Below are 72,089 nucleotides of genomic sequence, written 5' to 3' on the forward strand. Positions count from 1 at the left end.
GGTAAGTAAATGGTCTAGTTCCATGAGTCCTTCGTGTACAATGTTCTTGTTACATCCCACATAGTTTGCCGCTCTTCGAGCCTGCAGAATTAGGCCCAAATTCAATCAAGGAACCTTCATATGCAAAGCTGTTGCTGATTGCCAACTAATAAATATAGTCAAAACAAAATATATTCATTTTACATGCATCTGTTTTTAGAGTTATCTTAAAGATGGACTTTGAGAAGACTTTTCAACAATGAAACCAAAAGGTAGGGAATCCCTTTTGCAGGGGAAGGTGTCATCAGCATAGTGCAGTGAGCTACTAAGCAGATTCCTTGGATGCGTTGCTCACCATTCTAATGTGCAATAACGATTATCTAGGTTTGTTCCTAATACGTTTTTCTTTGTATAGCTGTGTGTATACATATAGCAGATATGTATAGAGATATAGCTTGCATGGGATGAAGATTCTTCAGAAATGACTGCTTCCTCTAGTTCAGGGCTTTGTCAGATTAGCTGCAATCCGTTTCAACCGTTTGATTTTGAATCTATTTACAATATATTGTGCTTTTTGAGTTTTTCCTTTTTGAGTCATGTCCAGGAGAATTCCCCTACTGATTTACAGCCGTGATCTTTTGGAAAACATGGTCATTTTGAGATAAGCCATAGAGTTCTCTAGTTCCTAATACAACGTGATCACTTTGTGGATATTTTTTATTACGGCTCTAGGTTAAAAGCTCTTAACAGAATGTCTAGATCACCCACATTGGCAGCTTGAAATAGTTCTGGTTGGTCCATCATAGACAGAGCAATTCGGAGTGCTGCCCAAATATTGCCTGATAGAGCAGGATGGGGAACCTGCTGTTGGTTCCTGCTCTTTCTTTGCAAACTGAGAGCAGTGAGAAAATTGCTGACAGCCTCTCTGCAGGGAAGAAGAAAAAAGAAACATGCAAGATAATATCCTTTAAGACTAGTGTAAAACTTTCTAAAATACCATGCAAAAATCAAATACATTATTTTACAAGGCAGTTCATTGCAGTCTCTTCAATTGTTTCCTTAGCAGATCTGAGAGAAGTATCATTGCTTTGTAAAATATCATTCAAATTTTTTACAATATTTGAGGTGAAGACAAAAAATCAGAATATAGCCTCATAGATAGCTCTAGCTAGAAGATGTGTTTTCATGTGTTAGATGTTTATACAACCACTGCCTTTTTTGTTTATATGTTTTTGTAACTTACCTGTATGCTCCTAGGTTGATGCAGCTTATCCCTAAATTGTATCTGGACCTGATGAAGCCAGGTTGTATTTCTAAAGCACGCGTATAGGCCTCAACAGCTTCTTCGCTTCGATCCCCATTTGCCAAAGTTGCTCCAAGTCGGTTCCATAATGTGTAATCCTGGTGAGAAAATGAGAGTTTTCTACTGTAGGTGTCAAACAGGGACATAACAGCTTTTCTTTTTTTCCCCCCCAAAGTAAGGAAGAGTGCAGAGAATAGTAGTATGTTCTCCTAATTGACATGGAACGTGAAGGTCTGACTCATGATTATAGACAGTGTCATAAAACTAGCACAGTCAATCAGCACACAGCTAAAACTTGGACATGCATAAATCTGTTATAATGGGACTGTCTTATAATTAACATTTCTATTTCAGATACTAAAATTTTAATGGCTGAAGTGACATCTCATTAATATTGGCCTGTTCAAGAGAGGAGAAAGAAAACGACCTGTAAAGCTAAACTCTTAAAAACATAAAAGCATAAAATTACCTCTGGCCGAACAGTTAAAGCAGCACTAAACGCATCTATTGCTCTGTTAAATTCTCCATTCAGGTGGAAAAGAACTCCAAGCCCTGTCTGCAAGTCAGGGTCTATCATATCACCATTCTGGTGAGCTGCCTCCAGGTACAAATCCTTTACTTCTTCAAGTAATGAGCTAGACAAGGATGAAAAATAACATCAAGCTGCATCTTACTGTTCTTTGCAAATGTTGCAATATTGATTGCATAGCCAGAAATTAAAATCCTTGCACTGGATGTATCAGCAATGATACACTCTTAAAATTTGAAATTAAGCTTCTTCACCATCAGTGTGGCACAGATTTACTTTCAGCTGCTGTTGTAAACTCATGTGTGGAATACTAGAGTTTACCTATATGGTAAAGTCAAAGTGCAACTATGAATCCAGGCGAGATAACATAAAGGCTTATTAAAGCAATTGCATTAATTCTTCAGATGTAAAAGGATTGGGGAGTAACTAAAGGAGTAGTCATTCACAAAAGACACAGATAAAATGACTAGCCAAGACCCTTGAGGAAAGATGACAAAATTTAAAGCTTCTATTCCCATTAAGGTTTCATATAATCTTCCCGCTGACACCAGTTTTTGATGAGGCCAAAGCACAATAACATACTTAGCAATTAAGCAAAAATAGCATATTTTATTGTTGATTCTAAACTATCTTGTCAACCCAAAACATGTTAGTGATGAGAGTAAAATATAAGGCCTGTCTTCAGAATGACATGCTTTGAGATAATCCTGGCATTTTGGGTCTATGAATGGTGTTTATGCCTTTAATGACTTTACTATGCATCTCACAATTCTGAGATGCTTATTTATCGGTCTTACGAAAACATGATGAAAGGCTGCCAACTCAAGAATTTTTTTTGTTCTTTAAAATGTCTGCCAGCTCCTATTACAGTATGCTAGGCTGAAGTCAGAAAAATGACTACACTGCTTCTTTGTTTAGAACCAAATCTGCTTTCGAACATGCAGGTGTTACTTCCCAATACTGCTTGTGACACTGAAGCCGGGACCCACTGCAAAATAGCTATTTTTCCTGGATTCTAGTGGCTAAGTTGGGATACAGGAAATATGATGAGCCATAGGTAGAACAAACACATACACAGCAGGATACAAGCATAGTACGGATTTGGAAGTGGAAGAAGAGTGAGGATGTGGGAATGCAGAGGCAGTGGACAGGCTAAATGGGATCAGAGGAAAATGGTGGAGTTGAGGGGAAGCATCTCTTTTTTAGCTGTAATTCTTTTTAACTTCCAGGGATGGCATAACATCAAGCCAACAGTCTCTAAAACAAATGTCCTCCGTTGGCTTACCACTCCTGCTGCCACAAACTGAGTCTTTGAGTTTCCGCCAAAGGGAACAGGCTTGACTTCTTTGCGGTAAGGGCACAGCTCATAAAATTGCTTCTAGTGACATCATTAAAGTTTCCACCGTCAGGATTTAGGCTGCATTTACCTTTCATCTGATGTCTTAGACATTCTCCTGGTAAGTGCTGGGGATCCTTTTTTGCTTTTCACTATATACTTATATTTTGGATTTTGCTTTATCCAGTTTCTTAGAGCTTGATAGGCCTCTTGCTGATGGCCAGTGTTAGTATAACTTACAGCGAGTGCCATCAGAGCTTTTAAGTTGTTTGGCTGTAGTTCCAAGCACCTAGGCAGAAAACAAAAATATTTTAAGGGTTCTCTATTTAGCCAAACATAATTCTTGAATTCTTCCAAAATAGTGTAAAAAATCACTCATAGAGATAAGACCTACCCAGTCATGCTTTCAAAGAAGGGACTTTGTCTTATTTTTATGTGGTAAGTGCATTCCACACTCGCATGTACTTGCATGCACATGCTTGTGTGTAAATACACACATACATAAACATATGCACACAGGTTTTATTCTCATCTGTTTGGTTATGAGTAACTATGGGTAGATTTATAGTATCTGCCCAGTACACAAAGAGCAGCATAAACTCAGGTTTAAAGACTTTCAGCTATTCAAAAAAGTATCTTGAAGCTAAAATCTCTCCCATTCCTATTGATCTTCTGAGTCATGCTGAATTCTCAACCAGTCAACTCCAGTAGTCTTTCTCCAGCTATGTACCATTAATTGAGAACAGAGTCTAGTCTGTTTTGTGAATATTACTGTTGCTTATTTTAAAACGGGGATGAGCAAGCCCTAAATCAGACAATCCCTTGGATTTCTATCAGGTAAACTAATAAGTTACGTATAAATGAGTTACAGTAATTGAAGTATTCTTAGGCAAAATGATTTGATGGTTAAATTGCTAACGCAATTAAATTTGGAGAGGGTACTTTGTTCAAGTGGAAACATGAACACCCACTGCAGTAAGGTAATAGTAATAATGATATTTTGGAATTAATGTTTTGCATACAAGCCTACCATGATCTTTACATCTCTGTCAACCTAAAAATGTTCTCAGTTTAGTATTCAGCAGCTGAAAGGAGTTCATTTCAATTAGGAAACCTCTTCATTAAAGGACAGACTATGGAAAATATGCCAAGTGGCTAGAATATTGAAAAGGCACTTTATCTGCATTATGCCTGATTCTTGTTTGTCAGTCTATGTAACTTTTCTTTCGTGCATCTAATTAAAATTTTATATTAAATATTGCAATTATTCCATAAAATGGAAACATTAATCACTAGTCATGCCTCCGAAGTCACTGTGAAGATTTCTATACCTGTGTCAATGATTTCCTTTTTAACTTCAATCATTTACTTAACTAAGCAGATGTGAGGTTAAATATACTTAGGCTTCCATTACCTAATTACTGATCAGACCCCTTATTTAGGAATTAGCTTCATCTACCTTTGGAGGGCGACAATGGCTGCCTGCTCATTTTCATTCTCTGCCTGTGTTATGCCCAGGAACTGCCAGGCCTGCAAAAATAATCGTCACTATATTATTTTCTTATATGTACCCAAGTGCAAGCACAGTTACAGACTAATATCACTGTTAAACAGTGGGGTCAATAAAGTAGCAGATCAGTCCAGCACTGGCTAAATATAGATTTTTCTACTGCAAACATACCAACAGTATAAATCAATGCAATTTTGCAGCCTCACAACATATATAAGCAACGGATGCAAAGGCATCCTGTCAGTGTAAGAAGACATACTGGTTTCTCAAATGTGTTATTGTACACTTAAAATGGATTCAGCTATTGCTAGACTTTTGCAGAAAATGGTGAGTAATTATTTCATTATACAGGCCTAAGGGAATCTAGACGGACTAAGAATTATCTCTGGTGTTCAAAATGCTGCTGCTTATTTTAGTGTAGCAATAGATTAAAGGGATCTGGAAACACATACTGTAAATATTTGCTGGTTTCACAGAGCACAGACTTCAAATATATACTTATTGAGAACATCAGTATTGGAAGCCAATGCAACTAAAAAATTTGTCAGTGTTCTTGTCAAATCAAAGATTTTCATCCTTTCAATAAGTGTTTAATAGATAGTTTGAAAACATCAGGAAAAGAATGAAAAGTTTGAAATATTGTCCATTTTGAAAGCTTTTAAATGAAAAACTTGGAAATTCTGCAATTTCAAAACCAAAGTCTTATCATATTAAGAGTTCTGCTTAATTTATTTCAAGGCATAAGCTATTCCAAAACCACCACTGCTGTTCAGTCTCATACTGCCACAGGTTTAGGCCATGAAACTATTCTTTCTCTGCATGCTAAAGAGATTCCCCTTTTCCTTTGTGAATAAAAGGCACAAGAATACCTCTGCATCATTGGGTTCTTGTAGAATGGCAGCCTCCAGGTATAAGATTGTAACTGGCAGGTCACCTTCTTTCATTTTTTTCAGACCTTCCTCAAAAGCACCAGGCCAGTCTTTGAAAGGATTTTCAGTGTGAAAATAGTAGCCCTGGAGAAGAGAGTTAATAGGCGCATGATGAAGTCCTGTAGCAAGGAATAACAGCTCTGTAAAATTAAATGACTCATTATTTTCCACCCAGATATAAAGATCCTTTGTTGTATGAAGAAAGTATGAACTACCTTATGAAATTTAAATTTAGAAAATTTTAAAAATAATTCATGTCATGCAGTGTCACTAGACATTTATATTATTGGTCTCTTTATTTTAGCTCTGAAGTTACTCTGATACTCATGTATCAGGCTCTCCTGCTCCCATCAAAGCTAAGGGCAACAACTCATACAGACTGCATGTGCCCAGTACATTGAATAGGATGGTGAAAAGCATGCTTCAGTGGGGCTATGGGACTTGCAACCTGATGCCTGTTCAGTCAATATCCTGAAACCTTCAATTAGCTTCCAAAATACAGAACAGTTTTGCAAGCCCCTGAATTTATTTTAGGATTCTTTTAAATTTTACCCACTTCTGAGGTACTGATCCATTTGGGATTGGATAAAAAGGCCCAGTCAGGTATATCTGAAAAGGATGTGCTTTCAGACAATGTGTTTTTGGGGAACAGAAATCAATGCAAATGTTAGTCTAATAACAACTGGCTTACAGGGCAAAATGCTTATTAGGACAGCAAAACTTCCTTTCTGCCACTGCAAAGTGAAGGGTGTACATTAATATCAGCTTCATAATATAAATCAAATTAAAACATGCAATAGAGGGAATGAAGGCGAGAGATGGAATCGCTATCATTTTTATCTTTGAAAGTTCTTGAACATTCCAAACCAGATTTTTTAGTGTTTGGTCTTCTTTCTTAAGTGTCTGTCTTCAAAAGTGCCCAGTGTCCAGCAGTTTGCTTTGTAATCCCTATGGCCAAATTCAGTCAGAGTGCAAGTCTAAATGCATTTTGTGGTAAAGCCTTTTAAATCTACCCTTCTCATAGGCACTTTTTTAAAGAGTCTGAACTGTTGGGTAAAAATTAGCTTCCATGTTTGGGGAGACTTTCCTGAGTTCTCTTGAATAGCTGAGTGGCTTATCTAAATATGGCAAAGATATACTGTATTTAAAAACTCTGTTACCTTCTCAATGGTTGAGATGGTGACTTGCCCTGGTGTTTCCTGGTTCTCTGAAATCCAATTCCTGCGAGCCATTTCTTCCCATTCTGCTTGCATCTTATCCCAAAATTCTGTGTCTGACTAGAAGAAAAAGAGAAAAGAGGAAGAAAATCAACAAAGAAACTTTAAAAATCTAGTAAGCTTTAACTTTTTTTTTTTTAACCTGTGGTCTGATTCTAGCAAAGCAGTATTCATTTGATGAATAATCATACTGCCTGAAATACTACAGCACAAATTTGGAATTCTGTATAGCTAAATTTTATCTCTTACATCGTTATGTGTTTCTTTAACATAAAGCCCTTTATCTCAGAGAGCGCACATGTTCTATGTGAAGCAGGATTTGCAGCAGCTTACACTGTATCTCAGTGACTCTAAGAGTAAACTGTTACATAAAATTTGAAGGAAATGAATGCAGCTAGTTGCCTCCCCCCCTCCCCCCCCCCAAAAAAAAAAAAAAAAAAAAGGAAAGAAAGAAAAAAGAAAAAAAGAAATCAACTAAGCATACATGCTAAGGAATAACAACAGATAAAACAGTTTTAAAAAGAGCAAGTATTCCACTTTGGCAGACTCAGCATCATTTTCAACTATGTAAAAGAGAAATAACAAAGCATTAATGCAAGTAAGGCCTTTGGATAGAATGGAGAAATCCTAACATTGCATCATATACTGCATAATATCAGTATAGTATCATATACTGAGCTCAAGGACAAAAGGGAAAAAATACATATAGGAGAGAGACAGAAATAATGAAATAACAGTGAAGTTTAGGGTATGTATCAACTGGAATGAGGAAACCACGGTGTTTGCTAGAAAATGATGCCAGGAAACAGAAACAGGCCAACAAAAAACAAGACAGGGGAATTCAAGTTAAGGTGCTGTTTTTTCACCTCCATGTATTAGGCATAAGCACAGAAACATTCTGCAGAAGCATATATGCTCAGCACTACAAGCCTTTGCAAAGGTCCTGCAAGGGGAGGGCCAGGGCTTCAGTGAACTGATGCCACGGAAAACACAGGTTCTCAGCTTACTTATATCAAAGACACTTAACAGCCCAAGTAATTCCACTGAGGTTTAGACAGGACTATTTGAGAGAGAGAGATACTAATCAAAATGACTTAAAGGTATTAGGAACTGGTCTAGATAGTTTTGTCCGAATCTTCACAACAAAACTGATTACTCTGTGCTATTACTCCACAGCCCAGCATAATCTCAAGAATAGAGTTGATCTGTGTTTGCACGCCTTGCCACAACCCTCCTTAGGCGCTCAGGGAAAGGGCAGCACAGACTGTTAACGGATCCCGAGTGAGTCAGCAAGGAGACTTCGGTAAAGGGTTTGAAGGACCTTCACTCACGAACATTAGGTGTGATTGTTATGGATCACATGGCTGTTTAAAAATAGCAACGCGCATCCCCTCTCCAGGAATCCAACAAGCATTTCTCCTGTGCTCTTACTGTCTCGTCTGCCTGCTGATACCCAGCACTTCCTTCGAGGACACTCAGACTTGTCTGTACTATGCAATTACTGGATGTTTGAAGGTACCCGCTATGTTCCTCTGTGAATCAGAAAACTGCTGCGAATCGTTCACTCCTGGAGAGGAGATTATACGCTTCTTTTCATAATAATGTGAGTAGAAGTAAACAGAAGATAACTCAGTTGCACAACAGGTTCTGAGGTTTCAAAATTTGTTTTCATTCCAAATTTGAAGGAAATAAAAGCTTTTAAATAGTTCTGAGGTTGTAGTGAAATATCCATTTAGGCATTGAAAAGGCCAGGATTATGATTCAGATTGCTCCCTTTTACTCTTATCAGCCATGACCAGAAGTATTAGAATCCCTCGAACTATCCTGTCCAACAAATGTCCCCATGAATTATTCTGCATTCAGTGCAAGTCAGCACTATGCTGAAAAAAAGTTTATTTGATTGTGTTTTCACTAGAAGTAACTCTGAGATTCAGGATGAGGTAAAGGAGCGGAAATTTCCCTTTCCCCCAGATTAATATTAATATAACCAGTGAGAATTAATTAAAAATGTCTTTTTAAATAGAGGCACTCATGGAACTAATGGATAAGTAAATCCATTCTTTGATGTTTATATTAGAATTTTTGCTTTCATATTTTTCTGCAAAAATCACTTATATGACCCACTCTCTAGAAAATGTTAAATCACTTGCCTTCTATTTTTGCACATAATAAGCAAGGACACAATAAGGGTTTTTAGGTTTTAAGATGAATGGGTCAAATTCTGTTGTTTAATTACATGTTTATAACTCACACAGAAGCTCACTGTGTGCATACTGTACTTAAATGTTTAACTAATTATTACCATTTCAAGCAGCCATGCCTAATGTTTGTCTACAGTGAGTAAAAAGTGGAGGAAAAATGTAATGAGGAGATGACCAGCTTTGCTGTAAGGCCTACAGTGCTAGGATCCAACTGTTACTTTGTAACTACGACTAGAAAGCTGCTTGTTTGGGCCAAATGGGGTTGAGTCCCGTATGTGACTGCCAGAGAAGGAAGCAAGCCTGGCAGAGACGTTGTGGGTAGTTCATGTGGTTTTGCTTTGGCTTTTCATTTTCTGATGCAGTTGTCATGGAATTGCGTGGAGGCCTAAGTTTCCCACACCTGAACTTGAACCGTTAATGGCCTTGACAGCAAAGACCAAGACCAGGTGAGTTCAGCAGTCTCACTCCTCTTACCATTTTGTGGGAGATCAAGCCCCTGACTCTTAGGTATTAATAAAAAGTGTGCTACAGTTTATTCATCTCCTTATTAATCAGAAGCTAGTGAAAATGATGTCTCTCTTACCTACCTTACTAAGGTATGGATTAATAGAATATTTTTAACTTAGACAAATGTACAGAGCAGAATATTTAATATTACATAATACCAGCTAAAGTGTTGCGATAGCTCTGTGACATAACCCTGTGTTAAGTAACTCTTGTCTTCTCCTTCTTCTTCCTGTTGTTGTATTTAAAGAGAACATTTTGGATATTTTTTTAGTTGAAACATAAGCTTATCTGCATCCATACAACCTGCAGTCAAAATGGAGGCATTTGGAAAACAGGAATGCAGAAGCATATGTGTGTGACATAGAAGATCCTATGTACTAGATCACCAGATCACACGTACAGGATCTAGAAAATCCTGTGTATGTCCAGTCACCTGACAGGATAGGACCTGCTGTGAAAGTCTGTAGCTGGGGATTGTACCTTTTCTCAGTGCAGGGACTGGGACAGACACTTCCAATGCACAGGAGAGGGCTGCAGGTTCTCTTCCAGTTTAGGACTCCTGCATCACGTACAGCCTCCTAAATACAGGTGGCATACGGGGTGCTAGCACCCAAGATGGTAAGTTCCACACTTTTTACCATGCCAGGGTACGGGTTTCTGAAACTGGTAAGACGAAGCTGTGCTGAACAAATGGATCACGCTCAATTATGGCACCTGATAAAATGCTGTAATATTTCCATGACAATTAACAATGTTATAGCAGAACATTTTAACATTCACGAAGAAGAAGACTATAAATGTCATATAGTCTTTGTTAAAGAGCTAAGTCTTTTTCAAGTGATGCTGGTGGCAGTTTTACCATTGATTTCAGTAGCAAGTCAGTTAAACTAATGTTGAGTGCTTCTGAAAATCTGGCCCTTGATCAAGACTCCTAGATCTAATTCTTTTTGCTATGTGACCGGTGTCAATTACTTCATTTCAATGCTTCTGTTGTCTTTACGGTGGTGAATTACTTTGGACATACCAAAAGGTTTCAGAGCAGTTGAACACATTTAACACATTCTCAGATCATCTGCAGCATTTAAATGGAATGACAACTAGGAGAAATGTTTCTTACTGTCTGACTCCTTACATGCATAATATTCTGCATTTTGTCAAACAGGCTATTTTTACTCTTGTTAGCATTGAAAAATATGCTGAAACAGTTAAATAAAAGGGAGGCAAAATATCTCCAGGCTATTTATTTCCTAGGATGCAATGAAGAGGGGGCACTTTCTGAATATTGATGGGTAATTTCTAAACTTACCTCTTCTTTTCATCATTTTTAGATTAGAATTTGGGCAGTCCTGTATTTCCAGAAATTAATTTGCAACGTTCCTTCTTGATGAATGCATAACAAACAAAGCTTCCGTGGTTGTTTTATTTTTTTCCATGAATTATTGCATCAACTTACTCTTTCGTGTGAAAGACACAAAAAGAATTGTATTTTTGTGCTAACTACCTGAAGTTTCCTCAGCTGGTACTTTCTCAAAACAAAATTTGAAGTATTCATCTTTAGTAAAGCTTAGATAAAACAAATTTGTATCAAGACAAAGATCCCCATTGTGATTTTATAGAGAATGCCAAGTAAGATGCATCTAAGTGACTCAAGCTATTACGTTCCAACTTAAAATGTGATTTAGGCACTCTTGAGAAGATCCAGCAGGGAGGTAGAAAGAATGAGACTGGAATAGCATCCTTATGTAAAGGTTTCTAACAAGTATTCTTGTAAACCACAAAGCTGATAGTTTTGGAATATGTTTCCCTAGGCTAAAATATTTTAATCCTATCTTCCTGCTACTACTGTCACATAATTTAGCTGTAGTATGTTCTGATGCTTCTTAACAATATATTATACTTCAGAGCACTCATGTGACATTGTGTCGTATATAAAATGATGCAGAGATGGACAGCTTGAAATTTCTTTTCTATAAACCTGCAAAAGTGTGTGGCATATATGACCTAATCTCCACAGCAGGGAAATGTGACGTAAGAAAATACTAAGATTTCTTTTTGCATAGGTCTGAGATATTTTTCATTTGCAATTTTTTGCACTGTCTTCATTTTTATTTATTATAACTCATTAGCAGTTGGATAGTGGAGGGTAAAGCAATCATTTTAACAGAATATAAATATGGATTTTTGTGGATCTGACTCCCTGCCGTGGCAATTTTTAAAAATTCAAAAGTAACAATTGCAGAGGTAAAAACACAGCTAATTATTACAAAAATTATTTAAAAAACATATTTGTTATAGTACTTGGAAATCATGAAGATTTTAGGCTATTTTTGCTTTCCTCACATACAGTTCAAATGGACAACATGACAATCAAATTCTGTTTCTAGCATGACAGAAAAAATAGCCAAGTCTACAAGGACCCAATCATTGCAAATGAATCTGGACCCTCTCTAGTAATAAAGCTAATTTACTTACCTCTTTATTCTTTAATGATTCCCTAAAGGCATAAATATCTTTAAACCTTCTTAAGAAAAAAACTACCTCACAGATCTTCATTAATCTCAGGGTTTGACATCTTAAAACCATTCCCAAAGCTCTAAAGTGAATACTGGGTGGAGGATCATTTGGCATCTTAATTTACTGAATTGTTAATTAATTCCTTTCAAAATAGGCCACAAAGAACCTGAGATTTGCATCCTTTTCCTGATCAGGTTTCTGGCTAATCTTACCACTTGGAGCTTTCTCAATTGAAGACTATACCAGAAACATCCAAAGCCTAAAAGATGAATTTTTGAACTGTATCTATTCTCTTCTTAAGAAAGCATTAATCTTTCTGAGATGGGCTGCAATTTATTTCAATCACTCTACCCTTCTTACCACTACATTTTGGCCAGGATGAAAATTCAATTCTTTTCATATGCAAATGAAAATAACTGCTGTATGAGGTCTTGAAGCATCCTTTCCTTTACATTTTAACTACCTGGTACAAGTTTCTATTTTAAGCAGAAGGAATTACTTAGACTGCCAGCTACACAGTTGGGGAAACATTTAATTAGATTCTCTTTAATAGCTGTTTTCCAGATTACATTAAAGCATTTTAATAATCTGTCTTTGTTGCCTCAGAGTGACCTTTTTAATGTGCAGGCTTGTTTTACAATATATTCTTCTCCCTACTTTACTCTGTAAAGAAATTCAGTAATGTCTTGTAATCTGTTATTAGTCTTAACATACGTCTTTTTCTGTTGAATGTCTAGGAACTTTGCATTACACATAGTTTCTGCCCATTGCGAGAGTAGTGACACCACTTGCTTTACCACTAACTATAATGCAGATAATATCAAATTCCCTGTGCCTGAATCACAAATTACACCACAATATGTCCTACCTTAAGAATCAGTCTGCAATGCAATTAGGAATGTCTAGAGAATGTTCAACAGTGGCAATCTGAAAGCAAGTCTCTCCTTTCCTACCAGTAATAAATGTGTATGATATGCAACATAAAACCTATTGTGCATCACCAGCAGTTGTTTATAAAGAATCTATTTGACCAGGAAAACTGATGCACTCAAAAAATACAAGAGAAAGGCATTCAGTTTACAGTTTATAAAACAGCTCACTTACTACTGATTGTGTTCATTTTAGCATTTTAGCTGAGCCAAGAACTGCTTTACAAGTAGCAGGATTCTATGAAATAATGGTAGAAACTCCTCAGTCTTACTTTATCACATTATGAACAAACTCTGAAAATTAAATTAACTTCTTAAATGAGGTGTTTCATTGCTAGTTAGAAGCCAGTATATGATTTGGCTCTACTTTTGTTTTCAGTAAACAAGTATTCATCTAGAATAAATAATTCAAATAACAACACTAGAATTACAATGGTACAAAACTCAAGTTAGATACAACCACTAAAATCTATATCTAAATCCAAACTTCTTCCAAGTTTCTTAGACATTTGGAAGCTAGCAAGGCTGAAGGACACACTAAAAATAATTATATTTGAGGAGGCAATTTCACAGCTACATCCTTCCCATTAAAAAACTTATTGTATTGGCTGTTGTGTACTTCTGCCTGGATTTTGTCCTCAGGAGGATGCAGCTGTCTTGGCTGTTTGTGGGGATGGGGTTTTGAAGGGTTACTGACTGAACCCGAGATGATATTATGCTCAAGATCAGTGGCTCTATCTTTATCTTCATTGACTTCTGTCAAAAAAAGCTGTAAGGTACCTTGTCTCCAAACACATTCGGGATTTCAATTGGCAGCGCTGGTACTGGACACTTAAGAGCCTTTTTTATGTTAGGAAAGTGCAAGTTAGGGAAAAACAGAATTGTAATAGGAGAACTAGCAGAATACCTGCACCTTTTTGAACTAAATCCATGTATCTGGAAAAGAGAATACTTCTATACTTAACTTTATACTATTATTTATAAAAATGCATTGGTGCATGGTTACTGCTGCAAATTTACTCATCCATTACAGCAAGTAATTATTCTGTTTATAAAAGATTCTGAATTGCAGTTTCTGTGTGGATGAAAAGACTTGGTATATGTCTGAGTTCAGACTCCCATCCTGCCTATCCTGAGCTGAAATAACTGACTGTGCACGTTTAGTCACTGGGAAAATTTTTTTTCACTCATGTATCGAATATAAAAGCAGTTACATTTATGGGGAATTTTTCTTCACCCAGTACAGTAAGATAAAATCTAGCTTATAAAATTGGTTCTGGCATATCTCTATTTATATCAAAGGTTCTATTTTTTGTTAAGGGAGAAATTGCTATTTTAAATGAGTAATTGCGTGAAATGTATCTTTTTCTCCGTTTTGAATAATCTAGCCAAAGCTTTCTCTTCTACCAGTGCTGCAAGATGAATATGCAATCCACTGAACATTAATTGAAAATGAGGAAAAAAAAAAAAAAAAAAAAAAAAAGGAATACCTCAACAGCTGCCTTTGCTCTTTCAAATTCTTCCTCCAAAGAGTGATTTCTAGAGAGGAGAGGCCCTCCCCAACGCTGCTCCTTAGTTGATCGTGCCTAAAAAAAGGAAAAAATAGAATAAATCAGAAAAGGATGATATACTCTATTTCAAATTTCTGAGTTATTTCCTACCCTTAATTGTCTAGAGCCAAAAGTGGCCCTTATCTTGGGCAAAGCTAGTTCTGTCCCTGCATGAATTCCTCCTAATTCTCTCTCACATTGTAGCAGGGATCATTCCTCATAGTCAGCAGAGTAATTTATCTTCTCCAGAGTTTTCCCTCAAAATTTACAAGCGTTAAAGACAGCTAAAGAGATATTCAAGAAAAGACAGTGCAGAAGTTGGGCTAAGAAGGGAATAGCTGGCTTTTTTAATTAGGAATTTAACCTTGATTATTTCTACTGCTCTATTTTGATGGTGGCAATGCATTCCATTCACTATGCTCCAAGAAGAAAGCATCTAATTTTCCCTGAGTAGTTTGTGTTTCTCTTTCAGATTCTAGTTTGAGATTGCATTGGAGAGCCAGATTTGTTATGAATTTCACTGAAGGGATAAATCATTCATTTTTTCCAATTAGTAGCTCTCTTTTCTATGCCTTACTTGCAGTTATTCCCCTTAGAAACGCACCTAACCAGTTTCTGCCTACTCTTTTATTTTATTGTACAAAAGGCATAGTACAAAACCAAACAGTGTTGCGGGATGGCAAGGAAAAGCAGAAAGTGGCTGAGCCTTGTGAAATACAGCTCTGACTGCTGAGCTCTTCCCTTGTGTTTGTCAGAGGTTACACTCATTAGCCGTTTGCCTGCCCATGGTCTCAATTGCATTAATTTATGTGATTATATTTCTGACTGTACTTGTAATATTCAATTACAGTGAACTATATTCCTATAAGGAATAATTTTTCTCACTTCAGATTCACTGGGCTGTTTCTGCAATGTTGGAATGTGCCCTGTTGCACATGCCTAGATGTTCATATACATATACAATGCATAGCCAGACCATGCATGTCTGTGTGTGCATTACACTTTCTTAAATTAGAAAGATGACATTCCTTTCTCAGTCTAGCCCTAAAGTGTCTGTTTTGTTCCTGAATCTTCAGGTTTTCGGGTAGAGATTAATGAATGAAATGTATATTGGGTTGAACAGCACAAATTCTGTGGGAAGTGTTTGACAAAGAAGGGCGCCCTGTGCATTGTTTTATGTTCTGTGCTGGCTTCTGGACTTGCAAAGTAGCATAAAACAGAGGGTTTGAGGAAAGGCCCACACTGAGGAGTCAGGATACGCTGTTTCTGTTTTCACATCTGCCACCGGTGTTTTATGTTGTTTAGCAACTATATTTTTGTTTTGCTTTTGAAAAGGGCAGTAGGAGATTTCAGGATGTCATTGAAAATGTATCAAAAAACAATCCATGTATACAAAACCTATACTTTATTGATTAACAGAATTTAGGGCAGAAGAGATGACTGGTTCAAACAGTCAATTTGTCTATATTATCACACAACTGTATCTATCACTCAGACATCTATAAGAGGAACCTGACATTCCACAGAGAGTAAATTGAGGTTGCCTGGAATATGTCATTGAGAAAAGTGCCTGGATTTAATTTGAAACTACCAAGAGACTGTAATCTTATCACCTTGTTTGGAAATTTGTTTAATTGCCCTCCTTGCTTCCCTTATTACTTTTAACTTCTCTGGCTTCCATTTCCAGCTATCAATTCTTGTTCTTTCTCCAGTAGTTTAAAACACTTTTTAGTACCTGTTATTTTCTCTGTGCAAATATACTCATGACTGAAATCATCTTTTAATTGTCTTTTAATGACCCAAAGAAACTCAGATCTTAAATATCTTATTATGAGGCATTTTATTCAGATTTCAACCTTTTTTGTGGCTTTTTTACTCACCCTCTTTAATTTTTATAGCCATTTTACAATACAGACAGCAAAAGTGAGTACTGTATTCCAGCATCCATCTTGTCCATATTGTATACAGAAGTCTCCTATATAGACATATATATATGATCCACTGATTTTGCATGTTTATATATGCTCTTCTTGTTACAGTATTGCACAGGGAGCTCATGTTGACGTTTTTGAATACTATGAGCCATGGATCCTTTCCAGAACTGCTTTTCAGCATCCTGCTGTATGTAGAGCCTGCATTCTCAGTCTGAAAGTGACTGTATTAGAATATGTATCTATACAGGTGTCTTGATCACCAGGTCATTTTTATGTCTCTCTTGTGTATATATTTTTTTTATTCATCCTTTGTGTCTTGTGTAAATTTCATTAGGAATGACTTACATATTTATTGACATATTTACTTTAGATCATTAATATCGAAGATCACAGTTTCTCTTTGGAATCAAAGAAGAAAACTCCCATGTGAATATGATACCTGGTAAATCACTGCTCTTCCTGAGAAGTTAGCCATTTTTAATCCATTTAATACTGCTTTATTCAAACTGCATGATGCTAATTTATAAAGCAGAATATGGTGTGCTAAGTCATACATCTTGCAGAAGATCACACAGCAACATTTATCAACTAAACTTACAATCTGATCAAAGAATAAATTTGAGTTTTCTTGACACAAAACTATGTTGACAGACATTAATTATGTTCCTAGCTGTTTCGTTATTTAGGAGTTGACTCCTGCAAAAAGTTTGATTACCTTTTGAATCTTTTTTTTTCCAGTGACTGTAATTTCTTACTGTAATAGGTCAAAAACAATATTGTAAATCATTGTTTTCAGATTGATTAGTCTCTAGAAGGGGAGCGTGACCTCGCTGAAGCACTGGAAGGGAAAAGGGAAGAGGAGAAAGAAGCGCAGACATCCTTTCCTCTGCCACATGTTGGAGCACACGCATTCCCCCATAGTAATCCCTACACAAATACACCTTCTCCTCCATTAAACGCACAGCTGCCCTCAGCCAGAAGGGAAAAAAGATGTTATTGACAAAACCTCCATAAGCTGCCTTCACATATAGACAATGCAGAGTCGTATTCTGAGTTGTGATATTCAGAAATGAAAGACCCCGTATATAATAGACATGCTGCCTTTCATTAGTGTGGGAAGACGGGGGATGGGAATGGAGTGCCAGCACTGAAGAACTTCCTATCTCCAGCCGATGATGGAGTGGGACTCTGCAGTCACATCTGCTAAGGGGAGCCCGAGGTGGGGTATGGGTCAGGGTGGAATGGGCATGTCTGAGGCATGGACAGTCTGCATACGCTGCGGTTTGATATGCTCACCACTCTACAGCGGAGGTGCTGTAGCTGATCACTGGCTGCTGTCTTCAGGGACAAAATCTTCCATTCCAATGCATTTGCGCACACTTTCCTGCACTTGTTGTCTGCTTATGTGCTGTTGGACCTTAACTGTTGGTGAGAGGCTTAAATTGTAGTCTTAACTTTTGAGCAGGTTTTCAAGTAATGAGCTAAATCTCACCCTGGTAACTCCTCATTTTGTTAGAGTAATTGGCACATCCAAGAAGAGCTGGGCCTGTTAGTCTTATCACAGCTATTTGGGAAAAGTGGAGAGTAAATTATGTAGTCTAAATATTGCTGTGTGAAACTAAAAATTTCAAAGTCTACAAGCTTTGGGCTATATCTTGGCCTAAGAGTATTGAGGTAAAAGAATTAGGTACATTTTTCTAGTATGGCAGGGTGTCTATTTATGCACTCTGAGTGCTCAATAAAACATCTAGAATGTCCTGAGTGAGAGGCTCAAGTTTGAAATTGTGGTTAGGGTGTGCAAACATGAGGAGAATTTATACTTGCACAATTAACATACTAAAAACATTATCCACCACTGCAGTTTGTAATTATCAAAGAGAAAATAAATCTTCAATAAACCCCAAATACTGCAGGATATCTCAGTGCCAATAAAACCTTTAACTGGTCCAGGGTGGCCAATAAAAGGAACAACAAAGATGCTTGGGCAAATACATTTTAAAAGTTAATATTGGGTAGCATATGCTGTGAGCAGAATATTGAGAAGGAAGAAGGCAACATTCAATGACAGCTACCTTGCTACTGCCCATTCCAGCCTTCAAATTATTTTTTTCTTTGTTAATTCAAAGCTTACCTTTGTAATTTTGTATTTGTATAAATGGTTAAGAAGACTGCATATCTTTAATGCCAGTATGAAAATTTGAAGCATTTACTTAGCTTTTCACTTTGAGGAACTAAAGTTAACATGTCAAAAATGAATGATGAAGGTGATTGTCTCAGAAATTGCTGATGGCAAACTGCAGCAAGTTTTACAAGATAAAAGCTTTAGGGTATGGCAGGATCTGTTGCGTATGTGAACATTACACTTAAATGAGGTAGGCAAGATCAATAGAGGACAAAATATGGAAAATGTATGCTTTGATAAAAGCTTGAATGTGATTTCTTTTACAAGCAGGCTATTAAGAACTCTGTCAAGACAGATGAGCCTGGTTGTTGGGAAGTGACAACTTTGACAGTCCAAGCATAAACTGGTTGAAAATACTAAATTTCTTGGTAGACTATCAAGAATAAGAAGGCGGTCTCAGAAGGTGGTCTTCAGGTCAGTTGTTCGTACTACTAATTAACAGCTCAACAACGTTTCATGACTTGAGTAGGTCACAAGATTGAAAAAAGTGCTGCTTATGAGAAATGATAAAACAAAGCATAAAAAATATACTTGGCTAATAGGTAAGAATTTTATACTCTACTTATGTTTCAAGATGGTCAATTCAACTTAAAATTTTTTTGTCTTGATATACCAGCCATTTTACCAAACTGAATGGAGTCTGAACTGACTGAACCTATACTGAATTAAAAATGGAGATTTTTGCTTCCACAGTTTTTCTACTGGAAGAGAAATTGGTAAGAGACCCTATAAAATAGAGATGTTATATAGATCTGCAATTGCTTTTACAGAAGGCCACAGAAATTAAATGCTGTGACTGTCTGCTTGATTTACACACATCTAGGTTGAACATAAGCTCCCTGACATTTAGATTTATTAGGCTGAGGAATATCCTCCTAAAAAGAGTCTAGGGATATCTAAAAATAAGCTGAACAAAGCGTGTGGAAACATGCTGTCCATGCAAATGGACTATACTATGAAATAGTATTTTTTCCATTACAAAGCTGCATAAATCTACTGTATAGAAAGGGAAGATTTCCCTTCTATATTTCATGAATTGGAGCTAGGATTTCCAAAGGGGAAAAACAGCCTGTTTGTAGAGACAGCAGGGCAGGAAAGGAGGATTATTCCCTAATCCAAACACAGGAATGGATCCTGAGAACTGGGTTCTATTTTCTGTTTCTGCAAAACCTGCCACATGATCTCAGGAAAGACACTTAGAATATTGGTGTCTCATTCTTCCATTTTCGAAATGGGGCTATTCATTTGCATTAATTTCCTGATTTTCCTTCTGACAAAAAGGTTTTGAAGACCAGGCCAAAAAATAGCAGTGGAAGAGAAGAAAATTATTTTCAACTAAAAGTGAATCCACCAAACAACTTTCTCTCCTCCCGGCCAGTGGCATTGACTGAACTTGAAATTGTTCAGTTAAGAAATAAAAAGCAGAAAAGCAGCCTGAACTATGTGAATGCATATATAAATGTATGTTTGTACACACACACACATATATATATATATATTTTTATATACACCATAATCACTTCTAGAAAGTCCTGTCCAATATACCATATGACACTAAAATGAGGAAAAATCTACAAACCTTCAGTCTGCAGCCCACCATATTAAAGTTATTTTTTTAGCAGGAAAAATTCGTGTGACCACACTGCAACCCTACCTGTGGAGATGAACTGCTAATGAGCATTGGCCTAAGGATTGCTTCCTGTATTCCTTAGCAGTTTCCCAATTCTGGGGATTCTCAGTTGACCAAGAGACCTTGAGAAAATGTATCTAACAAGCAGAGGGAAGCATTAGAGGTTAGAATTTCAGAACTGAAGGAAGGGAAAGATGCTGCTGCAAATTCTAGTTTGAAGTCTTTCTTCTGTACAGGAGGGTCACAGTTCACTGCAGCATTAAATATTGAATGCTGAGATGCTGACAGAGTTATTTCAGTTTCCTAAAACCTTAATTTGGAAGCTGTGTGAAAATTCAGCTATATGAGTCTTTTAACTGATGATCCTGAAAATATCTGTTAAATAGTTCTTCCAGAATGTGAACAGTTAGCCAGTGGGACAGTTTCCATTTGCTTTTTTTGTGTTACTGAATCTGCTAAATCATCTTACCTGTGTTGCAGGTGCTAGTTCTAAATCTGATGTGGAATCAGAATCCAAGGCACTCTTGACATTAGTCAGCTCAGACTGTGATCTGTTTTCCGTGGACCTATAAATAATGCATTACATATTCATCAGTGCATGCTAAAAACACTGCCTTCTGTCTGCCAGTTTCATAAGCATACACTGACTAATTGGGCTATTTTTTAGCTGAATTCTTTAACTCGCAGATATCAAAAGTGCCTGCGCCCATCTCAGTATTCCCACTGCTATGCTTTTCAGTCCCATGCAGACACTAGCCAATACAACAGAACAGAGTTGGGCCTGATTCACCAGTAGAGCCCTGGATGTCTATTGGTATGAAACAAGTATAATAGATTCAACACTTTGCCTGTGCCACTATACTTCAATTTCATAGCAAAGGAAAACAAGGCTCACAAAGATTAGGCAATGTCACAAGACCGTAACAGGAGTCAGTGGCTGAGAATCATCCACCATAACACACAACTTCAACTTGGCTCATGCACTTTTTTGTGGCATGATTTCGTAATATTTTTCTTTCTTAGAAAATGAAATCCTGAAGAACAATCAGGTAAACTGACCAAAACTCTTGTACAAAACTTGCAGCTAATGAAACACTCGGATAATAGGCAGGGGGAAAGGTAGAAGCTCAGTATCAGTTGGACAGAAAACTGGTTCAAGTGTATGACAATGCTAATGCTAATTATGCTTATGCATAATGTAGAGAATGACTGTAGCTCACACACCAAGAAGGCAGCAGAATTAAGCAATGCATGAACTGTTCTGAAAGGTGAAGCCCAGTTCTGCCCTCATTTATACCATCTGCAACTTCACCTGAACAGTGTGAGAAAGGCAGTACTTGGCTTGGATACTTTCTTGTGCCTCATCCAGTAATACACACAACTTCTGCCCTCTTGATGCCAAAGAATTTTCACTGGACAGCCAGTGATAGACAAATCACTGCGAAGTATCCTATTTTACCCATTTTATTCACATTTTTCTAGTTTTTTTTTTTAGATCACTGTATCTGCCTGTGGAATTCTCGCCACTATTTATTTAGTAATTGCATGTGCTACTTTTCAAAACTTTAAAAATTGCTGGGAAAATGTAATTTTATGGTGCACTTGCTTATAACAGTCTAAAATGTCTACCTGAACACTGTTAATGTAATCATAAGAGATTCAATGAAATTATGACTTGGCATAAAGCTGTCATTTCTGTAAATTAAGAGAACTGGACTAGAAATATTTTTGTAAAGAAAGAAAAATGTTGTACCATAAAAGCTCTTTTGATGGAGCTCTGGATGATGATGTTCGCTCTGTAGATGGGTGGCCCTTGCTGCTCCTGTCTCCATGAAAATTCACCTCATCCCATTTTTCTAGCTGTGTCTGAATATCAACTGAAAAACAAGAAAAGAAAACATAGATTTGTTACAGAATCTACTGCAGAAAATTTTCTCTCTTCTGTTAAATGTAAGTTGTAGAGGAAATTGTGAAGCTAAGTTATGAAAGAATGTTTTAATTAAAGTCCAATCTGCAAAAATGTTGTACAGCTTTCTAGCAGAAATACTCTGAAAATACTTGAGAATTAGCATCATTTTTCTAAATCTAGATTTTAATGGCCATAAAATAAAGCATTGATAGTCAGAATCTGACTGGAACTCTTGACTTAAAGCCAGTGATTTATATATAATTTATATCTGATGATAAAAAAAATGAAGCATTGATAGTCAGAATCTGACTAGAACTCTTGACTTAAAGCCAGTGATTTATATATAATTTATATCTGATGATAAAATTATAATTGCTCTGTGATAATATTCAGTATTTTCAATTTTCTAATTAAAAAACTAGGTCAATTTGTGAGAATATAGCTTCTTCTAGTGACTACCATGTAAAAATGACTGCGTAGGCAACTGGTATTACTTACTCCTATGTCTGCCTGCAACACAGCTTCTATGTTGATGAATGTAAATGTTGCTACCTTGATATAAATTATATTTACCTTGCAAATTTCTCATTTGAAATGCAAGTCATTCCTTTTGGATGTAACTGAATTAAATTCACCTTTTCCAAAGCTCATCTGTGGATCGTGCTTGACAAGATATCAAGTTGTGCTGGTGCTTTTCTTTCTTTTTTTTCTTTTTTTTTTTTTTTCAATCTGCATGAACCAAGCTCTTCTGTCAAGAGTGGAACTTTTTTTCCTCTGGTATGTCTAGATAAAGCACTATGTTACAAATAGTATGTGTATTTTTGACATCTGCCGTTCTGAAAAGGACACCCAACGTGTGCTGCCTCTGCGTTGGGGCCTAGTCCAGCCTCTCCTGATACCTCTATAGATTCTTCTACTATTTTATTGACCATGCTTAAACTCTTCTTTTGAAAAAACCCATTCAGGTAGATGCAAATCTTCATTTGCACATTTACTGAAAACTTAGTAGCTATAATGACAAAGGTATAGAAATGACGAAAGAAGATGCATCTTCATGAGAGAGGTGTATTAAATCTGTAGTAAATGGTATCAAAAATAGTAAATAGATACTCTTCCCCAAGTATCCTTTACATCACCCCCAACAGTAGAATTTTCAAGTTGTTGGCAAAATGTGCTTCCAATGACAGTGGTTTACAATGTGGAACAAAGTTTACAGTCCCTGCTAAAGTGTGATGAAATGAAAATTCTGGTCTTTCTTGTTATTTTGTGATAGTAACAAGGAGGAATTTGTGCTAAGTAAGGCTGTGTAGCACTGATAAAATAACTACACTCTTACCTAAATCTAGTGAAGACTTGTCTGAAACTCTAACAGTCTGGACTTTCTGCTCAGTATCCACATTGATAAGGTCAGAATTGTCTGTCTTCTTTCTGTGGGTTGAAGCTTTTAAACCTTCACCTCTTGATGCATTCTCTGATTTCTTTGCTTTGTTTTGGGTTTGTAAGACAGGTTCACTAAGATCCAAGAGATCCAAAGCTGTTGATAACACTTAGAGACAAAATGTTAGAATTCAATGTTGTTTTAATTCAAATAGCTCACATTTGTTAATCTATATTTTAATTGGAAAAGAAATTACTAAGTTAATGTATCTGCATTTGACTATAGTGAGTGTTTATCTCCTGACTAAAGATGATGGCTAGCATATTCAAAAATGACTGGTAATTTTAGGTGCTTAACTTGATTCAGTTTAAGAATACCTGATTTGCATAAAAGGCTTTCCCTCTGAAAATTGGGTTCTCTTAAGAAATCTTCTTAGGTATTGCAAATAACTAGTCACTTTTGAAAATCTTAGTCCACAGCTTTTCTTATGATAGGGGAGTTTCCAGTAAAACTGAGCTTGCAGATAAGATATGATTCAGTCTTAATAGCTTATCAGGTAGTAGTAACAGCTGCTTAGGATACTACTGATATGCCACATGCCATTAAGGAAAAAAAAGTAAGGCATGGACCCCTGTCTCTAACATTTCACATTCAGAAATGTTTTTCAGAGATGCTAAATTATATTTAATTATTTTTATTAAACAATCATTTAAAATATCTTTAAAAAAATATTCCTGAAGAAATAATGCTCTGAACCAATCTTTCTTGTCCTACTCATGCAACTCATCTTAGTTTCCTAGAACTATTCATCTATGGTAAAAATGATATGATATTTGTATTCTCAGTGTTTCTGGACAAAGCTTAAAAACTACAGAGGAGATTTGGATGCTTAGCTCTCATTAGTTCATTGAGAAATTGGCCTCTCTTATGCTTCTCTAAAAATCATAGCCTAAAATGTGTTTTCTGTCAGTAATGTAAGAGAACTGTATATAGAAGCAGACTCCATCACAAATACTGGAACATATTGCTGGACAAAAAGTAATTCCAGAGTTAACGCAAATTAATCTTTTTATAGTTGAGAAAGGAACTGGAGAAAACAAGACCTAATTAGCGTTTGCCCATGGGTTAAAAGGTGACAAAGAACAGTAGATGTCACTGTTTTCTGAAGGCTGTGTCTGTATGAGGCAGAAAACATGTGAAAGGTAAGGAAGAAGCAGTCAGGCTAGAAAAGCTGCAAACATAGTCAGACCTAGCACTCTGAAAACGATCCTTAGAAAGAGAGAGCTGTGAGACTACAGGCTGACTGGAAGGGGCTTGAGATTGTGACAGCAAAGATTTTTGTTGTATTGAAAGAAACAGAACACTAAATATTTTTATAATTAACAAGACATGCCCAAGAAATAACAAAAGACTATAGCACAGAAGATTATAACGAAATTTTCTTCTCCTGGAAACAATATGAATTGCCCCAAATTTGCCTAGTTTTAGATCAAAAAGGAGTAACAGTACGCTAAGAAATTGTGTCTACTGTTGCTGCTTGTTTTTTTCTGTCTTTTGGGGGATAAACATTGACAGATATGATAATAAAATCTATTGATATCTCTATTATTGGATTATGTCAGTATATAAGGCATGCTTCAGTCTGTTTTTTTCACTTGCTAGTTGTTTAAAAAGTAACATTTTAAATTATATAGCTCATAAAGCATAGCAAAACTCCTTTTTTATTGGCCTATAGGGTAGGTGTTTTTGACAGATCATTCTGTATAATCACTTGCAGTGCTTCGTCTGTGTTCTTGGTAAATCATTGAACTTCACCAATCTTCACAGAACAACAAAGTATAATTTTGTTGATTAAAAATGTGATTAGCCATCCCCAAATCTGCTAGATATAGGAGCTACAGATACTTACATTTTTTACAACAAATAAAACTCTTAAATGACCTGAAGTATTTATATTCATCCCTGTATTCTTTAGCTATATCAATAGAAAAATAGTATTTACAATTCTTCATTTAATTCAATGTTCCAGTTTTTGTTATTAAAACCTTCATTTTGCTTGAGATGCCTATTAATTAGATGTGAAGATAATCACACCACTGATAATTATTCTTTTAAATAATTTGCATGTATATAGATTTTAATTAGATGGCTTCTAACAAGTCAAGTTTTATTAGATTAAGAGATAGCAATAGAACATAATAGTGCTATTAACTATATTTTTTCTCAGGTGACCAGCTCTACTGCTTTGATTACCTTTGCACAAACACTTAATAGGAGGCCAATTTCTAAAAACACTTCTAAAACACAATATATCTTTCTTAATTCAGAATGCATTCAGGATTCTCTCTTTCTTTTTTATATCTGTTTTACTGTCTCACCGAATCACAAAGCAGCTAAGAAATTTATTAGATCCTTTCATTAATAAAACCTCTGAAACCAGCAATAAATGTATTCTTTTCAGTACGTAGAATGTAGGCTGGATATATTCTTTTGATAGCTATTTTCTGTCCCCTGACATTTCATCCAATTTTTTATTAAAGCAAATCTTCCTAAAATAAGGAATGGATCCAATTAAAAACTGACTTAAATGTTGCTTATCCGTGGGTTAAAGTTTTGTAAAAACAACAGAATGAGGATTTGCTGAGCTGGTATGTTCTCCCTGTTGAACTTAAACAGGTTCCCTTTTTCCCAGCACTGAAAATCTGCTAGAAAACATGTGATTTGGATCTCAACAGATTTGCATTTAAATGTAATGAACAAAGTTTTTCTAGTAATAGATTAGTCAATTCATAGTTTAAGACCAGTTTGTAATTTTGTGAAAATAGTAACAAATCTTTTTAAGAGACCAAAAGAAATCACTTGACAAAAAGTACTAGAATTAAGATGAAACGGAAATTTTTTTCCCTATTGAGAGGTAATAAAGAATTTTGGTTACCTGCTGTATTTGATGTTACAGGCCTTGCAACAGCTTCTGGTTTAGTTTCACAGAGAAAGTCATCAATGGAGGGGCTCAGAAGGGGTCTGCTTTCTTGTTGCTCATTCACCAGCTAGCAACAAAAAATTACAGAGTCAAAGAGCATTGTTTGGATGCAGAATTTAAAGCAATATTTTTTTAAAAAAGATCTTACAATATAATGTGCTTTATTTTTGGTTGTGAGATAGAGTAACATGTATCAATTAGGAGATGTACAAATAGCTCTGTGCTCAGAATTAAAAACTTCAGCTGCTCTTTTTGGGCAAAATTTTATTCCAATTTTGCAAACTGCACAAAAATAAAGCAGCTAAGTGATTCTTCTGTAGCATGTATCATGTAATATTGCTTTGGGGCTAAAATATTAAAGGCCTGATATAACTCCCTTGAAATCAATGGTTGAAGTTGGCCTTCTCTATCACCAAGATACTAAGTAGAGATTTTTTTAGTTTTTGGAAGTACTAATTTTTTTACCAGTTATATATTCCTCCACAGAACTTCCACAGCACCATTTCATACAGAAAATGTGCATTAGCCCATTAAACAATAACCCGCTGAGACATAAGACACTTCTCTGCAATGCAAAGACATATGAATGACAATGGATGGACCCTGGTGAATTCATGAACTTCCTGGATGAGTTCTGATTGTGCGAAGACTTTGTATTTATGAGCAGTTTTCCTTTTTATTGTAATTGCACGAATGTGTTGATTTTCTGCTACCTAAAAGGAATCTCTATATTACAGGCTATTTCACATATTAGGGATTAAACAGCAAAATAGTCTCAAAAATTAAAGTACCCTCTCTGCAATCTATCCCTGATCGTTTGGAGGATCAAGGCCTAAGCTGACATCGCTGGATGACATCTGATGGTGTGGCCTGCAGTTACTTTTTCTTTAATAACGGGAAAATGTGTTTTCCCTCTGCCTGTTTCTTTTATCTGGAACTCTTTCAGCTTTACTTTTATCTTCTCTCCTCTCTTCCTCCTCTCTCTTCCCTTTTCTCTGCTTTTCCAATGTTGAATTTTCAAAACTTTCTCTCAGTTGAACTTTTAAATTTAGGATGCTGGCAAACTCATCCTCATTTGACCTCTCTTAATAGGCATTTAGCTATGCCAGAATTGCCTCTAAACTTAATCCAGCAAAAGAGATTACATTTAGTGTTGTAAGGCACTTGATTTTTTTATTACAAAGTCCCTAGTAAATAGCAGAGCTGTTAAAATAAAAAAGAGCATGTTTGTTATTTTGGTGTGTCAAACATTTTTGCTGGTACCCAAACCCAGCTGATTTTATAATATGTGCAGTCATTCAGATGCCTAGAACTTTATATTTTTGCACTGAAATAGCAATTTACATGAGTAACATGGAAGACAGATGAGTGATTGCTTGCCCAACTGTGTGTAGCAGAACGTGCAAATGTGTGCAGTTCCTTGAGAAATCTAGCAATGATGCAGCTTCCCAAACTCTAATTCTGCTTATGCTAAAACCAGAATGCAGATGCACATTACAAGGGAATTAATCTTGTGTTTTATAACTCTTTCCAAATTAATCACTCAGCCTCATGTCTCATTCAAAACCCAGAAGTTACTTGCTAAATTTGGTAAATCTTAATGTTTGATTGGAAATTGTGTTTATATCAGCTGCACACCTTTGATTTTCATTAAAGGTGGCTCTACTTGCCCACACTATCTCCAGAGGTATACTTTTATCTAATATTGATATTAAGACTTACAAGTACCTAGTATGTCTCTGCATACTCAACGCGTGTATTTTTCTAACTACAATTTGGTGATAGTATTTTAATCATTTCTATTGGTGAAAAAAATGAAGGTGGCTGCCTAGTTAATCCTTATCCAAACTACTCTTAATAGTTTAAAAGTTTGTTTCTCTGTGATTAGCTTCATAAATCAGCCAGAATTACTCCAGTACATTCTCCCTCTTGCATTTACTCATCATATTGCAGGAGCCAGCATTAGTAACAGCTGCTGGACTTTTGCAGTGGTGAAGTTACATACCCTGGTGAATGTGACATCCAGCAGAAGGATTGTGAAAGCCAATAGATCAGCTGGATCTTCAATGATTTACTTTGTGACATTAAAGAAAAGTCGGCTGCCATCTGGGAGGAATAAACGCAGAGGTTCTATAGGTTTTATAGGAATCACTGTAAATACAAAAACTTCACAGGAAATACTATTGTTGTAGTACCCATATCTTTAAAGGTGCTATTGGGTACATTATTATGTAGGATTTGGATGCTTATCAAATTTCTCATTACATTTCATGGAACTTTTCTTTAATAAGAAAGAATGGAGGGAGAAGGGAGGGAAGAAGGACTATGAGAAGCAAAACAGTCAAGATCACTAACGAGACAGCAAAAACCAGAAGATGTGAAAACCAGTTGGAGAGACAGTTTATTGCAAATCTACTGGGAGGGTAAGAGGATAAACTCTGGGAGGAGCAGTAGTAATGCTGAAGATTAAAATCGTGGATGGGGGAAGGACTATAATCCAAATAGATCTGAATTTCTCCAAGGTTCAGGTAGCAGATATCTGGCAAATACTTCTTTTTTCTCACAGCTGGCTGCCATATACCCAGTCATTTCTCTATTAGGTTGTTTATCTAAGGGAGATCTGGTCAGCAATAGGCTTTTGTTAGTCTGGTACTAGCCGTGCATTGCTTTCAGTCCCTTGATAAAAATGTTATCATCAAAATAAAGATTGATGGCTTTTTCCACTTCTTCATTATAAGTTTTGTCAGCAAATGCCAAGTTAATTTTCGCTAAGTTGTTCCATCTTTCTGCTGCATCTGCAGCATTTTTGTTTCAGGAGAAAACAAATAGGTTCACTCTGGCACACTTGCCCTGTGAATGTACCCACTAAACTCCTCAGAGGTGGCCGCCCAGATGATGGGATGAATCCAGAGCCCACTGCACAGGGAGACTGAAACTGGTGGACTTGTTTAGGCTAACAAAATGAAGATTGAGTAGGAATATAATTCTTCTTCACGTACACATAAAAGGACAGGGAGGGTTAAACGACACTTCAGAAAAGCTTTTCCAACTATTTGAAGAAGGCTGGCACAGGAACAAAATTATATAAAATGGCCATGAATAGATTTTGCCTGGAAATTAGATGAATCTGTCTAACTTCCATAGCAGTAAAGTGTATGAACAGTCTCTTTTTAGGGTAGGGGGTCAGAACGCCCAGTTGTGTAAAAAGGTGCGTGATAAGCTTTCTACGTGGCTTTTTATGATGGGGTTGCTTTTGAGAAGCAGACTGTGGCACAGAAGATCCCTTCCAGTTCTCTGCGCTACGCTCCCATGACTAACAACTCAAAGCTGTAGGAATATCTTATTATAAGGATTATTCCTGGGAAAAATAACCTGCCTTCAACTGCAATATCTAGGTCAAAACAGGTTAAAAAAAAAAAAAAGAAAAACATGATCAAGTCTGCTAATTCTTAGTAAAGACAACCTACCTATGTATAGCAATATAACATACTAGATACATAGTTTTGACATGAAGCAGGCATTTCACGACATGTGGGACCTCAGAGAGTTTAAAGAATGCCACGAGCTGATGTTTTGGGGCAGGTAAGCGGGCCGCGGGGCAGGTTTCTGGCTTGGCTGTGTAGGCAATGCCATTTGGTGAGTCCTCTGCCTCAAGTGCTGGGGCAAATTCCCCCCAGTTTTAACTCTCAAGTTATTAGAGCTACATCAGGCATGAATTTGGAGCAGCGTAATAAAACATTCATAAGATGAAAACTATTATCTATATTACAGTAATAATTCATGGTTCTCAAGTGCCTTTCAGGACGGATCTCGGAGAACGCTGTAAAACATTCAGGAATCGAGGCTGGCACCGCTGCCGGGCGGAGGAGCACGACGGGCAGGAGGAGCGCCGCGAAGGCCAGGGAGCCGCGCGGCGTCGCTCGGGGCTCCGGAGGTGCCGCCGGGCACAGAGCCCCGGCCGCCCTCGCGGCACAACCTGCGTGCAGTGTGGCCCAGCTGGGCAGAGCGCCGCCACGAGGTTATTGACCTATGAAGAGTAATATAGCTGGGGGGGGGTCATAAATTTCTCATAATATCTCTAAGAACTTAATTTTTCTTTATAAAATCTATTTTAGTTAGAATACGCTCCTCTAGCTTCAGGAAATTGAAAATTTGCACGGAGCGATACTCGCTGCTGCTAATACGTCTGCAAAGTCTCCACGATAATGTAAAAGTCATCCTTTGAGATTGCAATGAATTTTTGTAACAGGTTTCTGCTATTATTTTACGCAGCTGCCCCGTGCGGTCAGGCAGTAGGGCAGAAAATGGCGCCTGCCTCACCCGCTTAATGCTCTCGTACTCTGTCGTTCCTAGAGGCGTAACTGAGGATCTGGGCGCTTGGGGAGAGACCCTGGCTACGAAACGACACCGGTATCAGCCCCGCCACTCGGAGAGCCTCGAGAGGAGGGGTGCCGGGCCTGGGCGCCCGTCAGCACCAGCGAGGGCCGGCGGCGCCTTTCCGCCGCGGCGCCTCACGGGTGGCCTCGCGGCTGCTGCCCCCGCTCACCTGCCTGACGCCTCTTCCCCTCGCGGCCCCCCTGCAGCCACCCCCGGCCGTGCTGGCGCCTCGCCCCCGCCAGGAGGGGAGCACCCCGCGCGGCCAGACCTCGCCAGGAGACGCGCGCGGGCCTGTCCCCGCGGCCTCCCCTCGGGCAGGCTTGTGGCCACCGCCGCAGCTCTGCCCGCCTGCACAAATTTGTTTCCCGCTCAGCCCCGAGGCCTTCGGCTCCCGGTTTTAACGCGGGCGCCGCTTGCAGAGCTGCTTTTGGCGTTTTGCGCGCCACTGCGCGAGGGAGAAGGTGAGACCGCGTAGGTGAGGAGCAGCCAGCATGGCTGCGCTTCTGCTCTGCTTGTAACACGCAATTTGCATGGCAGTCAGAGAGCGATGGAGCATCCAGGCAGTTGCCTGACTTAAAATAAACAAACAAAAAAAATTTTTTTAGAAAGGTGTTAGGGTGTTAGCAAGGCTCTGCTGTGAAGTGCTTCCACAGAGGAAGTGGGTTAGGTGCTCAGGGAAGGGCTGGGAAGACGGGCTCCTTGCTGAGCGCCACAGCTGCACGGCGTTTGTGCCTCGTGCAAGCGCCTTGCTCTGGGCTACAGGGATTTTTTTGCCTGCTTTCTTTCCCTGCAGTGCTGGGGTTATGCTGCGATGAATCCTGGAAGATGCTGAAGCTGTCACTAAGGTATGGTCCTGCCATCAGCTTTTTAAATCCTCTCTTACTCTATTTCTGACTTTTGGTCTGTTTGCAATCCAGGTACATGCTGGATTCTCCCCCCCCCCCTTCTTTTTTTTTTAATGTTAGTAGGGTATTACATAGTATTAATTTTTAAGATACTTGGCTTGGAAGCTGTATTGGGGGGAGATTCAGTCAGACATAGGCTGCTAATTAGCATCTATATTTTGAGCACACAGTGAACTAGTTCTCTTAATTTAAGTGCCTAAATTCCTTCCACTGTCGATGGAAAGGTAGATGCCTATGGAAGGAGCTCCAGAGGGAGATCCTGCCTGTCTAATTTAGGCTCTCCCCAAGGAGGCTTTCAAAGGCACCTAGCTTCCCCATTGACTATATATGGATCTTATTTTAGTAAGGCTAAACTAAAACTTAGAGGTAATTAGGTATGCAAGCCAGCTGGGTTGGAGTCCACCCATTTTATCACCTGAAGCTGATTGAGGTACTCAAGGGATTATTTGTGGGAGCCCCAAACTACTATTGGGTAATTCATTTAGAGTTGTGTAGCAAAGCTGCCTTAGGGCACCAGTCCTGGTGCTGTGCCTCTGCCACATCAGTGAATGGTTATGTGGTTGGGCTGCTAACTGGACTAGTCACTTGATCTGACTTAGAAAAAGCTTATGGTGCAGCAATGAATTGTCAGCATGGGAGAAAGCAGAAACCTGTTAACTCTGATTTTCTAGTGGAGAAATTGTATCTTCGACTGTTGCTCTGAGAAGCTTGTCTGTTCCTAGTGTGAGACAACCAGGTAAGTTAATTAAACTGGTTTGTTAGTGCTATACTGCTCCTCTACCTGAATCAGAGATATCTCCTAAAGCATGAATTAACTTCAATCAGTAATTGATTTGTATGATATATATATATATATATAGCAGTTGTTTCTTGAGAGATATAGTTTCTCCATACCTATCTGGCACACAGTAATCACTGATGGCCTTCACTAGGATAAGAGGAAACAGGTAACATCTATGAATTCATTTCCACTGACTAGCTATTTCTAGAAACTGGTAAATGGGAACAAAAACTACAGACTGAGGTTCTTGTTCTGTAAAATATAACTACTTCTAGATATGCTATCCTTTCAGTTGCATCTATGAAAGCTCTTATCTTGGCAGGATAAGAGCTGGAATACCTTATTTTCTGCTCACTGAGGTAGGCTTGGAAAAGGAACTTTTTTTTAAAAAAAACCCTACTAATCTAGTGCTAAAGTTGAAATTCTATGAGCTATGTTTTTCTTCACCTACTTTTCCAGTAATTCTACAAGTATTTCATAATCACCTGCCTTTCATTATTATCTGCTGTTCAGTGTGATTACTACTTGATTTTTTGCATCCTCCCTTTGCCAGGGTCATAATTCTTTTCTGTCACTCTACTATGAATTTATGTCTAAACAAAACTGACATGCCAGTCAAATATTTGATTTTCATGAGAACAGAGAATCAATATAGAGGGCATACAGTAAAAGTGACTTTCACACAATATGTCTTATAGGAAGCTCTGAAACTGAGACAACTAATTTCACTGTCCTGCAAAGAGCAGTATGGTGTTGCTGCATCTGTCAAGACTAATCGCCAGTGGCAGGTGGTAACTGATGCTTTGTTGCTATGTAGCAGAAGGTGTGTGTAGTGTTCTATGAATCAATGGTGAAAATATCAAACCTCTTAAAAAACAAACAATCAAACAAAAAAAACCAAAAAAACAAAAACAAAAAAAAAAAAAAAGCAAGGTAAGCGATCCTCTGAGGCCTAATGTTAACAACTGACCAATTATTTGTGTGAAGACAGAGAAGCTGAAGGAGGATTACTATAGATACTATATTGGATATTTAAATTTATATGCCAGCTGTGTTGTTTAAAATCCATGCTTGTCGTCTAAGTTACTAAATAATAATGTGCTTATGTTGCATCTCCATTAACAGTAGTTGCACTGATTGAGAACTGTTGCCATGATTGCTGTGCTATAGTTGCGTCCCCTCTCTAACTACAGATTAGTGTCAAGCTGTGATGGGCAGCTAAATAGCTCACAGTTCACCAGCTCTTCCCCTCTGTTACTCTTGCTCTGACTATGGAAACTGAAAGGGAGCAGTATCCCAACACAGAAACTACAGTTTTATCTGGCTCCTGCATTTTGGCCTTATTCCAGCACAGCACTTAAGCATGTCCTGCAAAACTCAAGGTTAAGCATATGCTTAAGTGCCTTGCTGGATCAGAGCCATGGGAGAAGTTGCTCTTGCTTTCTTATTTTGACACAGCAGGGGCGGTCAGTCTGGCCTTTACTACTAGGCATATGAAAGCGTGACTTCCTGTAAATTTATCCATCTTTTGCATTAACTTCTACATGTTTCTCACACATTTGAATTAAGAGAAGCTGTTTATCAAAAGTCAGGGGATGTGCCTTTTTTTAAAAAAAAATATTATTTTTTATTTTGTATTCTCCTCTCCCTTCCCCTAACATGGTCGTATGTTGCCTCTGTGGTGTCACCATGTGGGTTGTGTCTTAGCCTCATTCAGTCCCTTTATCTAGAGAATTACCCTATGTGGGTGTTCAAAGACAAAATTAACTAAGCCTGTAGGTGCTTAGATATCCTTGAAGTAATATAGTCAGTAAGAAATGACCAAAAAAAGTCATTTCTGTAATATTAACAGTTTATGAAAATATCTAGCCTGCTAAATACCTAGTCTCCTAAAATGGCCTTCTAATTAACTGAATGATTAATAAATGTTACAGTTATGCTGGGTAAATGCAGGTTGGGACAGTTCTGCAGAATGGAAAGGCTACAGAATCCACTATTATATGTTGAGAAAGCCCTGAACTGGAGTAACTTACGATGAGAGGCACCTGGAGAGTCACAGACCTCATGATGGTACCTGCAGAGGACAAACGGTTAGTCATGTGGACAGATTCTGTGTTTTTTTTTTTTTTTTTCATCACTCCTTATGTTTCTTTGTGTGGGAACTCCCACTGAAGAGGAAGTCTAACTTAGAGAACAATAGTTTAGATGCTTTTTAAGTAAGCTTCAGAGGATGAAAACTAGAGGAGTCCTTCTCTTGCTCATGTTGTGTATGCGTATCTCTAGGGCCACTGTAATTATTACTTATAGTACAAACATCACTTAATGCTTTTAGAACCTGCTAATATTTTTCATCAGCTGAAAGAAGATAACCAGCACACAGAACTGAGTTGCATGTAAAAATGCTGTGTGAACTGCCAGTGATCCATAGATAAACTTGAATTTCTGCACCAGTGGAGTATATACAGCTTTATGTACTATTTTGAGCATGGTTCATAATCAAATGGCAATTTAGGGGAAAGATGCACTAATGTTTCTTATTTTTAAGCCCAGATCTTCATGCTAGAACAGCATCAAGACTGTAAAGATGGAGAAGAAATAAATAATATCAAAAGTACCATGGTTTATCACAAAATGTCATTCCTACTAATTTGCAGCTGTGTTGAAAATGCCCTACGCCAACTTCCCATGCAATGAAAATCATCTTTTATCATACGCTTGCTGTACTTCTGCATGTAGGCTGTGAGTGCTTTGGAATCACCTTGATTCTCTTGCCCTTTCTGTGGGTGTTCTTCCAAAACACAAGTAGACCTAGAATAACGCAGTGTTTTTGGCTGCATTACTGTGGGCAGTTATAGGAGCCAAGACACAACTTTCTGTTAAGTTATACAGCCTTTCTTCATAGGGTTATGTCACTGTGTGTGCTTGCTTTGAAATGTTGTTGCAGCTTGAAACTTGAAAACTCTGTGTGCGCTTGTAGAACTTAAAGCGCAGTAGAACAGTTTCACCGGATGAATAGCAAGATTTGTAGAACAGAGCAGTTGTGGGTACGTGGTTTGCAAGTCTTTCAAAGGATAGTATATTTTTACCTAGAGTATTTGTCATGAATGCAGAATCAACAGTCTCTCTGAAAACTGGTTCCTATTCACAAATAAGTCATGAGTAAAAACAGGGTTAAGCTAGCATAATGTATTATAATGACTTGCTTGGTCAAATTTTTCTGTGCCTAAGGAACAATAGGGCACTGTAAAACATGTGAAACTTTTTTCTTTTTTTTTTCTTTTTAATTTTATGGGAAAAAATTCACTGTCAACTTCCATGGTAACTTAAAATTTTAACTTATTTCATGGGGGGGGGTGGAAATCTGTTTAATTTATGGAGCAGAGAAATCTGTTTAACTTCAGGCAAGCAGCTGGTTGTTCACTTTTAAACATATTGTTAAGGCACTTTATTATTCTCATGAGAATATTTCTGCTGAAATTACATATACTGCCCTAAATGCAATAATAATAAAAAGTGTTGAGCAGTATTTAACTTAGGGATAAGGAATCAGTTAACATTTGTACTGCTAAGCATGCATTTACATAATTAAAAATGGGTAAATACAAGGAGAGTAAGAAGGAAAATACAAATTAACAGATGGAAAGATAGACTTTCCATCATTAGATAACTAATACTTCAGTGGTCCCTCCTAAACTAATTAAACCTTTAATAATAAATAGAAGTAGACTGATTTGAGAAATTCATTAACAGTATTTTTTCTATATCATTAATTCTTAGAAAGAAGATAAAAATAAGATCATAGGACTAATCTTGCTAAAATCAGTGGAGAAACTACTACTGTCAATGGAGGGCAGATTGGAATGTAAAGTGAATCAGTGTAGTTCAAAGTTAATCATTATCGTTATCTACAGTAGGCATGACTTCATAGTGTTTTTTTTCCCACTAATGTGTGTCCATTAGATGAAATGGAGTTACCTTTGATTTACATTAGTATAAACGAGAAGATGCAACTATATTAACTATAACTTTCTGCCATTCTGTTCTAATGTTATTTAGTAAACATTTACAGAGTGGACTGTTCTCTCGGATACGGGGTGGACTGGACGTCTAATGCTAAGAAGTTTATCGAGGACATGATTTATTCAGAACAAATACAACTATTGATTTTTAGATGGAAAATTATGATATGCAATCAAATTCAGATAGCGAGCACTGCACGCGCAGAATCTGCTAGCACCAATGGGAGTTGAAGCTCGGCCCCCTTTATTCTGTTTCCTTAATGAAGTTGAAAGGAAGCATTTGAAAGAACCTGAATCTCAGGAAATATTGAGTGGGAATTTAAGCACTGGGAATATTTGTGTTTTACTTACAAGCCCTTAAGCAAATATGAACGTGCTTAGGTCAACCAATGGTATGTAAATATAGCTTTTTCCAAAAAATTATTCCTATTTATGACAATTTATGCCTTATAGAGACTATTCATAGTCTTTTTGTTTTAATAAGGAAAAAAGCTATCTGATGGATTTAACAGGTATAATCATGGAACATACCTTTATTGGAAAATTTCTGGGTTCTTGTCTGTATTTTCCATGGGAAAGGATACATTTCTCTCTCTTTTTTTTTTCTTTTTTTTTGTAAGAAACTTGGAAAATGTAACTTATTTTTGACTTCCTAATTCTAATTCTAAAAGAAGTTGTTATTGCAACTTCTTAAACTTTACGTAGTTGGTATCAAAATAGTATTCTGAGCAGTGTCTGTGTACTTACTATAAATTCTAAGCAGGCAGTTCTCATATTTTTCAGACTTGAACAGAACGGAGGGGATAGTTTTCGAGAAACAATTTACATTTCTTTTTCCTATTGGTCCATTTTTTATGAACTTGCATATCCTGAAGGGTATATTTGCCATGGGATCATCTTAGACATGATTCACCTTCTGCAGGTCTTGTATCTTTCTGTTATCTTTATAGGGATCCTGTCATGACTAAGCTCTCAATTTATGTACTCTGAGACATCTAAATTAGATGTGATGAATCTGGGACAAATAAATCCTGTGCCACTTGCAGGTTTATTTGCCTAAAATCAGGTAGGCAAGGCATTTAAACATGTATATTTTTTTCCCTTGCTCAGTAAAGCAGTTGATCGTATTTTAAACTCTAAGTGTGCATCAAAGTACTTCACTGAATCAGATCTTTGGAAGTTCACTGACCTGTAGTAAACTGGGAATTTCATAGTTGACTATACTTTGACTTCAGGGAATATTTATGTTTAAAATTCTTATTAGATAATAATTCTCAAGTGAGTGTTTTCCTGCTGAGAAGTGCAAAGATGTGAAGAGGGTTAAAAAGAAATCTTACTTTGGAATTCAAATCCTTTCATGCCCTGTTTTCTCATACCTTAGCTTCAGTTATCAGTATATTTTTTTTCACAGATTTTCTGTTAATCTTTGAACTTTCAGTAAATTTTCTTTCTCTTTTTCTAGGTTCTATTTATATCAAAAATACCCTTTTTTCACTTGTCTCTGTCTCCCTTTATCTTGTTAAAATAATTCAGAAGAGACAGCAACATAGCGTAGAGTTATATTCTACAAAATCTTTTTAGGACTGAAAGCCCACTCTCTGTATTGATGCTTGATGCATTAAATTTGGCAGCTGCTGAATGCCTTTTTCATATGGATAAGGGGACTTCCACTGAAAATAACTGAGATTAACAAGTATACTGCAATAAGCAGAGGCACATTCTTAGTAATTTAATATACCTTTCAATGTTGGAATAATGGTCAAGATTCCTAGCTGCCATACAATGGCATAACCTCACTGGAGCCTGCAGCGCTTTTTTTGGTTCATGCTATCTAGAGATTTTTATCCATATATGATTACACAAAATAACTCCAGATGATATAAAGTAACTTGTGAATTGGAAATTTAATCAATTTAATTCATAGTGTTTTTTGTCAGTGAACAAGTGTCATATTTTGCAAGCAGAGGTCAGCTAGGAGCATAAAAATAAAATGTGAATATATGTGTATCTGACTTGTTCTGTGTTGGAAATGTTTACAGTATTTTACAGTGGAAAAAGACATCACTTAAAATTTGACTTCGGGGAGCCTCCATATATTATTTCTCACAGAAAACAAGGATTTAGCCTCCTCTTTGTACATCAGATTCTACTTTTGTTTCCTGTGGAGTCTGCTTCCATATTGAGATGCTGTTAGTTCTCCATTTACGAAAAGCTTTGGTAATGGGAGATGTCACATTATTTACTTCTAGAAAAGAAAATTCTCTCTGGGCTTGATTCTTGCATTTTACTTGCAAAATTTTATCTTAGTTGTACTCCAAGAGGTGACTCAACCTAGATGCCTAATGTATTTAATTACTTTCAAAGAGGTGCAATTTATATATATATAACATATGCCTCTACTGGGTTCAGTGGTGATCACTTTGGAAAGACCAGGCCTTATTTGGATGACCTAATTTGATCTGGCTTGGGAAGCTGGTTTCTAGCCAATTTGAAACTTGCCTATTTCACTCTGAGCTGCAGCCACATCCATCTGTTTCATCATGCAAACAACTGAGACAGACACTTTGACTGAACATATATCGCAATACAGCAGCGCACTATTCTGAATGAATGGCCTCGACAAGAGGTTTACACAGGCATACTAAGGAAACAGCATCTTAAAACAACACCACATTCAGACAATTAGGATATGAATGATGAATGCAATATGGTTGTGTAACTGCACATCAAACACACATGATGCAGAGATGGCTATGGAAAATACTCACTTTTTTTGCTTGATTTTGCTTGCTTTTGGCTTCTGCACCCCTTTGCTGCATAGCAGGAAAGTAGGTACTTGTGTTTAGTGGAAGAAATTACACTAACGAACACAAGCATTTTACTTTTTTTATCATAGACTATTGCTGAATAAACTGACAGACAACCAATACCAAATGGTGCACCAAACAATGAGCCCAGGCCAAACTTCTGGCCCTGAGGAAGCCAATGGAAGTTTTGCAGTTACTTGGAGGGGGAAGGGGTGCGTATCTCATGCTGGTTTCTAACTGTTCATCAACCACTTAGCGTACAGTTGGAAATGATGCATTAAAGAGAGCATCCTTTTCCTTTGCGCAATGACTTTATAGACGCTAGAGCTCACCACAAGCGCAACATGGTGTTCAACGGGGCTTGAGGAGGAAATTGCCAGACCTGGTTTCCAAAGTATAGGAACATTATTTACGATTCTGTTGTATGAGTGCAGTATATCTAGCATACTCTAGAAGACAGGTACAGGTACGTGCTGGCATTCTGTGCATCATAAATACTTTAAAAAAGTATAGTAGTAGTTATCCTAAAGTGTCAAAGGAATAAAATAGGACTGTAGGTCTTGTTGAAGAATCTCATGTAAGAATAACTGTGTGGTGAAATTACTTCTGTTAAACTTATGTCACATAGGAATAACGTGCCAAATGTTAACCAGTAAACTAAGTAAATGGCTATTGCTCTGCGTATTACTATACAAATAATAACTTTTCTTGAATTATCCAAATCAGAAGTACTGAATGGTAGTGTCACTTTAGTCTCTTGCAGCACTTACATGAGAAAGAAATTCATATATATTAGCAACAGCAGGGAATAAAATCTATTTTTGCAGTGAGATAGAACCACTGTATTTTACAGTGGTGCTTCAGCTGGTATCTTCAATAAACTAGTGAAACCATCTAACGCTTGGATGGTTACTCTACCGCTATAAAGTTTAGTATGATGAACACGTCCTTTCATTGACTGAATTTGTGAAAATGAAGACAGTGAGGTGTGCAAAACAGAATATTCCTACTTGCAACACGAGTGAAACTCTAGTGAAAACTTAAAGGCATTTGAAACACTTAAAATGATACTGTAAAGTGATTTCTTATTTTATATATGCATTGTAAATGAATACTTAAGTTACATGAATACTGACAACATTAATAATAATTGACACTTTAAATCAGTTTTGAGATAACCTGGTAACTGACATATGTATATGTGCTTTCTACAAATCACTTTATTTAGGAAAAAGTTTTGTTAAATTTTTGGGTCAAAACTCTAAAAACAATGCGATTATTTACCACAGGCTACTTTTTCAATGTTACTCAGTATTGAAATGTAATTACTTGAGATCTTCTGGCAGAAAATCGCTAAAACTAAAATACACCAATTTGGAAAGCTAAAGAGCAGATGAGTTGTTTTTTAATGTTGTTCCCCCCCCTCAATTTTTGCGGGTGGCATTTTGGGGAGCGGCTTCCACCGCCTCGGCGCCGCCACAACGGCCGCTCCGTCAGCTTCAACATATGTCAGCTGCCGCCTCAGAGCGCAGCGCTCCGCCCACCTGTGATGTCATAGTGAGGAGGGGCTTTTCTTCCGCGGACTCCTCCCTCGGAAGCTCCTTCATCACCATGGCAACCGCCTTATCGGCCGCCCTAGCGCCTTTGCCCTACAACAGCGAAATCAACAACGGCGCGTGTCAGGTTACGCGGTCGCACCCGCGAGCGGCCCCCGCGGTCAGTGGCGGCGTTAAGAGCTGGAAGCGAAGCTTGCCTGAAAGGAGACCACCCAAGCACTGTTTAACCCTAAATAAATAAAAATCTGTGGAGCTGTGAACGGACAGCTCGCGTGGGGTGTCGCTGCGCTTGGTCCGTAGGCGCCGCGCCGTTGAGGGCTCTGGCAGCGCTTCAGCGCCAACGGAAGGATTTGACCGTTAGGCAGCCCGGGGTCTCCACACGGGCGGGGTCTGCGGGAGAGCCCCCTCCGCTGCTTCAGCTGGCATTTGATTTTAGCTACCCAAAAGCTTACATCTGAAATGCACAGTTTTACATGAAAAGTAAATTCAAGCTGTTTTGGCAAGTAAAGCACAGATCCTTGCAGTTTATTCACTGAGGCAAATTCTCCCTGCAGTTAAATTCGAAAAGTAACCCGTAGGACTGGGCCTGAAGTGTTTATAGCTCTAGTAAAAATTTAAAAAGCAGTTTATATGCAAACAGTTTCTTTCACTTACAGACTGTAAGGAGCCAAATACTGCCATCATAGACATTGCTACAGATCTCCTGAAAAAGGTAATTGTTACTGAAATTACTGTAAAGATTTTTTTTTGAACTTCACTTTCTTAAAATTCACTTAATACATTGTAATTGTTCAAGAGAAGGTTGAATATTTTAATACCATTGAACTGTACTCTGTAAGCCCAGCACAAAATGCACTAGCATTAGGTGCCATATTCCCTTTAATGCCATACCGTCTTTATTTTAAAAAGTCTGTTGAACTTCTCAAGTTCACACAGGTTTCTTTTGATCTCTCAAAGTCCTGCAAGTGAGAGAGGGTATCTGAGCGTATACATAAAGCATAATAGCAGAACAGTATTGTGCTAGGATTCTGGGCACGTTCATACTATTGCATGCATAAAGCTATCAAAGTTTTAGCTGTGCAAAGACTGCAGGATCTGGCTTCATGGAAGCAGCATTTTACGCTAGACTTAAATATTTTGAAATACTTAAAAGCCTATAAACAAAAGGAGTGTTTTACTACTGCACTGTATGATAAGATAGCACTGTATTCTATGTCCAACAGAAAGCACTTGCTTACAATAAGCTAAGTTTCAGAAACATTTCATCAGCAATTGCAGGTAAAAACATGTACTTACTATTGCATTTTTAGAACACATTTTTTTTTTCCCAATTACCAGGTCAGTGTTGTGTTAGCTTACTTGTGCAACACATCACAGTTACCTTACAAAGAGTTCTTTGCATGCTGCAAGAAATTCTCGTAACAAAAGTGTCATAAATCATAAGCATGCTGGATTTGTGATTCCTTTGATATCCAAAGAACTGCAAGGGACTGTAAAACTCATTTAAATATTTTTTGTTCAGTGAGAAGTTATTTCTAATTGCTAAGCATATCAAAGGTTCTTGGCCGATTATGTATTTTTTCATAATTCATATGACATATTACAAGTCTGAGGCTTGTTTCTTGTATGAGGGGTGGAGTTACTATTAGCTAGCACTAAAAACATGCTGTTTGACTCTTATGAAATATAGTCCTTTCGTGCTGAATGCTAGAACAAAATAGTTTCTCAGCTAGAAAGGATGCATAGGAAAGCATGCAGTGCTTTTTTCTTGCAGAGTAAAAACCCACCAAAGCAAAGGTCAGGTCACTTTTTTGAAGACAGAGCCACTTTTTCTTCAAGGTTTCACCTACTGCCTGAAAAGAGTCATGATACTCATATTAGTGCCTGCTGTTAACCTTTCATAAACATAACTGCAAAACCCTGGGAATGGTTGATGCTATGTGTGCCATCTGTCTCATCAGTTTAAAGTGTCTATAACACAATATAGACTAGTAACTCTATGAATACCTTTGTTTACTCCTTCTATTTCATTAGTGGACTTTGTATGTCTTCTAGTCAAAGTAAGTGCCTGGGTTTTGGTTTTGATTGGTTGTTTTTGTTTTGTTTTTCTTAATTGCCACCCTAAAAGACTACCTGTAAGTCAGGCTGATCTATCTCTGGCTCCTCAGCATATGCTATGAAAAATGTTTTGCTGAAACTACAAGTTAGAAGGCAATTTACTGGGTGTCAAAGAGACAGTACAAAAAGTGGCTTAAGTTCTTGAGTTTTGGTGGGGAGATGTGCAGGTGAGCAATCACTGGAAAGTACAATTGTTTGTTCTGGAGCCTGAAAATGGATTTTGTTGTCTGATGCAGGTGTCTAAGCCTGAAAATTTTGGTAGCTGTACTCACTATAGTGAATATTACGGCATTCTGTTCTTACATATGGAGTGATTAGGCAGAAGAATTGCAGAAGAGTAAGACTGGTTTGTCTCTGGCCAGGACAAACTTAGTAATGTTTTGAACTGCAGTTGAAATGATAATCTGTAGGGCATTTGTTACAATATGGTAAGTACTCTAAGACTTCATCAACACTCATAGAAGAATTGCTCTATTAAAATAAGAGTTGCTAATTTATATGGCCTCCTTCAATATTAGATGCTGTTTTGTAGTATTTGGCTTGCTGTACATATTCATCTGCAACAGCAGCTTGCTGCTCAAACCCTGTGGTTCTGTAACAGCAATTTTACACTTGCCAGATCTCTGGAATGAACAGTTGTTCGTAAGTCAGGTTTGCAAGGTAGGTTATTTCCTGTTTGTCTGTAACATGTGGATTTGAACAATTGTGATGCAGAGCATGCCAACCTGTATACAAACCAAGAAAAACATGAATTGATGCGGGAAAAATACTTGTTTTCATAAAATGCACTGTTCAAGTAAGACTGAGTAGCATGCCAGTGTTTTGCTGTTCGATGAATTTAAAGCTGAACAGTTCATTTTTAGGTCTCCCAAGAGCAAAATAAGTAGAGTTCAGAGTATTCACGTAACAAATCTTTGAAATATGGTCAGGTAGAAGACATTAACAGTTTCTGCAGGTTCGTTCTTTTGGTTCAGAAATTGGGAATGTCTATTACTATCCATAAGAGTATGTAGGTTTTCTTACAAGTCCTTTGGCAGGAGTTTTGTAAGAAGACGCACTGTTTCTTGCAGCTGATATTTCTGAATAGCTCCAAATTAAATTCAGTACAAGTCTTGGTACTTGCATGTGGTACTTGTTAATGAGGCTTTAATGAAGCTGCTATACTAATGTAAATTCTAGGACAGCATACGATTTTTATAACCCAGTGAAGCATAGATCTTTGCAGTCATATTCATGTTTTATAAAGCCTTCTAGTACTTAATATTCAAGCACATGGGCCTCTTGCCAGTGGGTCACTTTGAATTCATGATGGGCACATCAGTTATATATATATATATATATATATATATATATATATATATATATATATATATATATATAAAAAAAAAAACTTACGAATACATGGTCATACTTTGAAAACATTACTGTTTATGAAATAGTATATAATTCAGGAACTGATTTCTTCATTACAGTTGTTTGCAAATTTATTCTTGTACTTGAAAGTCAATGAGCAATACCTTGTGAATATCTAATATTCTAACATCATTATTTAAATTGTAATGATTAATTACAGAGAATGTTGTTTGTCATCTTCAATAGAATCTGAGTATGTTGCACAAATCCATAATATAATTAGAAGGTTCCTTTGACAAATATCTAAAGTGCTTGAATCCAAAATTCACCTTTCAGGTATACTTACACTGCTTATTACTGTGAGAAAATGAACAGGAAGAAGTTGTTTGTGTGATCAGATTTGGGTTTTATATATATTTTTAAATATACACATATATATATTTATATATATATATATATATATACACACACACACACACACACACAGACATGGAGGATGAAGTTTTGCCTTGTCATAAACCAGTGCTATTCCATTTTTTTTTCCAAAGATCCTACCAAGCTATTTCAGCGTTACTTGACACACTATAATGCCTTTTTACTCTCTGTGGTGTTGGGAATGTTCTCAACATATGCATGTTTAAATTTAAGCTTTTGCAAAGCACAGCTTTATTTGTAAAGAAATATGATAGGGAAAAGATAACTTGCAGACAGTGCTAAAACATATGTTATCTGATTATTGGCTTCCTGTGGCATCTCTCCTTTCTAGTTGAGGAGAAACAGAATGATTGCCTTTGTTTATGAATATAAATGAAAAGAGTGTTTAGTCTTTCTGTACTTCTCACATAATGCTATTAAAATAAAATTTAAAAAATCACTATGGGAGATAAAAAGCCAAGTATCTTACTGTCTGAGAGAGCTAAAAATTTTTGACTGGCATTCAGGACAAGTTCTGCTGAGTTCTTTGGTCTGAATTTTAAAGCTTCCATGTTTTTGCTATAAACATACTCAGAGTACTTACCAGAGATTTACTGTCATATGGAAAAGCATTTCAACTAATGCCTATCTTGGGTTTATCCAGATTCCAGTTATTCTCAGCACTTCATGAAATGCACAATTGATGGAATAAAGATGAAATGTCCCGTAATATCTATTGGTAATGCCAATCGGGGAAGGACTGGTAAATAGTTACAATTCAGATTGATCTTTTTAGAGTTTTTTATTTTATTTTTTTTAATGGAGGATAGAAAAATATGAAGTCCCTTTATGCTAAGAGAAAGAACAGACAGAGCTACTGTACATGTTGAACTTAGGATGTTTGGCTGTTGTCCAGATCCCCAGGCAGCTGATGTATTAGACTTACAGTACCAATTAAGCAGCCTATTCAGAATGGATTTTTTGCAACACAAATCTTTGTATTTTGTGCAATTTAAAAATAAAACTGAAGGGACACATGGCTTAATTGTTAAAACAATGCTGTGCTAACACTTTTACCTCTCAAAAATGAGTTTGCACAGCTACACAGTGGTACTGTGAGAGTTTGTGTTTACAGGATTATAGTGAGCTCTTTAAATCACATAGATCTGTTTGTTGTTTTGCATTTCTCCTTTCCTAGGCTTTTCTGTTCATGTTTTCTCCATATGGCTTTCTCTTAATCATCTATGTATTTCTGCTGTTTTCTAGTGGTGTTCTATTCTGCATCTTATACATCTTTAAAAATAATGAGTAACCATATGGTGAGGCAGTTCCATGAACCAATGCAAGATGGATACTTAAACAGAAATTTCTGTTTCATGGAGCCTTTTGTTAGGCTTGTGTAAAGAGCTTAAAAAAGCTAAGCATATATCTAACATAAATGGGAACATAATTTCTTTAAGCAATGCTCAGTTGACTGTGGTTTAGCAATACCCGAACTAGATGCAGTATTGTCAAGGTTGGCCAGCTTTCAGGTCTGGAAATAGTATATCCCTTTAGTACTTGCATCCTTTGGAACCTCCTACATGTACTGTTAGTGATGGTCTAACCTCCTTTGACTTAGTAGTAGTTCATCCTTATGAGTGTGATGAAATATGAATGGTATTGGCCTCAAATGAGGAATTGGGTATAGAAAGACTTGCCCAAAAGTTATTTTTACAATAATTTAGCTAAAATGCTAAAGCTGCCGAGTTCTGGTGCACTGCTCCTTTATTTCTCTCTTCTTTCATGCTCATTGTGATTGAATAACTTAAACTTCAATATTAGTTTGGAAGACACTCTCACTGCACACAAAGAAAATCGGCGGAGAAGGAGATAACAGCTAAGAGAAAGAAATCAGCATAAGTGTTTACATCTACCTTATTTGGACCGTGTCTTATGTCCATTTTAATGTCATTGAAACATGCTTGCATTGAAGTGGCCTTTTTTTTTTGTTTGTTTGTTTGTTTGTATAGTCCTTCAGTAACTACTGTGTCACATGTGCTTCCTATAGAAATTCTGTCATTCTTCTCTCTAGAGATTCCCTCAGAAAGCCAAGGGGACTGCTTCCAAAGCATCTCCAGTGGAAGTTCTGCAAGGACTTTGTTCTTCAATACTTAGACAAAGTCATTATTCTTACTACATCTCAACAGATATTATGACTGAAACTTAATAATTGATTCTATGAAATCTAGTTATTTGTCTCTAAACTGTGCTTATTCATGCACGTTAGTAGGAGAAAGATGCAATTAAACTCTTCCTTGTATCAAAAAGTGGCAAGATAATGGTTTCTAATTTTTGAACTACAGTGTTGCCCCAACTATAAACAGTAAATTCAGCCTGAAATTTAGGGCAAGGTTGCTAACTACCTGAGGAGTGAGGCCTGGAAAAGAACCAACTAAAGGGTGGTTTAAAGTTATTGTTCCTTTCATAAAAGGAGTTATAATGTAGCTGCTTGTGATATCAGGCTTGAGCCAGGTGTCTTCCAGTCCTTTGCTTCTGTGTAGGCACCAGCATTTAAAGCTGTTGTGAATATGTAGAAACTCTTTATTACTTACTTGATTGACTTCTTTGATAATGCAGTTCAAAATTATCAAGTACGTCTTTTGACTGCACAGTGGTATTTGCTTTAAAAATTCTTAGGGAATAGCATTATTTTTCCTTTTTTTTTAATCTATCTCTATAGTTAATCTATGTCAAGGAACACTGTGAAATTATGAAATTATGTGAAATTAGGTTTATCAACTGGCAGTTTCAAATTTGTTTGGTATTCTTCAATATAGAGAATTAATACAAGAAGTATTTTATCTTTTTGTATTGGCATTCACTGTATGATTCAATGACCTGGGTCGTGATCCTAAACATAATATAAACTCATTCTGTTACAGTTATGTGTATTGCTATGGACATACATGTACTGGATTAGGATAGGCATTTCTCTATTCCTAGTTCAAGGTGAAATTTAAGGTACTCTGATCACTTTTGCAGCAAACTGATAGATTACTAATATGCCTTTTATTGTTTAAAATGGCATTTGATTTTTAAAACTATCTAAGAATTATTTAAAGTCCTTGCATATATTTTGTTTAAGCATCTATATTTTTTGGCTAAAAGTCAAAATTCTACTTCAGTTCTTTTACATATACACAGAGAGTGTTAGCCCAGAATAATGAATAAACCATTTAATACTGCTAAAATCTATTTGGATTATAAGTAATCTGTGGAGATTTAGAACTTGGTATTAATGCTAATGCTGTTCAAGATGTAATGCCATAGCTAGACTAAACAAAGACTTAATGCTACAGTTGAATAACAGTAACAGTTTAAAAAAAGTACAGGTTAACGTGTTTAAGAATTACTTTGAAAAATACTGAAGGCATGCCAAGACGAGCTAAGAGATGGCATTTTTTCAATGTAGAAAAATTAGAAGCTTATCAAACAGCAGAAATACAGAATAGTCTTGATAGGTGTTTCAGGATATAGCATATCTGTTCTGAACTAATTGATGATTATTGGGCCAGCTGTTTTTGAGCGTGCCTTATATAGTGTTTTACAGATTAAAAATAATATTTGGTATAATGGTAAGGTAGTCCTCCATGAAATTAGTAGTTGTTCTTCCTTATTTAACCATGGACAATGGCTTGAGCTTCAAAGGTTGAGATAAACATCCAACTTTCTGTATGCCTGTAATGAACGTTGACAGGAGATATTGAGATTTTTTTTTCTATGCATTTTGCTTGGATCTTCTTTTGACATCATCTCAACTTTGACCCCTGCTGTTAGGGAGAGGGCCCTGTGCACTCAGCTTTGGGTCCTGAGAAGCAAAACTTTAATAAAACAGAAGAAGTGTTGTCTAGAGCCAAGTGTGCAGTATGTCAGGGCACAGCTAAATATTGCTGCTGTTTATTCCAGGAAAGACAGAGTCAGTTGCTACCAGAAACTGTTGTATCTTACTTATTTTGTTTTAGTATCAGTATTACCTTTCAGTAGAAAATGCACCTAGATGTGGCAACATAGAAGGTGTTCTCCAAGTATCTAATAGCAGTCCATCCTCAATCTCAGGCTCTAACTTTTAAACAAGGAAAAAATGTGGATGATACCTGGGGAGAGATCAATTGGTGGTTTGATTTGTTTGTTTGTTTGTTTTTTGTTTTTGTTTTGAACTTGACTTTGTAATGACAGGACTCTGAAATATGACAATACTTTTAAATATATGTAAAAGAAATAGAAATACGCTTGTGCCTGGAGTATGATACATATTCTTTTAAAAGAAGAAAGTGGTAGATTCTGAAATTAAAATTGTATAATCTATGCTCTATCTTCTCAAAATGTAGAGGAAATATATTTAACTTTTTTATGTTTACAAGCTTAAACACTTTGTTTCTCTTGTTCCAGTTTGATATCATTATAAATCTATTCACTTCAGTTACATATCTGTATAACTGAGAAAGAAATTAGGTCTCATTAGCTCACATTTCTTTTTGGTGGTTACTTGGGTTAGATAGGGCAGAGACTCATCAGGCTTTTAGAACAAGAGAAAAGGAAGATGAAAAGACACACAATTTAAAAGAAAAAAATTAAAGCACTTATAGAGCCAAAAGAGAATTGCGTGCCTGCTAATATCATACTATGATTACAGTTGTATGTGAGTATGAAATTATTTTGAGTTGTGATTTTTTTTTTTCCTCCTGCACAGAAAAGAACTGACAAACCTGTAGAAAATATAACTTGAATTTTTATCAAAGGTCCTGGGCTCAGATTTTTCCATGTTTTCCCTGGCTTTCATGTTAACAGAAATCTCTGTTGCTGGCTGAACCCACAGGGATGAATCTACTCTTGTTTTGAAAGCTGGTAGGGAAGGCGTTATTATTTGGGAAAGATAAAATTGATGTTGAGTAGGGGCAACTGTTCAGATGCCCTGTCTGATGCTTCGAAAGTCTGATAATATTCTGCATCTGTTCTTGAATGTTTTCAAATAAATGAACTGGTATGTCTCTTGCTAGATGCCTTATTTCAAAACAGTTTTAAAGACACATTACCTCTAAAACGACCATTATTCCTTTGATTGTTTCGATTTTGTTTAAAAGGAAGACAACTTGGATACAGAAGCCAGCTTGTAGTACATTCTCATCAGTATGTACTGAACTGTAACTCTTACTGAAGATTAAGATGAAAATCTCAGGATTTGAGTTGTATAAGTCTGTGGTAAACATTGTGTGATAAATCTGTGCCTTCAGTTTAATGCTTTCATATAGATTTAGTCATTTGTGGCTAGTAATCGCAGTAAAGGATTAAATTTTATTTAGGATTTTTGAGTTTTTTTGGTGTTTTTTGAAAAGGTTTAGTAAAATGCTATGCAGAAAGAATGGAAAATATTCTTAGTTTAAGATGATAAAACCCCTTTAATCCCCAAATAACAGTACTTATGTTTAAACTACATGAAAGGATAGAGTGTGGTGGGGCAGAGGATGAATGGGGTGTACGGGATGAGAAGATGGTAGATGAAGGAGTATGATCTGAATTTGGCTTTGAGTCATTGTTGTTTTGTTTTGTTCCTAATCAGCATGTGATTAGACCTATACATTTAAATAGTAAAAACGTGGCATTAGATAGAAGGCTTGAAAACAACAGGGCAAGGTTATCTATTCTTGAAAAACAATTCTGAAATTGAATTTTTGAAATACCGGAGTTCTCTTAAGCCACCATTCTGAATGCAGCCAGGATAGCTTTAGAACTTTCTGTAATATAAACATTTAAGTATCCTTAAACTTACTTTGTTGCTTTCTGTCTGGACTTTAAATTTAAATTCCTCCCTCATTTTTATTCCATAAAAATTGGTTGCCGTTTATCAGACAATAGCAATAGTGGATGAGGCAGTGAAGTAGCAATGTGGCCTGGAAAATAACTTGCAGTCTCTGACCTGGAGATGGCCTCTACACATCCAGAGATGGCCTCTACATATAGCTTCTGCTTTGGAATGATCTCGTCTGAAGTACTGACCTTACTAATACTGCAAAAGCAGCATTAACAGCATCGTATAAGCCCATTTAGAGAGGATTATGCTGCTATCTCTTCATTTAGCCCGTCGTTTATCACAGTTTGGAATCTTTCAGGGAGCAAATTCTTAAAAATGAAGTAGTCTTAAATATTCTTAAATTTCCTATGTATACTGCTAGAGTGAAGAATTAACTTTTCTATTCTAATACTTCAAAGATGTTGTAATTACAAAGGTGAAAATATAGGTGCACTGGAAGATTAATTAATTCCAGCCCTAGGCAGAGGTTTAACTGTGTCCTAGACAATTAAAAGCTTATTCTTTCTATTTTTACTGTTTAAGAAGGTCTTTAGCATAATTACCCATATCAGTCACATTTGTATAAATGTGCTCTTTTGTGTATTTGTACAAGTATTCTGTACTGTTCTGGCCACAGTGGATTTATTCTAGTGATAAGCATTTGGCCACAAAGAGTTGAAAGCATTATCTATGTTTCTTAGAGTCGGCAAATCACCGTATCAGATATGCTTTGGATTGTTTTGTTTAAACAGGCTTTCACTCTCTCCTATATCAAGTTACGGTACTGCAATAAAAAAATTATTTTCCTATACTGTTTTTTGCAGTCCACAAGTATGTTTATGTTGCCATGTTCTTCACAAAAGGTGGATGTTTCTTTCTTTCTTTCTTTCTTTCTTTCTTTTCTTTTTTTTTCTTTTTTTTTTTTTTTTTGTTAATAGCGCAGCAGTGTTTCGGATTTCAAATAATTTTTGCTTGTTTGTCTGCAGTATAATTAGGGTCGTGAGTCCACATTCCTTATAACTACTATCTAAATGAAACTAGGTTGGCTGATATGGTAGTACTTTGAAGTAATAAAAACTCCTTGAGTACCTACAGCATGAAATCTGGGACAAGGTAGTAGGAAGGAGCTGATAAAGGTAAAAGTCTGTATAGATTATCATTCTTGATTCTTAAAAATTCTTAAGTAGCCTCATTTAATATGCACTTTTTTTTTTTTTTTTTTTGTCAGCAATTATACTTGCTGTGAAGCTTCTTTAATGCTTACTTTCTTAGGATATAAATGCTACTGCTTATATTTCAAAATTGGCTTATCATATGTAGAAAATTCCTTGGATATAATGCAGCACTAATTAGTGCTAATTCTGCCTCTTCAGCTAGGATGTCAAATCCAGCACTATCTTGCACAGTTGAGGCAGACCATGCTGTCCTGTGCAGTTAAGACTACACTAAACCTTCCTGGTAGTTCAATGTGTAGTAACCTAAAGCTTTGGAGTTTAAACTGCATGGCAGCTACTGTCAGAATGATTTCTCTTCAGAGGTTCTGTGGGAAAAAAACTGCATTAATCTTGTAGTCTATACACGCAGTGCTTTGCTCTGCTTGTGTACCCTTCCACAAGAGCAGATTCATTTAGAAATGAATTGTTCTTGGACATCAAAATAAATCTTGATCAAGCGAAAGACGAAGTAGGGACACTTTTTGACAACACTTGCAGGCAACCTCAATATCTGTGCTTATTCTCAGAGAGTTTACATGATAGTATCGGGGAAAGGGAGTGAAGCAGTTTGTTTGCTTTATGTATTGAGAACTAGACTGGGATGTCGCTGGCATATGGGGAAGGGTGTAAGTGTATTCCTAACACCGCAGCATTGGTGAGGTAGAAGTAAGGCCTCAGTGTAGAGAATAAGCTGTAGAGTTTTGAACGTGTGAATCCTAACAGCCCTTTCTTCTTACTGGGGAGAGCAATCGAGCCAGCACAGGGAAGGAAAACTTTATTTGCTGTTAGTATAGTCCAGTAGTAAATTACTATATTGTCTCCTGGTGGGTTACAGAAGAAAGCTGAGTAGAGTGGCCTTGGAGATATCTTTTCTAATGACAACGCTCTGATAGTCTGAAAATCAGTCTATCAGCTAGCATTATGAATCTTGTATTCACTGGAACACATTGCTATTCTATTTCACTCTGAAAATCTTGTAAAATAAGGTTTTGATCCAACCTTGACTTTTTCATCAAGTTTTGGACATGTCTCGTTAATGAAAACCCCAGTGAAATGATGTGAAAAATGGCATTGTCAGCTCAGATCTAGAAAAATTACATGAACAAATACTTAGGCATATGCTTAGACTGGCAAGGGTCGGAAGGTATTTTTTCAGCCCAGATAACATGAGCATAATTGAGGAAAAAGGAAGCTGTCGCAGATGGTGATAGCAGTGAGAGGCCCAGTGACATGTGTTTCAACCTGAGGTTTGCTACAGTGGAGTTACTGGGGTAGCATGACACAGGAGAACAGCTGCCAAAATCTCAAGCTCTAAGAAACATACTAATTAACCAAGTAAACTTGCATGTTTGTAAAGACAATGAATTGAATCATTCCTTCCTGTGCAAAGATGTTCATGAGTAGAAAAGTAAACCGGAAAATGCGTGGTTGGGTAGGTCCCAAGGTATCTGTGTCAGAAAGCATCCGGCTGAGATGAGGGAATTGGGATTTCCAGTAGTGAGACAGCTTGTGGTGTTGGCGTGATGTACCTATTGCATGGCTAGAGTCAGGAGGGGTTACCTGTGACTACGTAAAATGCCTAGGAGAATCGGGAAACACTGGTGTTACCAGGGCCACAGGTGAGCTGTTGGAAACACTGCCAGGCTGTGTTGAGCTATAAAAGGCAAACTAAGAGTGTACGCAGCATGGCCCCTCAGCACACCTTAGCTTACAGTGCCCTTGGAGTCATTAGCAACACAATAAAAAATTCAAGCAGCTGATTCAAGATCAGTGAAGTGAAAAGGACAGCTTAGAGCTATTTTCACATGCTCCTTTTGGAATTGTACTGTGCCCTCGTCAACTGTGCTTCAGTTTTACACACTTGCTGTCTCATTTACTTTATAAAATAAGTTTCTTTGGTCAGTAACAGTGTCACTGATTGAAGACAGCTTAGCTATGCTATACTAAAAACTTGTTCTCATTTCCTAGTACATGAAAGGCCATCCCTTTTCAAACATTACTATGTTATTCTCAGAGATCTGGGGTGAAAAGAAATCTTTCATGTCCATGTAGTCTCACAAAGAGAGGAATAACTCCTTGAATGCTTGCTGAGGCTGTTGTATTTTTCCAAAAGTATTTTTGTTTTCCCCCAGTACTTGCTCAAATTCCAGGTCAGATGCTGATATTTTACTGCAACTTGTATTGTTTTAGGCAAAAACTTCTAATTGTCAAGAGAGAACAATATTATTAACTATATGTATTATTTTTGCATAAGTGAATTATGCAAAGAGCATTACCAGAACAACAAATTGTAGGTGACTTTCAATTATTACAAATACTGCAGGAGCTAAGGAAAGGAGTTCTTGCTTTGCAAGGTTTTCTAATAAGGCTTTTTGTAGTAGTAAGAAAATAGCTTTTAGCATAAGACCATATGATAGTCCCTCCTAGTAATTCAAAGATAAAGGTTAAAAGAATTAATTTAATCACTTTAGTTAACTGTTAACTAATAGCTAACTAACATCTAACAGAATCAAAAGATTTCTGTCAGTTTTGTTCGTCATTCATGTCTCACAGGGCTTATCCTCAAATATATGTGTGTGTGTGTGTGTATTTTTTCTTTTTTGAGAAAAGTCAGTTCACAGAATTTGTGAAGTTCTCCTCCAGAAGGTCTCTCCAGCCCTCGAGTGGGAGGAGCATGTCTGCTGACTTACAGACTGTCATCTCTGTTCAGAGGGAAAACAAGCTTGGGTTGAGAGACTGACTTTCTACCCACTCCTGCCTTGTGGTATTCGTCCGCAAAGAAACCATTCGTTGTTCACTTCTGTCGTGTCCGTGCTTCTCTTCTCCAAGGGGGGAAGGTGGTATAGAATGAAGGTTAATGCTACTGTTCGGGTGGAATTGCTTGATACGGAGGGGGAATATGTTATTTTGTAAAGCTGCTACATTTCTTCTCCCAGGTCAAGCACTTCAAGGCAGGTGTGATGTTGTGCAGAGAGGATTCTCTTCTTGCCTTCTCTCCTTCTCTCTCTCTCTCTCTCTCTCTCTCTCTCTCTCTTTTCTCTTTTTCTTGCTGCTTTTTATAGTACAGAGTACAAGATAGCAGAGAGCCTGTTCACTTTCTTGTAGCAGTGTACTATTTTATATACAGAGTTGAATTTCCATGTTAGATCATCAATTGTTATCTCATTCTAGTTATTCTAACACTGCTAGTAAATTAGTTGTAAAATAGTAATGAGGGCTGGTTTTCAGCTTCTATTTTTACTTTACAGTGTAGCAGCACTTGAAATGTGTCCTCTGAGAATTGCATGTTCAGTGAGTCACAACTGTTACAGAGCTAAAGTAATATATTTTTGTTTCATTTATTGTCTGAGAGGATGTTTGGCCTGAAGTGTGTTGCACACTATGCTGCTTGCTATACTGAATGTAATACCTAGAAATAATAGGAAATGTGTGTAAAGCAGGACATGAAATATTTTCTAATAAAACTGCCAAGTTAGGATTACACTGTGGGCCAATAAAGCACAGCTGTGGCTTCTCAGGAACTCAGATTATACTGCAGTACCTATTATATGATGGTGACACTTCTCCTGACTTGCTTATGTATTGATTTAATATCATTATTTAGAAAAAGCTCTGAATGTGGTCTGAAATACTGAGCCCCTTGCAAGATGCTCTGAATAGAGCCATGTCCAAGCTTAGATTGACCAGGAGGGCTACGGGGACTTCTGCTTGTTTAGCACCAGCACCAGTGTATGTGCAGTGGGAATGCCCTGGTGGATGCTTTATTCGTATCTAGCTTGCATCTGAATATGCTGGTGTGAGTAGCTGAGTCTGTGGTTCGTTGTTTGGTTGGAAAGATCACAAAAAAAAAAAAAAAAAAAAAAAAAAAAAAAAAAAAAAAAAAAAAAAAAACACCCTGTGATTTGACCCACAACAACAATGATTCTTAATGCAATGAAGAATCATGAAAATATTTTTTTTTTTTAAAAAGAAAATATTATCTCTTTAGCAGAATAAAAGGTGGGTAGTGAGTAGATATAAGTTGTAAATCAAAAGGTTTTCCTAAAAGAAATAATAAGGAGTAAAAGCTTATTTTTAAGGTGGACCTCGGTATGCTGGAAAGAGCAGTGACCTATGATTATAAGGCATTGGACATTGATACGAATCTCTGTTCCTAGGTTTTTAGTTTTATTTTTAATGCAAGTGCATATCCGTTTGGAACAGAATGTCATTTCAAAATGAAGTTCAAATATGCAACAAACTTGCAAACTAAATTGGTTGAGTTCTGTATATGCTGTATCTTTGCAAAGTTGACTTTTTTTTTTTTTTTTTTTTCAGTGAATGACCTACCCCCTAACAAACTTTGTTCCAATTTCAGTTCTGCATTTTCATTCTCGCAGCAGGGGACTTGCAAGTTTCAGAGCCAGCAGGGTTCCTAGAGAAAGTCGTCTTATAGATCCTTAAATCTGACTTACTGATTCATGTTCTAAATGTTTCTGCAACACAATTCTGATAAAAACAAATGAGGAAGGATGCGTTATTGCACATATAAACCATGTGACAAAATGAGTTATTTGACAAAGGAATACAACAGCTACTGTGGGGTTATTTTACTTTTCTCTCAGAGAAACTTGCCAGAGCAGGTGACTGTACCCTGAGAGATTATTTATGCCTCGAATGCAGTGCTGGCATTTCTAATGATGCTTCTCCTTTTATAAAACTTGAACCCGGGAGTATCTGTCTGCATTAGTCACCTCGCGAGATTTTTATTCAGAAAGTGTTACATTATTCCTCAGTCTCTGCCTCAGTTCAGTTACACAAGTCGTGAGATGCAATACTTAGTGCTCAGGTACACCTTAATTCATAGCATTAATGAATAGTTCTTTGAAATCAAAATGTCTAGACAGACTTGATCCCTTCCAAACTGAGCACCTTTATTACGCAAATAATACACTTGATCTGTACCACAGATGCCAGCAGCTGATCACTCTACTACATTTTCCCTCAAAAATCTGTTCACTGATCTTCTTTTTTGTTGGTCTCACTGTTTCCAGGAGTGAACTTCAAAGGAGAAAAATAAGGTGGGGTTTCTTTTGTTCCTCTCTTTTTTCTTTCTTTCTTTCTTTTTCTTTTTTTTTTTTTTTTTTTTTTTTTTTGGTTTAGTCAGTCTCTTTTCTCGATTGTTTGTTTTAGCAGCAGGTGGAATAAAAACAGCAGGACCACAGGGATGTAAAGGAATTTTTGAACTTTCTGACAAGGCTTAGCACTCAACAGGACATCTTTGCAATGCGTTTGTCAGCTCTACAGTAAAACAGAACAACTTCTAAGAGTTTGATGGGTTTTTTCCCCAGGGGTTTTGGTGAGTCGATGGATATGAGGAAGCACTTCTGTAGTGGAGTATTCACTCTAAAAATTTTCCAGAATTGTGAACCAAGGCTAGAGCAGCGTACTGGCTAAGATAATACCCATGTGCCAAAGGAAAATGGATAAGCCCAGCTCTCCCTCACCACTTAGAGGAGAAAGGGAGAGGCAATACATTGTAGTCTAGTTTTCTAAACAAATGGCGACTACTAATGTGAAGTAAAAGATGAGAACGTGCTTAAATTCAAACTTTCTACAATAAAAAATGTCTGTTGTCGTCTTTGATATGTTAAACTCTTGAAATGAGTGAAGAGCAACAGGAAACTATACTGGCACAGTGCCTCATCTAGGCTGCTGGAAACAAGCTGTAAAATAAGCTATTGAAAATGATAATACTACTTTTGCGTGTAGAAATCTAGAATGGTTATTAGCTTTTGTAGTGTAAAGCTAGCAGTTGTAAAAAAATAATAATTCCTAGAACCCTTGTAAAATACTACAAATACACTTACAAGGTTTTATATATACCTGATACACACCTCCGTAGGTTTTGTTACGTTCATTATCAATGCAAGAGAAAGTGAATGCTATGTTTGTTCTGTAAGTGTTTCCCAGTGCTACTGTTTTGGTAGCTCAGAGCAGGAATAGATAGTTTTGCATATCCCTTCTACTTTTTAAGGTCTGAGTAATGTAATTGTAAAATCAGGAGCTTTACCCTGGAATCTAGTTGTAGCTTCATGTGAGACTTCTATCTTAATATGTACTTGTCTAAGATCTAAATATATCAATCTATTTTTACATGTGCAAAGACTACACATTTAGACACTCACACATTTGGGTGCTAAATCTAATGCTCTATTTGTAGCTAGGGATATGGCACAGACTAGCCTGCCCTCAGAGCATTAACGTGGTCAAATTTAGGCAGTAGTTATGGCCTGACCCTGTAAGATTTTAAATGCGCACAATCCCCTTGCCCTCTCTAGCTATAAGGGGCACCCAACAAATCCCATAAGCAGGAATTACATTTAGCAAAATAATTCTTCCTTCTTTTGTTGTAATCAGTTGAGTTCCTGAATTAGTGCAAGCATGGAAAGAAAAAAAATGAGCCCTTATAAAAAAAAAAATATTTAAAATATATCTAAAAATCATGTTCACACAGCACAAAACCATGTGTGTTCTGAAACTTCAAACTTACTTAATTCTAAGTGGCTCATGAGTATACAGTATGACCGACTGGGAATTATGATCATGGAACATCATTCATATTTAGAAATGGGAGAGCTTAAGGTAGCCACAGTTGGTGTGCACAGTCACAGCCAAGCCACTGGACTCCTGGATTGCTAATGCTCAATATTCTTCTCTGCACAGCTGTAAAAAGGAGTTGTTGACAAACACCACAATGGTATTTTCAGTTTCACAGCTGCGAAATTCAAATATCAGCAGAGCACAGCTTGTTCAGACTGTACCATCTTACACTTGCAACTTGTCCTGTGTACTTGTTTTGAGGAAAGGTGGAATAGAGCTGGCTTACTTTGCAGTTGTTACGTGCATAGCTGGCATCGCTGTCTGTATCTTTGCCTGATACCTTCTGTTTTGTTTTGTAAACATTCACCAGTTGAACTGGGTGTGCAACCTTAATAATGTATTTTTAATAAGTAATAATACTGTTAAGGTAGGCAGATAGTTCAGATGTGTTAGCACAATTTATGTTTCATCTCCCAGTGCTTGTGTTATCTTTTGGAGATATTACTGTATTTTATTCTCTGTTGTTGGGTCTTAAGGAGAGAGGTAGCTCACCTTGTATATTTGACAGTCTCACAAAATGTATGCAACTGTCAATTACTGGCATATCAGACTCTGCTTTCCTAGGCCTGTTTTATCCCCCTCCTCCCTCCCCCCCCCCCCAAAAAAAAAAAAAAAGTATACAGGAAGACTGGCTTCTATGCAGGGTCGTGTGGAAATTTTAATGGATGAAGGTGTCTTTACAAGTTTCAGTATTAGTCCCTTTTTGAATAAAAGTTTTACTTTGATTTACTAAAGCTTAAAATCATCTTTTGTTCAATCTTCAGCAATTTGTAGGCTCGAAATAAAGATGAGTTTCCTACCGAGATATGAAGTTCAAATTGGCAGTAAACAGCAAAAGTTGATTGTCTTAAAAAATCCTGGAAATATTTTGTACATATACAAGTGGCAGTAATCCTGTGGCACTCCATCTCCATGCACTGCACCTGGCTAGAATATATCTGTTCCAGCTGCTGCCTGTAAAAGGCATTCTTGTATTCTGAGGCATAACATTCTTCTGCAGGGATACATTAGCTGAAGTGTCTATATATGCTCTGTTAAGAGTGGTAATTCAGAGAATTAAGGTTTTAAACACGCATGATCTACCTGACATAATGAAGTTCTCTTGCTGCTCAAATTACTAAAAAGACTTAGTGAAGTGAGGCATTTCATTTCTCCAGAGTGAAATCTGTAATCTTTTTTTTTCCCCCCTTAAGACCATTTTGGGGAACAAGATACAGAAAGTATAGAAACAGGAATATAGGAATCTTAAAGCTTTGTCCTTAGGATGGTTGTATTTCAGCAGTGTGTACTCCTTTGCAATTCATCAGTTTATCTTTCATGCTTTCTTTAGCATGGACACAAGGATGTAAATCAGTAAGATTTCAACTGAAAAGTGACATTTTTTTGCCCAATGTGTAGGACGTGCATTGCAATGTTGTTTTACCCATCGCATATGTAAAATATCAAATAGTGACGGGTTGTACAGAGCACACTGCACCTTTCTTCTTGAGGCCCGAGGCATATCAAATAGCCAAACACAGAAGAGTGAAAACTGGAATTAAATTATTAATCTCTAGAGTACTGATCAGACTTACAAGTGCCTTGTTGAGTTTTCCGCTATGCAATCCTCTTCTTGCACAGATTGCCAGCTCTCAGTGTGCAGTCTGGCTGTGTAAGTGTGGTGTGCCTGGGAGCAGGTGTTTATGGTGATATCTACCTACTGAAGAAAAAACCCGCAAGGAGAATTCCCAGAATTGGAGGCTTTAAAATCTACTACAGGGGCTATTCTAGAGCTGAAACTGTTGGTATATATGGCCTGACAAGCAAATGGAAAGTCATTTCCTGAGAGTATTTTACGTTGTCTTTGTCTAGAAGTGGATTTAGTAAGATCTGGGTTTCTGAAAAGTAATGCTTGTTGGACAAGTTCATTCTATCTCCTTTTCAGGTGGTTTTGTGCAAATGACAGGACTGTCTTTAGCTGTCCAGCTCTGATGGATATATCTCCTTGTCTCCTTTCCTTCCCCTTTTTCTAGTGGGATGCAATTATTTAACTATATATAGTTCACGTTTACGGCCTAGCACTGGAGGATGTTCTGGGCAGGCCATTCCTATGCTGCTGTCTTTGATACCTTCCCAGAAAGTGCTAGAATTATAATCCTAAAGATTTCTTTTGTATTTTACAGAGGGTAGTATATTGATAAAGATTAACGTTAATTTTGGAGCAACACAGTTATATTCTGAAATGTAAAGAGTTTTTTCTTTTTTTCTTTTTCTTCATTTTTCCCCTTTCCTCCTAGCATATGCCTGGATTTATCTCGCCCTTTGGCACTTTCTGAAACTAATGGGGTCTCTTGGCACATCCTGTTGTGTGGCCGTGCAGCCCTCTGTGTGTTACGAACTGGGCATGCTCTTTTTAAAAGATGCTGGTACTAGGGGACTCCACCTGAGAATCTGCTGCTTCCCCTGGAAGGCCAGATGCTTTGCTCCTCCTAATTCTGCCTCTTTAATTTCAAATACACCTCTCCCCAAGCTAGCAGCTCCCATGTGTGATATATCCTTGCCAGGAAAACGTAGTTGTGCTTTTGTTCATGTCTTCTAAACCAGTTCTAAATACGTATGCTCTTGCATCCTCCTTTTGTCAAATGTAGATGGAATTGTACATTCATGGAGGAGCAGGATTGGGGCCTAGAAAAGTTGAAGGCAGAGCTGTGTTGGCAAATGGTGCTGGGACCAAGCAACCTAAGCACTGCGAGCAGCTGGCCAGGATGGATTTGGGGCACAGCTGTAGCCTTGTCTTCTGTCTGCCCATCCTGAAGGAGCTGAGGGAAGAACAGGTGAGGTAGTGCTGCAAGTGAGAGGAGTACAACTCCTCCTCCTGTAGAAGTGTGCTTTACTTAGCTGTTACCTGGCTGCTAATGCTGTGCTTCAGGTTTTGCGTTTGTTAAATGGAGGAAGGAAAAGGCACCGCAGCATGATGCTGGAGTTAAGTCATTGGAAGTGCTACTTTTAAGATGCTAATGCCTTCTCTAACTTCCTTAAGAGTTTTCTTTTTCTAAGGAGGTATCAAATCTCCTTTGCCAGAGAGAGTTTTGATCCCTGGTCGCATCTAAAGCGAGTACATCTTTTTCAAGATGTATAGCTTGCCATGTAGCTGCAGAAAACACAGCTAAAGAGCTGGCACAGGTGACTGAGGTGCAACTTTCCCCAGGGTTTCCTTCTAAAAATTGTTACATCCAATTTTATGAATAGTGCTGGTGGTGTAATAGCTGTAGTTTGTAGACACAGATGACAAACTATTTGCAATTAGCTGAAGTACTATAACCTGATACTAATATCTAATCTGAATCTGATTTAACTCATAATTTACGCTAGAAGGAATGGATGATCTGGACTGCACCTAGGCTTGGATCTTTATATGACACTCACTGGGCCCATAGCATATAATTAAGAATGCTTCAAGGTATGTTGTTAATTGTAGTAAAATCCTCTCAGATTCACGCTTTACTCAAAAGTGATGGAGCTGTGTGGGATTTTTAATAAACAGTTTGTCTCGTAATTTTGGCTTTCCTATACTCCTGTTATTATGGTGTCATAACAATTTAAAAATAGTATTTATTATAGAGTACTAATAACAGTTCTTAGAGCATCAGAAAGCCCATTGATCGTCTTGTAAATTGGCTCCACAATGCAAACTAAATAACTTTTCTCACATAAAAGGAAATTATATTTCAGTGGAAGTGCTCAAAACTTAGAATTGACTTCAGAATTTTAGTTAAAATTTCTTTTGCCCTTGGCTTCTGCTGTCTGTGTGCAGAAGAGTGGGATGATACAGCTTCTTGGTTACTTTTCCTGTGCTACGGGGTCACTGAATGAAACTTCCATTTTCCTTTTTGCAGGAAGAAAGGCATAAAATAAAATTTCCCATCCTTATTCTTTTATTGTAATTGCTCCTCTCTTGTGGGATGGGTGGGACTTCAGAAGACCACAGATGAGGCAGGAAATCATTTCTATTTGGGAGAAATGTTAATTATGCTTATCACAGGTGCTTGAATGCTTTTCCCAGCTCAACGCTATGTTTAGGTCAGCCCCTGGCTATCAGAAGACCAAAGGCTGCCACTTTCGTTTGTGCTTCTTAAAGCTTAAGTAATTTGTGCTATGAAGAACATACCCTTATATGGAGTCCCATACTGCAATCTTCTGCAGGTTTATAAATTCTTTCTTTTTGGATGCTATAAATAACCCTACTTCCTGCTTGGGTCAGATGATCTCCAGAGGTCTCTTCTAAAACAAGTTATTCAGATTCTATTAGTTTATTTCAAATTTAATCCTTTTTTTTTTTTTTTTTTAAGCAGCAGACCCAAGGTGAGGGAACACAGAATGACTGATGATACCTTTCTGCCTATGAGCGATTCTTAGTTAGGTTAGAAATGTGAGATAGTGTTTAAGAAATTGTCCCGGGTTCTTGCTCTATAGATGTCATCTGGGAAATAAATATCTTACAAAGAGTGGGAAAATGTCATCTTCAATATCTCATGTAAAGCATGTGCTGTGTGATAATTCTGAAAAAGTGAACTGCAGCAAACTGAATAGTGCATCATGGGGAAAAACAGCCTTGTAGGAATGTGCATGAGGTAAAAATACAGAAACACTCAAATTGATAGACTCAGTAATTACGAATCTGAAAGAGGAGAAACACAAAAACCTTACTCAACTGGAATACAAGCGCAGAGCCCATTTGGCATGCGGCGGTGCAAGCACAGGGAATTTGTCATGATTATCCCTCTTCTGGCTCAGCTGCCTGCTCTGGCCCCAGGCCTCTGGAGGCAGTGCAGGAAGAGGATGCCCTGTGAGCAGGCACCAGCCTTGGAGAACGTCCTCTCTAATTGCTGATGGTACTTTGCTCTTTGAGCTGTTCCTCTTTCCCTGCCTGTCACTTTGATTCATTTTTGTAAGGATGCTCTCCAGAGTCAAGACTGGTGATTTAAGGATAACCCGGGTCAAAGAAACAAGAGTCTTTGACACATTTGGAGATTGATACATATGAGCAATCTGCTTGTGCAGAGAAGACACAGGTTCATTAGCATGTTTTCACTGGAAGGATGCATTGCCTTTTATTTGTTATGTGAGGCAATTATTTTAAGAGTATAAGTGATTTGTTTCAGTATTAAGATAAAATTACTCTGTTTAAAAGCTGGTTTCTGCCAACGTTCCTATTAAAAGGGGATATGGCACCCTCTTTTCCCTAAAAGGTAAATGTATATATAAGAGGAGGAATATGCTGAATTTGCACACAAATTTTTTTCCTGGAAAGGATACTAACTGATGAAAATATAAATGCCTGACCTTTAGATTTCTGTTGGAGTTTTAAATGTGTATATTTGCTTTAAAAGGAGATTTTATTACACAGTTTGTGATGGAATTGGAGAGGATGGCTCTGAAGACTAAAATAAAAAATCTGACCATGGAAATGAGGTTTCTGAATAAAATACATATTGCTGCATTGCTACTATATAGTGTCAGGGGAAATATAGTGTCGGGGAAAATAAACAAGGATTATTGTAAATTATATTGGTCTCTCTCCAATAATTTTCCTTTTCTTTTGGTTTATCAAAAGCTATAGAAAAGTTTGAGTTGCTTTTCTCTCTTCAGAAATATTTAGAAGCATATGTAAAGTCTGAATTCTTCATGTAAAACAACTTAACCCTACGGAGCTGCTAAATATATTTAGGAAGGTAGTTCTGCTGAAGACTTAATGTTGCCTAGGAGATATTGATCATCTTCATTTTCACCCTCCAAGAAAACGCTCTGTATCTTACAGAATCATTGAGCTAATAAATTAATTTCTAACACTTCTATGAGGAAAAAAACATCTCCAGACTTGCTGTTTTCAGGTAGCCCTTTGAGCACTTACATCTGTCCCACCTTCTTGTTTTCATGTGTAACATCTAAAAAGAAACATTGCTACTCTTTTCCACTTTATTTTCATCTCTTCTTATGTTATACTTGATTTTGAGCACAGACTCTGTATAGCTGCACATCACTCAGTTTAAGCAATGACATGAATATTCTGCCAAACCACGCTTACTGATGTTTCTTCACATTATATGAAACTAATCAATTCTTGTGCACCTGAAGCAGATAGTGCTTTGCCTATTCTGCTGAATGTTCTTAGCAATCGTATTCCTTTTGATATAGGCATTAGTCCCTGTTTGCATCATTATTTGAAGTAAATGCTTAGGTATGTTCTAATCTAACCAATTTCCGGTATTAGGCTGTAAATTCTGGATAATCTTTTGGCTGAGTAGTGCGGCACCCGCAGAACCATTGAACTAAAATAAATCTGCAAAACAAAAGGTGCCTAAAATGTTGGAGTGCAGGCCTTTTGCTCTAGTGCATATTTGGTGTAAATAATGAATCATATGCTACATTATAAGTGTTATTAGAGCTGGTTTAAGTATTCAGTCTTTTTTTTTCTTGAGAGATCAATGCAAACAGTTCTTGATTCTCAATTACATATTTTAATTTAAAATTACTGAATAGGTTCTCATATAAATCTATTTCAGCCCCTATCTATTGAAGGATTACAGATGTACTTTTGGTACTGAGCTTCTGTGTGACTTGTGTCTTGAAGACAGGATATTGTCTTTTTATTTCATGTTGGGATTAATGGAGCTTTAGCAAATACTGGAGAAATGTAAGCAGAGGTATAACTGTCTTTTTTTTTTTAAAGCTCATAGAGGAAGACTGGCTGAGTAAGGGATCTTTGCACACTCTATTCTGGGTTTCTTGAGCTGAACCTTGCAAGAGGCATTGTTACAAGGAAAAAATAGCCTGTATAACATTTGATGTGGTGGAACTTAAAGCATATGTTTTCTTTTCTGTGAACTTAAGCTGCAGGCACTTCTTCAAACCCTTCTGTTCTATCCATTGAGCATTGCTGTCTTCAGAACTGCATTAATTGTCACTGAATTGGGTAAGCTAAGGGTGATAACACCTGAAGGAGGAAAGACTTTGCCAAGGAAACAAATTGAATTCTATGATTATAGCTCTCACATTGTATCAGAGAAATAATGTAGTATTGTTTTGGTAGTATCTATGCACACAGAAAAGTTGGATATAATTGTTGCCTTAATTTGTATAGGGACAAGACAGGGAATTGAAAAAGAATAGTGAGCAGGACAAGGTGTGCTTGATGATCTTGCCAAAAGAAGAGAGAAAGATATGTGCTAGCTCATACTTGATGAAATCTTTAATCTATTGACAGAAAGTAACTCTCCTAGATTTTGTATATTTGTCCACCCCTTCATTCATCTGCTTAGCAATTTTTTGAAGCAATTTGCTTACTAATGTTTTTTAAAAATAATTGAAAGCTCAGAAGGAATTTACATTCTTTCTTAAACTGGTGATGAGGATAGCTGTATTCTTTGAAAGGAAAGACTTTCACAACTATTTTCATAGGAACACATGGACTCCTTTAAATAAAGCAGATTATGCCTCTTTCCATTTGAAAATGTCTTTTTTTCCCCACTTGCCTAAAACATTCTTGAGTATTTGTCTGATTCCAACTGTGGAAGAGTGAAATTTTGATAGGATTATATATCTTGGGAATATGATCAGCTATGTCCTTAAAGACTTTCAGGATTATTTCTGTGCCCTTAGCCAGATTGTGCAGCATACTTCCAAATACACTTATAATGGAGATCAGATATGGACATCCATTTCAGAAGGTTATAAGCAGATAGTCCTTTGAATTTTTTATGTATTTCTTTCCTAGAGAAGTTGTTGAATATTACTGTTATTAATTTGTTGCTAAGGAATTGCTATATTTGTCACTGAAATATAGCAGAATCTGAAATACAACTTGCCTTCTAGTTGATGGTGCTGATCAGCACACAACAATTTAGGATAGCTAAAAAGTTTCATTTATCAGGCAGAATTTATTGCTGGTATAAAAATAGGAAATATTTAATTCTGACTCTTCTCCTTCCCCCCTACCAAATGTTTTAGAATAGCAGTGCACTGCACACAGGAAATAGTAGATGGATTATAATTATTTTCTTGTGCTTGGATGAAATAGAAAATACTAGAGCTATATTTAATGCATAAAACTAGACCTTTACATGTAGGGTGGAGCTTAGGCTTTTAAGATGTTGTGGGGACTAAAATTACTAACTAGATCAGAGTTCAAGTAATTTGCAAGTTGATAATAAACTTCTCAATCTTATTCCATTTACTTCTTTTAGTCAAAGGAGTTCTTGAGTATTAAGTTTGTGATAATATTTGAAAAATGCACTGACAAGTATTTCAGTGGGTTAGAATAAGTTTTGATTGACCACATATTCAGCTTTTTTTATATATGTTGTTCGGTTACATTTATAATATTAAAAGCATCACCCTTAAGCAGACAAAATCAAAGCTGTTTAACTTAAATGGTAAAAGAGCCATCTTCTTCAAAATGACAAAATTGTCTTTAAAAGCTTCGGAAGCTTTCAGATACTACATTTGAAGTTCTTTATTACCTTCTGCTATTACAAACTTTTCATGTTCTTCCCCTTTTTCCACTGAAAAAATAGTTATTCCCAGATTCATCATCTTACTAAAGACAGCATATATTATCTGATTTGCAATAAAATCAGAAGCTAATGGTGTTGCCCAAGATGCAGAGAACAGTTTTCTGAGAAATTTATCAGTGATTGGGCATGTTATTTTTCAAAGACATACCTTGGGAAACCTGCATTACCATATGATTCCACTTCAAAAATGTAGCCACAAGCAAATGAGCTAGCTACAAAAGATTTTAGATTTTTTTAAAAAAGTGCAGATCGAATAGGATATATTGCGCTGTTTTATGGTTTTGAATGATGTTTTTAATTCTGTTAAGAATGTTTTATGTGATATCACATTTTCTGGTGTAAATCACGATCATGTCTAAGGAGATTTTTATGGCTTCTGAATACATTTTAAAGGTGAGGTGATCTTTCATCACCTTCCCATTATTTGTACTCTACCACACCAGCTGAATGCTTCACAAATGTTTATAGACTTGCTAGCTCTGTCTTGACACCAGCAAAGGCAGCACTAACTCTATCTGCTGCAGCATATGGGTACTGGTATTGGGATACATCCTTCCTGTGCACTGTGAATGGTACAGCTTTTAAAAACTTTCTTTTAATGGTCTAGTTTGTACAATATAACACCTCCAGAATTTGATGTATCCTGTTCAGACATGGGTATCTGACTTTGCAGTACAGCCAAGAGACGGTAAACTTTTTGTGAGCAGAGAGGTGGTGCATGGAGAGATTAAGGCTTTTTTTAATTTTTAACAATCTGGAATGCCTGAATGACTAGTTATCTTTTCAAAGCATCTGCATTGACCAAAGCTCTCAGAATACTTGGCATTACTTACAGCACTTTGTAAAACATTTATTCCTTATGCTGCTTCTATAGGCTTATTTTTGTTAAAGTGTATACTCGTATAACACCCAGAAACAGCAGCGGAATACAAACTGTTTAAAATATTGGAAGGCTTCACTGTCTTTGAACTTAAAAATAGTTATTTTGTATTACAGCATTTTAGTGTCATTCTTTGTTATTTCTCTGTTTCTAGATCCTAAACTCCTACATAAACATTTTCTTCCTTGCAAGTGCAAAATGAAATTTCTTATGCCTGGTTTGAGCATATTCCAAGTAATTCAAGCTACTGATTGTTTCTCTTGCTTAGTGAAGGCTCTTCAGATTAATATAATAGTTTAAGAAGTGGAATACAGTGTGACTGTTCTTACCCTGTGGTTAATCTCATACAGTATAGTTGGATATATGGGGGGGTTGTTTTGCATGCCTCCCCCCCCCCCCCAAAAAAAAAACCCTTTCATTTATTCATAGAATCATAGAATCAGTAAGGCTATATCATACATACCTATGCAGTTAACTGGACGCTATTTGTAAAATTGCCACTGCCACAGTGTGGTAAAGCCAGTTGATTCATTGATAATTACAGGCAGCTTCTCTTACGAATGTTTTGGAAATAATTCAGTCAGCAGTTGTTCCTCCATCTCGTGATACTTACTGACAGCAATCCATTTGAAGTGCAGATCTTTAGTGCAGCTGTTCTCACAAGGATCTTGAGAGATAAGGATGTGCATACCCTGTCTTGCAGGTAGACTTGGGCATAGAGTGAGTGATTTGCTAAGGATGACACAAGTACAGGGCAGAGTAGGGATTTGAATATTTATCTCCAGTTTGCAGGCTTGCTTTCTAATCAGGAGATTGTCCTTTCTTTCTTAGATAGCAAGCATGGCTACTATTTTAAAATTTTTTTCGTTTGTACACCCTTATACATTTACAGTGGAGGTGTGGACCTCTGCATAGTGAATTTAAGCCTAGCAACTGCAAATTTGCTTTTGTTAATTGCATTTCTCAGTCTCCTTTGATATTTTCCATACATTTTCCTTACTGGTGGGCCAGAGATGGAAAAGCACTAGTGTGAACTAAGACTTGAAGCAACAGTCAGCTTCAGCCATGATGACAGTGAAGCAGGAAGGCATTTGGATAAAGCAGTATGAAGCAGACAAAAGAAGAAACATTACTATTTTTATCTGCATTTTGGTATTTTACTACTCCCTTTGGATAGTTCTCTAATCACTTGGACATTCTGGATCAGATTTTGGCCCTGATTCGCTTACTACTTTGCATTAAATGGTTACTTAAACCCTAGCATTTGCAGTGGCCACTTGCAGGGGGGCTGTAACCATTTGGTTACACAGCCTGTTCTCTAAATCTGGCCACTACTGCGTGGCAAAATATGAGTCTAGATCTTTACAATAAATCTTTTCTCTTTGAGGGTAAATTAACTGTCAGCTAATCATAAGCCACACTGTTTCCTGTAGCTTCACTCATACTCATCAGCTCACTGAAAACTGACGGGGAAGATTTGGTAGTTTTAATTGGTGATAGGAAAACTGTCTTATTACAAGGATCCACTTAAACTGAATAATTTGGAAGTGCAACAGTAGCCTGTCTGGCATGCCAGAATTTCCTTCCAACTCAGTAGTTTAAAGTCTGCCCTTACTGACAAATGTTGGTTGCCCCTGTACTACCTATGAGTATCTTGTTCAGTCTGGACTTTGCAGCCAGAACTGTATCAGCTCAGCACCAAGCAAATGAAAAACAAGGTAAATGTCTCCTGCTTTGCTGCCCACTTTCTCTTGATTGCTCCGTCTGTCAGCCTCCTACTCCAGCTTGTAGTAGACTCGTGAACCAGACATAAATGTTGGTATGAGAAACATGAGGCAGAAGGGCAGAGTTGGAGAAAATTAGCAGCAAAGTCCTAAGATGAAGTACAAATATTATTTCAGTCAAAAACAGCTTGTCCTTTATTTGTAAAGAGAATGGATATGTATGCATGGCTTTTATATATTTTTCAGTTATTCTACCACAACTTAATTATGAAAGGCATGATGGCTAAAGCAATGTGATTAGGTTCAGCTCCTGGCTCAGCTACAGTTTTTTTTGAGACTTTGCCCAAATTCTTATTGTTTCAGTTCTTTATCTCTAAGTTGAAAGCGAGGGTAACTGTCTGTTTAGGAAGTGAAAATAAAAACTTTGAATGTCCAAAATATTTAGCAGTTGGATTTTCATTTAACATGATTCCTGTTAGGTTTTATTCAAGTTTTTTGGTTGTGTAAAGATGCAAATAGAGGTCCAGTGGTATCTTCACATATATCTGCAGAGATTAGGTTGCTGATCCTAATGGGAGTTGGAAACCTAGCCTGTTTGGTGATTCTGTAAATTCTGCAAAGTGTCTAAACCCATAGTGTCCTTTGTCATATAGGTGCTTTTGACAAGCTCACCTAAACTTTTTAAGCTTGGGACTGCTTTTCTTTCTTTATCTGTGGGGAACAGATTTCTGAACTTTCCTTGAACTGTGCATAAAAATATACACTCCAGCTCACAGACCTTACTGTGATTAGCAGGTAAAAATCTTAACACGCTCACATTTGCTTATTTTGAAAATGTGCATATTAGCATTTTATGTGTAAAATGAATGGTTGATGTGCAGAGCTCAAGATGCAGTGGAGACCACTGGGTGCTGCTTCTTCTGTAATTTGTAAAATGCTTTGCTCTGACTGTTGTAATACTTAATTCAATAATGCTTGCAAAGTAGTTTGAGAGTCACAGATGGAAGGTGAAATGGAGGTGCAAAGTAGGGTAATTACCCAACTTTAAACGGCCCTGAACAGATGAATGGGGGGAGGGAAACATTTTTTTTTCTTTCTTTTTTCTTTTTTTTTTAGTGCAGAGATAACATAATAACATATTTCATTCTAGTTCTTTCGCTCATCTTAAACATCTTATCCCTGAACATTTTGCAGGCCTTGCTGTTATAGTTACATCTGCAGATGATGAAAAGGAACAATTTTTCCTGTCAAGAATATCATAAGCAGATGCTGAATTCACAGTAGATTACAATACACTGAATCTTTGCAGCTTTTCCCCAAAGGGGGTGAGAAACTGCTGAGATTACACATTATGTTGGAGAAAGCATAGCAGGAACATATTTTCCACAGTTGCAGAGTTTACTCTCCCAAGCCAGCTGAAGCCTGCATACTGAAATATATCCATTCTGCTTAAAAGAAAAAGAGTAACACAGCAACCTTTCCTATTTATTACTAGTTTTCAGCTAAGTGGTTGTTCAATGAATTGTGTTAATGCATATAGTGCAAGCTTTGGCCATACAGCATTATCTAGGAGGATTTGGGTTGTTGGAGTTTTTTCACTAAAACTGAGAGAATAGTTTGGCCACAGGAAGAAAAAAAAAAAAAAAAAAAAAAAAGGCATGTTTCCATTCTAATTAAAGCTGTCTGATCTTCTCAAGTCATCATAGAAGAGCTTGCCTCAGACATTGTTTTCTCCATATGCATTAAGATCTGGCTGTTGATTTCGGCAAAATACTAGCGGGGAGGGGGGGATACAGGCATTCCTGCGGCAGGCGGCTGCTGTACCCGTGCCCATGCTGCAGCTGGTTAGGAGCTGAAGCTCTGCAGCATGGAATGGAAGCTGAAGAACAGTAGGTGATTATGAGAGGACCGCTTTAAAGAGTAAAATATATGTGGGAAGAAGTATCTGGGAGATGTACTGAGTTATCTGAGCTCAGCTAGCGCTAATAGAAGCTCTGTGTGTGCAAAGTTATAGAGGCAAAGTTCTATATATTAAACACAAATCTGAAAACACTCATGTTTCTTGCATATTAAGATAATAAATCTGATACAACTTTCCACATCATGGTAATTGGTGTTTATCAGAATTTCTTTCAACAAGCTGTGCCTCACTTCGTGTATCTTATCACAAGGAAGAGATGAGAACTTAAAAGAATTTTCTAGATTAAAGCCTAATATAAATTAGCGTACTCAAAGAAACCAGAAGTCACCTGCCTCTTGCAGCTTTCAATAAGAAACACATCCCTCCTTAGAATGCAGTTTCAGTAACAGCTGGTTAGTTCATGTAGCTAATCTTTTACACAGTCTTTTAGGTTATGGAGACAAACTGAACAGAATGAGTATGAAAAAAACATCTACATG

The 72,089-nt window shown here is 37.1% G+C and overlaps 1 protein-coding gene across 3 annotated transcripts; it reads right to left on the bottom strand.

The window, feature by feature from the left end:
• Positions 1-699: 699 nt before the first annotated feature.
• Positions 700-50,824, bottom strand: PEX5L (peroxisomal biogenesis factor 5 like). 3 transcript variants are annotated; one of them, XM_062582323.1, is made up of 14 exons: positions 50,804-50,824; positions 40,951-41,055; positions 26,473-26,584; positions 23,496-23,705; positions 22,004-22,127; positions 20,720-20,816; positions 14,445-14,540; positions 6,747-6,863; positions 5,527-5,670; positions 4,607-4,677; positions 3,239-3,436; positions 1,752-1,917; positions 1,223-1,380; positions 700-904 (listed from the first exon to the last, which is right to left on the bottom strand). In XM_062582323.1, the coding sequence occupies exons 1-14, from the start codon at positions 50,822-50,824 to the stop codon at positions 700-702; spliced, it is 1,824 nt and encodes a 607-aa protein (XP_062438307.1). The 3 variants fall into 3 exon arrangements, with proteins under 3 accessions (XP_062438307.1, XP_062438309.1, XP_062438308.1); XM_062582325.1 differs by lacking the exon at positions 50,804-50,824 and adding an exon at positions 39,371-39,407 and having other exon boundaries at positions 26,473-26,586; positions 40,951-41,034; XM_062582324.1 differs by lacking the exon at positions 23,496-23,705.
• Between the last annotated feature and the right edge of the window lie 21,265 nt (positions 50,825-72,089).

The sequence above is a fragment of the Rhea pennata genome, chromosome 9 (genome assembly GCF_028389875.1).
Source record: "Rhea pennata isolate bPtePen1 chromosome 9, bPtePen1.pri, whole genome shotgun sequence".
Lineage (NCBI taxonomy): Eukaryota > Metazoa > Chordata > Aves > Rheiformes > Rheidae > Rhea > Rhea pennata.

What these genes read in the sequence shown, in the direction of transcription:
- PEX5L (XM_062582323.1), bottom strand. Translation starts at nt 50,824, where the DNA reads ATGTGTAGAGGCCATCTCCAG. An exon ending in CAAGTCTTCACTAGATTTAG is followed by an intron (nt 22,128 to 23,495) that starts GTAAGAGTGTAG and finishes CTTGTTTTTCAG; the next exon opens with TTGATATTCAGACACAGCTA. An exon ending in CCATCAAAAGAGCTTTTATG is followed by an intron (nt 20,817 to 22,003) that starts GTACAACATTTT and finishes CATTATTTATAG; the next exon opens with GTCCACGGAAAACAGATCAC.